Source organism: Coenobita brevimanus, chromosome 46, assembly GCF_032717465.1.
Source record: "Coenobita brevimanus isolate Jiangsu-jjx chromosome 46, ASM3271746v2, whole genome shotgun sequence".
In the NCBI taxonomy this organism is placed as follows: domain Eukaryota; kingdom Metazoa; phylum Arthropoda; class Malacostraca; order Decapoda; family Coenobitidae; genus Coenobita; species Coenobita brevimanus.
This window is the reverse complement of record NC_136999.1, coordinates 11,293,092-11,365,180: the sequence shown is the minus strand read 5'-3', so window position 1 is coordinate 11,365,180 and position 72,089 is coordinate 11,293,092. Positions and strand designations below refer to the sequence as shown.

Below are 72,089 nucleotides of genomic sequence, written 5' to 3'. Positions count from 1 at the left end.
AATGAATTCATTCTTGTCTAACCCTTAACCTTTCCAACAACTTTGCTTCACGTAAGATCAACAGCGTTTGAGCTGACTTCTCCCAGTGACCTTGATCTTTGACATTTCCTTGTGACCATGGCCTTTGACTGATCGTTCAAAATATCAAATCACATTATCCTTGTTGTAACCTGAACCCCATCACAAAATACTCGTATAGTCTAAATCGTATAAAAACTATTTTTTTTTTTAATATTGTTATGTGATCTTGACCTTTCATCACTTGTTCTAAAAAACAGTAAGTCAGTCTCAGGGTTGTCCCCAGTTCACCCACAATGTTAGGTTCAGATCAGGTGAAAAATGTTTTAATTTGTTCTCACAACAGACACACTGATCGAATTTTGACCGTGCTGTGGCCTTGACCTTTGACTGATTGCAGTGAAAATTAAGTCCCTTCATTTTAAATTATCCTTAACCATTCCACTAAGCTGGGTTCAGATCAGATCAAAACTTTTTGATTTGACGTTGCCTTGTGACCTTGAATCTGACCTTTCCCGCTGACCTTGACCTTAGACTGAGTGTTCTCGAAACTGAATCCTTTTGTTTGTCTTCTTCTCAGCCTTTCTACAAGTTTGGTCAAAACTGGATAAAAATTGTTCAAGATGATCATACTCTGTGACTTTGATCTTTGACCTATTGCTCCCAGGAACAACAGAATTTCTCTTTACCTCGCCTCCGAACCTTCCATAAAATATGGCTGAAATCCGTTCAAATTTTTTCGAATTATTTTGTTAGCACTCATATTTACTTGTATATGGGTCGAAATTTGTCCTTTCCGTGTGACCTTGTCCTTTGACTGATTCTTTTCAAGACTGAATCACTTTTTGTCTTACCTTCAACACTTCATCACTTTGGCAAAATTTGGTTAAAAACTCCTTAAGTTAATGTTGCTAATTTTATATTTGACCTTCCTGTGACCTTGGCCTTTAACCTATTGTCATAAAAAGCGATATATATCCTCCTTGGCTTTTCTTCTATCTTTCTACCAAGTTAGCAGGTTAAAAAAAATGCTTTAGTTATTCTCTCTCTCTCTCTCTCTCTCTCTCTCTCTCTCTCTCTCTCTCTCTCTCTCTCTCTCTCTCTCTCTCTCACACACACACACACACAGAAAGAGAGAGAGAGAGAGAGAGAGAGAGAGAGAGAGAGAGAGAGATGAGCCGATGAAAACGTATAAAAGTAATACTAATACTAATAATAATAATAAAAATAATAATAATAATAATAATAATAATAATAACTAGAACATCGTAAAATTGTCCATGGCCAATTTTGATAAAGAAAAACTTCCCACGGCCTTTGCCTACTAGAAACTGAGCCATACAGAGACCTTGAGGTTGTCACTGGTCTGGTGCATGTCACCTTGGGTCATCACAGTCTGTAGGTCCACCAAGTTTGCTGGCTCTTGCTTTAATACTTCATAGAATATTAAGTGACATCCGGAATATCTGAAAAAGTCTCTTTTTTTTTTTTTTACCACGGGCGATCTCAGAATACTTCTTTCCGCACTCCGTTCGCCTTAAGCCTATATTGTAGCAAAATTCTAGCTTCCTAGCATAAAGGGTTCTTGAGATGGCATGGCTGACACACTTTTCTGTGCTCTGGACAATACAGTATCTGGAGATCCGTTTGACGGATTGCCACTACGCTTGGCAAAAAAAAAAAAAAAAAAAAAAGCTGACAGCCGTCTGCCTAAGCTGACCAAGTTTCAAGACTCCAGGCGAAACAGTCTTTGAAATATCGCAATTAAAAAAAAAGTCCTAAGTCCTACTGTTAAAGACTTTTTATGAATGGAGGACACCAGTACCCTGCTGTATGGATTTTCTTTCTTTTCATTTGTGTTTCCTTCCTCTGTTCTGTTATTTGAAAAAAACAAAAAACATAATAATAATAATAATAATAATAACTAATAATAATAATAATAATAATAATAATAATGATAAAATAATAATCTGTCATTCTATCTATTGCCAAACGCCTCAATTTGTAAGGGGTGGCCACAAACAAACCGCCTCCGTGTCACCCTGTCCAACGCCATTTCACTGCCTTACTACCAGTTCACACAGCCCTCTCCCATATACATCTCCACTCCATCCCCTATCTCATCCTCGGCTGCCCCCCTCCCTCTCCTCCCCCTCCACCTCACTCGCATACACTCTCCTTGTTAGTTTCTCGCTCTCCATCCTCTTCACATAGCCAAACCACCTCACTGTATTTCTCCTAACGCTTTCTGTCACATCCACACCCACACCACAATGCTCCTTCACTTTCTCATTTGTCAGTCTGTCTCTCCACGTAACCCCACATGCTCTTCTCAAAGAACTCATTCCCACTGCTCCCACTCTTGACTTTCGTCCTTCCAACAAGGCCCAAGCCTCACTTCCATTCGTTAGAGTTGGTACCACAATACTGTCATGCAGCGACTTTTTTTTACTTTCGTGCTCACTTCCCTGTTCCTTATCACAGCTTTCAAAGAACCAACAACCTTTCTCCTCTGTTGTACCGTTTCAAGCACTTCAGCCTCTAACTTCCATTCTTACTCATCACACTAACCAAGTACTTAAATGTACTCACATTTTCCATTTCCTCCTCATCCTGCCTGACTGTACATTCAGTGGCTTCATTTCCCTCGAATACTATAACTTTACTCTTCCCTACATTCACCTTTAGATTCCGTTTCTTACACACTCCCCCAGACTCATTCACCAAGCCTTGCAGCTCCCCTTTGTCTTCGCTTAACAATACAGAATTATCTGCAAACAACCGTACAGGGAGTTTCCAAACACTGCCTTCTCTTATTAGGGTTGCTACAACATCCATTGCCCTACCCTGTATCTCTTTTGTAACCCTATCCATATACAGATTGAACAAGCATGGGGACATGCATGATACATCCTTGTTTCAATCCAACACTGAAAAAGAAAAATTCACTCAGTTCACTTTCCACTCGCACTGCAGCTTTAGCACCCTCATACGTACTCTACACGACATTCAACAACTTCCCACTTACTCCATATATTCTTAATACCTTCCAGATTCCTTGTCTATCCACCCTGTCATATACTTTGTCCAAATCCATGAAGGCTGCATACAACTTCTTTCCTTTCTCTAAAGACTTTTCCACCAAAGACCTAAGAATGATTAACTGACCTACACAACATCTTCTCATCTTAAAACCTCACTGTTCTTCTCAAACTAATTCCTCTGTTATTTCCCTAACTCTGTCAGTAAGTAACCTACCATATACTTTTCCTATTACACTAAGACGACAAATGCCCTTATGATTACCACACACTTCTTATTCCCCATTTCCTTTGTACAGAGGAATAATTATACCTGACTTCCAATCCTCCGGGACTCTGGCGTCCTCCCAAGCCAATCTGTACATCTTCCAGACACATTCTACTACTATCTGTCCCCCATGCTTCAGCATTTCACCACACACTCCATCAATTCCTGGGGCTTTCCCCATTTTGACTTTCTTCACTGCTTCCACTACCATCCAACTAATTTCGTCCTCTCTTCTCACATCCCTCCTTCTCCTAGCCATTCCCCGGCCTATCATACGTGCATTACTTTCATTCTCCATGTTCAACAATTCCTTAAAGTGTTCTCTCCATCTGCTCAGTTTTTTCCTTTCTCCACTAGCAATCAACCATTTTTATCTTTCACTTCCCAACTTACTTCTTATCACCCTGTCTAACTCTCTTTACCTCTTTCCAGGACATTTTCTTACGTTCTCACCACTTTAAACTCAAATTCCTTCCAAATTCCTCATCCACTCTCATCTTTCTCTTACTAATCTTTTCATCTCTCTCGTCCTATCTACATATAACTCTTTCTTCCGTCTCTCAACTTTCTCCATACTCTTGTTCCTCATCCTCTCACTATATGCTTACTTCTTTTGCGCCACAGCCTGTCTCACCTCTTCATTGTACTATGTTGTTCCTTGCACCCTCTTTGGTCTTCTCGTCACCCCAGAAACCACCTCACATACTGCACAGATTTCTTCTGTGAATATCTTGCACGCACCTTCCACGTCCCCAATCTGCTCCAATCCATATTTACTCAATCGCTCCTCCACTTCTCTCTTATATTCTGCCTTTTTCTCATCCTCTTGTTACCTTTCCAACCTTCTTGTATGGACTCCTTCTTCCTGTCCTTTCCATCTCCTACTCCTCCATTTCATAAAAAAATAAGAAAAAGAAGAAGAAGTAGAATTAGAATTCTGTAACTGTCCTGCAGTCACTAGTCTCTTTCTACTGTTTTTTACAATGACCTTGACCCCACTGGGGAGATTTGGATTTTATTTCTATCAGCAATGGCCATAACACATAACCTATGCAATTCTGAATACTTGCGCAGGTCCCAGTGAAATCTCCAGTTAACACGACCATTTTATCTCCTTCACAACATACTCCTGATATGACACTTTCTGCCATGCCCTATATATCTATAGTGGATCCCATGGTCCGCGCCTTATAAGACGGTACCTTGTATATCTACAAGGTCTTCCCCTATCCGCCACCCGGGGATGCGCCAGGTAGCAATGGGATCATGCCCCTGGATATATATATATATATATATATATATATATATATATATAAGTAAACTCTTAGTTATCCAGCATAATTCAGCCAACTCCCATGCAGAACGCCAGATATTGCATAGTACCCTCCAACAATACAGTATTGATACAGTACAGTAATGCAGTACATAGTGTACTACGTAGTCACCTAGTGTCGCCATCAATGAATGGCAGAGTTGTAAACGATGTAGTACGGTAGAATGCACTTAATCCCAACTTAATCCCCTGTGGACTAGTGGCAGTAATTACGTGTACAGTAATTTCCGAATCACGATAGAGTACTAGGACATGAAGCACTGAGGCCACAAGCTTTGCAACAACAACGAGCGAGGCATGGGAGGCCACAGAATGAGTCACAGCACTAGGGTTTTGCCACTGCATGGTCACAAGAGCAGAGCGCATACATTGTAGATACGTCCTCACTGCATGAGATCCATTAGAGTGAATGAAAGAGCAAGGGTAGGCTCGGCGTGCCAGGTGGGCCGTTCTTATTGGCTGGCATTTTGTGGGGCTTTCCTGGGCGTTGGTTGGCTCCCACATCTGAGCCGGATGATATGTCTTGCTGCCGGATATTGCATAGAACCGCCGGTTGCTTCCCAGTTGGCGCCAGATGTTGCATAATTTCATTAGATATTTCTTTAATAGAGCCGAGCAAAAAGAGCCAGATATTGCACTGGGCCAGATATTGCAATGACAGATACTTGAGAGTTTACTGTATGTATAGTATATATACCTGTGTTATTGTCTTTTTTATTTTACATTACACAGAAAATTAGTTTATTATATTCGTTGATTTATATACATCCCCAATAACATCCTTTATTTTATTTTCTGTTCATTGCCTTTGAAGATTTTCGTCTTTATTTTTTATATCCTGTTCATTGCCTTTGAAGATTTTTGTCTTCCATTATTATGCTTGCATATACTGTATACAGAGAGAGAGAGAGAGAGAGAGAGAGAGAGAGAGAGACTTTATATAGCACTGAAAATGAATACGGTAAGAAAAAGACAAAAGTCATGTTTAATCAAGTGAAGGAGCCCATGGAGTAGAAAGTTGAATCATGCCCGAAGGCCAAAGGGAAAACTGCAGATCTTTAATTATATTGTAGTGTTTTCTCTTTGGTCATCAGGCACGATTCAGCATTCTACCCCGTGAATGCCTTCACTAGATTTTTGTTTGAATTCTACAAATATTGATGGCAGCGAGAAGCATTTTATCAATATTCAATATTTCATCACATATCAATCGCAGCAAGTAGCATTTTGATCAATATTAATATTTTCAACAAAAAATGATGGAAGAAAACAACAATTTGGTCAATATTAAAAATTTCTTCAAAAAAAGGTAGTAGCAATTAAAATTTAGACAGTAATGAAAACTTCACAAAAAATGATGGTAGCCTACCGAGTAAAATTCAAACCATTTTTAAAAACTTCCACAAAAAAATTATGGTAACCATTTAGAATTATATCAATATAAATATATAAAATTCCAGCAAAAGTTGATGGTAATAACTAACATCTTGATCTATTCTTGATTTTTCAACAAAAAATTATGGTACATAGGAACAAAAGTGGTCAATAATAAAAACTTCCACAAAAAAAATGGTGGCAGCAAGTAATGATTTAACAATGTTAGAAATTTTTTAAAATGACGGTGCTAAGTAACATTCAAATCATTTAAAGACATTTCCTTAGAAAATGATGGTAGTATGGAGTATCATATCCATTTTTTTAATATCCACAGAAAATTATGGTAGCATGTAATATCCAAATAATTTAATGAATTTCCGCATAAAAAAATGTTGGTACTATGATATATAAGTAGTCACTCGATTATCCAACGTAATAGAGCCATCAGTGTATCTAGATACGAAGCAATATCCTACCACCAATGACCTACCCATACCTAACCTATATGTACACCATCCCACCTAAATGTGGCAGTGTTCCTCGGTCTTTCAGTTATTTAGACATCAAAGCACACTTGGGAATATCCAATAAAATACTAGACACTAAGAAAACAATGCATAAACAACAAAAATCCACAAATACCCTACCTTTATGTACGGTACCCCTTCTAAGTGTGGCAGTGTTCTTCGGTCTTTGTTGTATAGACATAAAAACACACATGGGATTATCCACTAAAATGCAAGACACCAAGAAAACAATGCATAAAAAGCAAAAATCCACAAATAAACAAATGAAGAGGATGAATGTTGCAAAATGAGCTTTAATAAAGTATAATACTTGCCATCCAGTGAACGGCAGACAAGTGCTGCAACCCGCTGGCCTCTAGTTGGTGTTCAGTAATCCCGTGTGGTCTAGTGACTAACGTAATCACTCGTTGTGGCTGCATCAATACCAAAATATTGATATTTCTTATACTAACTGTTTATCTTAGTTATCGATAATGATGACTAGGTATCGATTAGCAGCCTATGAGTACTAAAATAGACTTTCCAGTTAACTGAGAATGTATTGTCAAAAATACTATGTCATTAGAAAGTGATGATGTTAAGATTTATTAGTGCACTGAATGGCAGTTTTGGTGCTCAAGATCCCCTGAAATAGTGACCATATAACTATTGTAACCCGGACTGAGCCCATTGAGTTATTTTATTAAATTTCTAGGTAGTTAGTTGGACTAAAAAGGTATTAATTATGAAACTACTTAGCTATCAGTATCGGTAATCGATACCACCAATACTGGCCAACAAATTAATTGGTGTTATAACTAAATATAATCACTGGTACTGCTCATCACTAGTAATTCACTTAACAAATGTCGGAAATCTCCTCTTTATCTATCCGTTGGAGCTGAACTAAGAGTGGGGACGTGTGGTAACTGCCACTGAACATAGTGATGTGATGCCATGTCTCTACTGACTGGCCAGGCGACTCTGACTATTCGGTAGGAAGGCAGACGGCAATTTCTGCTCAGCTGGTGGGTTACGTTCTTTTACCAGCATGCTGCTGAGCTCAAGATGGGGGCCAGGAGACTCTGACCATTCGGTAAGGAAGCAGACAGCCATTTCCACTCAGCTGGTGGGTTACATTCTTTTACCAGCGTGTGGCTCGGCTTAGGAGGGGGGCCAGGCGACTTTAACCATTCGGCAGTGAGGCAGAAAGCCATTACTGCTCAGCTTGTGGGTTAGGGTCTGTATTATTCACGCACGGCCGTTAGCTCAAAGTGATCCAGGAGGCCAGGGGACCTTGACGATTCAGTGAGGAGGTGGTCAGCCATATCTGCTCAGCTTGTGTGTTAGGGTCTGTATTACTTGAGCATGGTCAGTAGCCTTTGAGTGATCCGGGCAGCCAGGGGTCTTTGACTGCTCGGTGAGGAACTGGACTGCCATATTTGCTCAGCTTGTGAGTTAGGGTCAATTACCCGCACTTGGCCAGAGAGGCCGGCCGGCCACCGAACTGATTTTTTCAATTTGTAGGCTGCCAGCTGGCGATGTCAGAAATATTGTGTTCAGATACTGACAAATAAATATGTATATGGATAATACAGCCATGGTCGAATGTCTGACTATGGAGCATGTCGGATATGAAGAGTCCAGATAATCTAGTGATTACTGTAGTAATTATTTTCAAGACTCTTCAAGTGAATTTTGTGACTGTAGCAAGTGAAATGCGAACTTTGGCTGTAACTCAACAACCAAGCTCAAGCTGAGAAGAATCTAAATATGGTTTTAGACTCAGTCGGTGAATTTGTACACCTATGACAACTTGTACAGTTGCCCCATCACTGAGTTTCAAATTGCTTTGGTCACTTTGCACTGCCAGGCGTTCAATGATAACTTAGTGAATTTAAGGTACCTAAATGAATTTTGTACCTTCATCATGTTATATATAATATGAATGAGGCAATAATATATTAGACGTTAACAGTGTAGGAAATGTTATCCCGATTTGAATGTGTAATGTATTACTCTATGCACGGCATGTAGTATACCTACGTGATGTATTTACGTCCCAGGAAATCAAATACAGATGGGCTAGTTTTGAAGACCAGGGCCCAGATTCACTAATGGTTGCATGCTCTGGATGCCTCCTTTATATATATATATATATATATATATATATATATATATATATATATATATATATATATATATATATATAGAGAGAGAGAGAGAGAGAGAGAGAGAGAGAGAGAGAGAGAGATAGATAGATAGATATAGATATATGGATATATATATATATATATATATATATATAGTAGTCCCTCATGTATCCGGACGCCTAGTATCTTGACATGTTCATTATCCGGAATCTGGACTTTGGCTCTGTCTAATCATTATCCGTATTATTTGCTAGTGCAGATGTAAAAGTCCCCGAGAACTTCAGCCGGTAAGCCGACACGTTCAAACATTCTGTATCGTGGCCACTGGGCTCAAGCCATGAGCGGGAAGTAGTCTGTAACCCACAACCAGAGCTAAATTGTCCATCCACCTCTGTACTGAATGGTCAAAGCTGCGTGTTCGTCCAATCACTCCCAAGGAACCTCCAGCACCCGAGTAATACGACTGTAACCTGCAAGCGGTGTCAAACCGTCCATACACATCCCTACCAAATGTCCAATATCATGCAGCCGCCAGGTGAAGTCTTTCCCAGCCATCACCACCATCGAACACAGACTACAAGCCACTAGTACACATTCAGTGACAGAGACCGTCCGCCTCTCTACTGAACATCGAAAGTTCCCTGGTCACCATGAGTTGTGTTTCTGCATGGCCACTCAGTGTCTAACAGACCAAGGCCTAAAGAATACAATATAAGAATTTTTATAATGTATTTCTTGCAATAAATTTTCTATATAAGCCTATGTATGTATGTATGTATGTATTTCTCTGTTCTTTGCGTATATTATATCTATATATACAGTATAAAATCAGTGTACATTAGATAGACAGATAGATAGAAAGGCTTGTATGGCATAGTTACCGCAAGAAAAATGTAGTGAATATTTATTAGCCCCCTTTATATATACGATTTTCTATACAGTATATCCACGTATATGTCTACATAACATTGCATACATGTCAATATATAATGAGAGAGAGAGAGAGAGAGAGAGAGAGAGAGAGAGAGAGAGAGAGAGAGAGATGGAGAGAGATGGTGTAATTGAGGTGTTCCTCCGAACCTCATGCAATATAAATTCAGTATATATTAGATGGAGGGATAGATAGATAAATACAAAGGAAAATAGATAAATTTGTATAGAAGTTATTGCAAGAAAAATATAGTGAATATGTCCTCCCTTTTGATACCTTCATGGTAACTGTTGAGAAGTGTCTTTGAAAAATATTCCTTCTTAGTAACACGAAGTCGTGAGTCACATGCTTGCATTTAGAATTTGGTAAAATCAGGGTTGGAAGTGCATCATCCTCTAGTCTTCTTTGATTTAGAGGTATTGGTATGTCCAGCAGTTCATATTTGAGTGACCTTTTAAATGCTATTTGCCCAAAACAAAGACTGCATACTTGGGCTATGTCTGGATTAAAGAGGTCTTTTCTCTTACCCAAATGTATCCACTTTTGATGAACCTCATCATTTCTTGGTAATCTAAAGAAACTGACACCCTTAACCTTCTTTCCAGAATCTTCATAACACCCGCATACTGCACAATTAGTAGGTATTGAATAGTTGTGAACAGCACTTTGACCTCAAGAGAACTGAGTGAGCCAGCACCACTGCTGGCCGCGTGACGTCATGCGCGAAGATTGACGAGTTTTCGTCCGGCCGCGGTTTGACCTGTTGTATTCTTTAGGCCTTGTAACAGACCATCTGCCTCGTGACAGAAGGAGGATCCTGCCCACAGCCTCATTTCTTCCCCACTCCCGTCCTTCCTCCACACCCTCCCGGATCTCCCCTTGCTCCCTCCGTCACTACCCTCCTTCGTGGTGATGACACTGACTAGTGAGTTTTCAAAGTTTTTTGCGATTTATTCGACTACTATTTGTCATATCAAAATTCTGCAGAATCCACGAAAAAGCTCATGAAATTCTGCACCTAGACATATGTTTAACTCGTGGAAGGTGCTGCCAAATTTTGCACTAAGATGGTGGAAAGCAAATGAGGGTAAGTTTTACTCCTGAACACTTTATTCTCACTACATTTCTGTACTTTTACTTATCAGTTTTATGTGTTTTTATTAGCTTACAGTATAAACACCAGAAAAGATAATGGCATACAATTTATACAATATAACCAATTTTCGGTGGCATATTTGGCCGCGGATTTTTTTTTTTTTTTTTTTTTTTTTTTTTTTGAGCCCCGGGAGCAATCACCCATCACACGAAACTGATTTTCAAACCGTCTTCAGGGTTTTTGTGGATTTTGGTTGGTTATGCATTGTTTTCTTGATGTTTAGCATTGACATGGATAATCCTATGTGTGCTTTGATGTCTAAATATCGCAGAATGACAGGAAAACAGTGTCAAAATTAGGAGGGATGCTGTACATACAGTAGTGCAGAGGTTGGGTGTTTTTTTTATTTTCAATGTTTTTTTCATGGTTTTCTTGGTGTATTGCATAACTTTGGATATTCCTATGTGTGTTTTGAGGTCTAATTATGGCAGAATGACCTGAAAACAGTGCCAAAATCAGGAGGGGTACTGTACACACAGAAGTGTATAGGTAGGGTGTTTTTTTTTTTTTTTAGTGTTTTTTTCATGGTTTTCTTGGTGTTTAGCATTAATCTGGATATTCCTATGTGTGTTCTGATGTCTAAATATGGCAGACTCACCTGATAACAGTGCCAAAATTAGAAGAGGTATTGTAGCCTACATATAGTAATGTATAGGTAGGGTGTATTTTGGTTTTCAGTGTATTTTTTCGCATGGTTTTCTTGGTGTTGAAAATTATTTTGGAAAATCCTATGTATGTTTTGATGTCAAAATATGGCAGAATGACAGGAAAGCACAGCCAAAATAAGGAGGGGTACTGTACATTGAGTAGTATATAGCTAGGGTGTTTTTTTTGTTTTCAGTGGTTTTTCTGCATGGTTTTCTTTGTGTTTAGCATTACTTTGGATATTCCTATGTGTTTTTTTATATTTAAATATGCCTGAACGACCGGAAAACACTGCCAAATCAAGCACAGGCACTAGGTTAGGTATAGGTTGGATGTTGGGTGTAGGTAGGGTTTGGGTATGGTAGGGGAATAGTGCTCATTATCGGGATGTTGCCACTACCCAGGCATGCCTTTGGCTCTATTATATCTGGATAAATGAGGGATTACTGTATATATATATATATATATATATATATATATATATATATATATATATATATATATATATATATATATATATATATATATATATATATACTGTAGCAGTAGCCGTGTGTGTGTGTGTGTGTGTGTGTGTGTGTGTGTGTGTGTGTGTGTATGTGTGTGTGTGTGTGTGTGTGTGTGTGTGTGTGTGTGTGTGTGTGTGTGTGTGTGTGTGTGTGTGTGTGTGTGTGTGTGTGTGAGTATATTGGGCAGCCGAAACTACACATTCAAATCTCACCAAAATTGGCACAGAAATCGCAAAAAATTCACTGATGTGAAAAAACTTGGTCCCATCACGATTGAAAAACTTTTACTATATTTAATGAGTGATCACATTTTGACCAAAAAACGCTGCTCCTCGTGCCCGGCATAGGATCTCCGTAGAATTTTTTGCCCACAGGTACAACTAAAGTATTTCGGACTTGCGTTTGGACAACTTGGGTTCCATTCCCGAAGCTGCAAATAACACGATCAATTGGTTAGCAGCACGAAATCCGAGTGACAACGTTACACTAGAACAGCATATAAACGCGAGAGCCCTCCGCAGGAGCAAGTGCGAGGGGCCCGAAGGGCCCACGAACACTCGTGTGTGTGTGTGTGTGTGTGTGTGTGTATATATATATATATATATATATATAGATAGATAGATAGATAGATAGATAGATAGACAGATATACACAGTACCCTCGTGTCCAGTAAGCGTTTGTCCAGTACTATTCGTGTCCATTACGATCGGAAAAATAAATAGTAATAATGATTTATTACAGTAGTACGGATTTGTTGGGCTACTACTGATCGGCTGCGCAAAGTGGGCCAAATCCGATGAGTTCTTTTCTACTACTGACATGCTGCTTCCAGTACTACTACCCGTGCGCACGAGGGAAGGTGGATAACACTTAGGAACGTTTCCCTAGTACTGCCGTACCAGTCCAGTACGTCTTCCTCGTGACTAGTAACGTGAAATGATGGGAGGAGAGCCTTGAAGGAACCTCTAAAACAGGCACGAGCAGCAGCACTTCCCCCTGATGATGACGACGACGACGATGTGTCATAGTGTGACTATGAGAGATTGGTTGAGGCAGAGAGACCTTCTCAGGATCCTGAAGGCTTTCCTCCAGGGGGTCAGTAGGACCTTCTACAGCCTCGGAAACCCCTCTCCCTTCCCCCCAAGCACATCAGCACTCACCTTAATGGTTGGTAAAATCTTACTTGTGTCAAAATGTAGTTAAGTTGAATTTGGAGGGTACCTTTTCAAGGCTTGTCTGACATTATTCATTTTTCCCGTAAGGTCTGTTGTTTGTCCAGGTGGGATTTAGTCCAGCATGGTAGTACTGTCCGACAAAACTATAGTAATGGAAGCGAGGGTACTGTATATATATATATATATACTTTACTGTGTCCATACCCTATCTGTACCCAACCTATATATGCACAGTACCCCTCCCAGTTTTGGCTGCGCTCTGCAGTGTTTCGGTTGTTTGTAGACATCAAACTACACATTGCAATATGCATTATAACCCTAAACACAAAGAAAACAATGCATAAACAATAGAAAAAAAAATTGCACAGTAACATTGCTAATTTTGGCCGTGTTCTGCAGTCTTTCGGCTCACTTAAGACATCAAAACACGCATTGCAATATGCAATATAGAAATAAACACTAAGAAGGCAATGCAGGAAAAAAAAAATCCAATACTCACAACTCTATCAATATGAACAAGGGCCATGAAGTCAGGTAATAAATTATTGCAGTGTTCCAGTCTTCCCTCAGTGTACCTAACTACTGCTAAGTGAAGACAAAAAGAAACAGCAGGGGGGAGGAGGGGGTGGAGAAGAAGATATTGCCAGGTTGTTTTTCGTGACGTCACTAGTAATGTCTTGCTGAGCAGGATGCTTTATTAATGTTATAATTTTACTTAATATTCCATCTACGGAGCATGGAAGGTGGCTCATAATAAACAGTTCCATTTTATTTAGTAGTTTTCAGTAATCGGTAAGTTTTTATCACCTACGATAATTAAACAAAAAAAAAAGACGTAAAGGAATCACAGATTCATATTCTTATTCCCATTACCTTGCATATTCCCGATGTCTATTGCTATTTTGGCACCTTCACAAGACACGAACCGTGGGTGACGCTCGGGTCGTACCTCACAAACTAACCACATGATTCTCATCTAACTTTTCTCAGTGTATTTCCCGGCAAAAAGTACTTCACAGATTGTGTTCTAATCTACCCTAACCTAACATAAATGGGGTAGGCTGCCGAACTCCAATAGACCGGGGATATGCATCCCGGACAATGGGTTTATTTATTCTGTATGATTAAGGAGCCTCTACTTTCATATTACCGAGGGGAGCGGGGTGGCTTAGTGGTAAAGCGTATGACTGAAGTTTGTGAGGTCGAGAGGTCGCGCCGCGCCTGGGTAGCTTCCTTTGCTGGGAGGGGTGGCGCTCTCCTGTAACCTTAGCAGGGCTATATGATCTATCTGGCTCGGGGGAATAATCCCTTCATATTACCGTTATTTCTTGCCTAATACCTATAGTTAACAAATTCGCCCTGTTTGGAAAAATACTGAAGTGTTTCAGACCTGTGGTTTATCTAAAGAATGAAAAGCTTACAAACTACCCTCATAAGCATTTTTCAGTGGCACCTCCACTCGATCACCATCCAGCAAATTGCCGGCGTTGTTCAGAGCGGACCATAGAGTCAAGATCTGAAGACTAGTCTTTAGATCTTGCCTAGAGTAAGAGAGAGACGGTATGTTTGTATGTTATTACTCTCTTCATTATTGCGGAAAGATGCTGAGGTAATTAATGAAAGACCACCCTTCACAGGATGCGACGTCGGGCAGTAGATAGACAGGTAAGTGCTGAAAGTTGAAGTTGTGTCCTAATGCTGGTGATTAATAACGTTGTCATTAATGCCGTAAAGGAAACAAGACAGATATATGTGGCAACTCGTAATTATTTCTTCGTTGTTGGATACTTTTATTCATATAAGAAGACTTGGACGTTAATCTTCGCTACCATCTTTGGAGAATTCTTTGTTGTTGGTGTTTTTGGTCCTTAAAAAAAAAAAAAATAGCTTGGACTTTAATCTTCCCTACCAGTTAGTGTGCTCTCTCTCTCCCCTTCCCCTCCTCCATACTCCCTTACGCCATCTCGCTTTCCTACTACTGGACTGAAGGCTTCGTAACACCTCTTCTTCAGCGATTTTTTTCGTGATTTACATCTCTAAGATTGCCGTGCATATTACTAATGATTTTTTTTACTAAAGTTTATATCAATAATCTTGCTGTAGAATATTAATGCTGATGTGCAGAACAAACAGCCAAGACAGAGATGTAATGAAATCTGGAGAGAAGTTCCAAGTAAATAATTTGTTGTAAAGTTCGTCCAGTTGTTTGTAGTTAACGCAAGAGCGACAAGCTGGATTACTATATTTCCCCTCCTTTTTTTTTAACCATTGGTCTTTTTTTTTTTTTTCATCCATGACTTCCATATAGAACTTGACTTAATGATCAGTACCCACTGCCGTCACAGTCATCATCATTTATATTATTATTATTGTTATTATTATTATTATTATTATTATTATTATTATTATTATTATTATTGTGGTGGTGGTAGATGGTGGCGACCATCATTCACTCAAGATATAGTGCTGCCTACTTCATTCTTCACCTTTATTCTTCTTTTTCTGTCTGCCCTCCTTTCTTCCTATATCTCCTGTCTTTCCTGTCACTCTCGTATTGCTCTTCTTTCCTTTTCAGGTGGCTTTACATTGAGTGACAAGCCTAATGGTTTCCTGTAAGCCAGGAAACCATTTACAACGGTGGGTAGTAACCATATAACCAACTCATACGTGTTCCTTACGTGTCTGCAAGTGGGCTGGCAGGGGGTTAGTGCCCCTCCCCTTAACGGATTGTGGCGTCTGGCAGTAGGTGATGAAGATGATGATGATGATGATTAAGATTATTATTATTATTATGGTTATCATCATCATCATCATCATCGCACTTTTCACCAGAGGACAGAGATTCTAGGTTAAGACTATAAAAAAGTAAGAATCTTGACAGGTATAGACACTCGCAGAGATACACACACAGGGATACATGAGACAGAGACGCAGACGGACAGATAATACACACACACACACACACACACACACACACACACACACACACACACACAGATTGAAGGCAGGAATAATAATAATAATAATAAAATCGTATCTAGAGAGGTATCTGGAGAGTATTTGTAACCCCGCAATATTAAAACTAGTCTGTGTAATTCTCTCTCTCTCTCTCTCTCTCTCTCTCTCTCTCTCTGGTCTTTTCGTGGTAGGTTGGGGCGCTATCATCCATTCACTCAATATAGTTCTGTCTGCAGGTGATTCTACAGAGTATCAAGCCACGTGAAATTCTGGTAGCCGAGAAACACACTACGCTGGGTGGTAACCAAGCAGCCCCGTATTCCCTGCGGGTGTGGGTAAAAAGGAAGAGTTGACAGGGATTAGTAGTCTCTCACCCTTTCATTTTACTCGCTGACAAAACGACAACCTCACCCAGTCTTCAGGTGCAGAGAACGGTCTGGATGATGATGATGATAGTTTACGGAACGCTTATACGGTCTTGGATATGGTAGTTTGCATCCCACGGTACACAGTAGCCATTATCCAGGCATAAGGCAACATATTCTGTCATCATCATCGTCAGCAAATAACATATCATCGTCATTGCATCATCATCAACATATCCTCGTCAGTCATCATCATCATCAACCATTACATATTATCGTCATCGTCATCATCATCAACAACAACAACATACCATCGTCATCTTCATCATCAACATATCATCATCATCATCATCATCATCATCATCATCATCACCGCATGCTTCAGGAATTTTAATTATTGTACCGAAGAGATTAATCAAAATTGTTCACTACGAACAAAGTTAAAGAAGCTCATTATTATTTTTATCATCATCGTAACATCCCTCAGAATTTTAGAATCGTCATCATCATCATCATCATCGTCATCATCATCATCACCATTATAGGCTTCAGAAATTTTAGTCATCATTGTACCGAAGAGATTAAAGAAAAATGTTTCACTGCGAACGAGGTTAAATAAGATCATCATCATCATCATTCAGTCCTCTTTTCCCACCTACAGATGGGGTGAGGTAGGGTCCAGAGAGCGAGAAAAGAAAACCGCAAAAGAACAAACAACAAAATTAAACCAGACGTCCTTGTACTGAAGCGGTGAGTGACTGCAGGTTATGAAATTTGTGTGATTTTTTGTGGAACCTGATGAGTTTTGTAATTTAGTCTCTCTCTCTCTCTCTCTCTCTCTCTCTCTCTCTCTCTCAAAACTAGAGGCACTGATAAGGTTAATGGATCTTCCTGTCACTTCGAGAGGCCTTTACTCAGCTGAAGATGATCGTCTGGTGGCAACAAGAATAAAATATACGGAAAACTATACAAGAACTTAGTCTGTACATGACGGGGTTTTATTTTAGTTTTGTCCCTGCCAGACAGTTCTATTCCGATGAAAACGCCACCCATGTTGAAGAGATAAGCGCTATTAATATCTCTGAATAATGCAATGACTACTTCTCTAGTTTACCTGGTCAACACTAGACGACTTTATTTAGCTCAGGAAAGACCGTCGTGGTTATCCCTGAAGGTCGTATGCTTAAAACTTAAATCACAAACTGGAGTGCAAAACCCCAACTTGCAAGGGTCATTTATGGAACACCTTTGGCCCTTACGTACAGTCAACCTGCATCTCAAAGTACATAATACTGTACACCCAGCTGCCATATACGAAGGTCATACAGGTTCCATTTTCGTCCTACACGAAATTATCGCAAAAAATGGGGAGTGTGCTTTCCACTCCAGGATCGAAGGTATTAAACATACAATCATTAGACGTATTTTACATTTCTTACTGTATTCTGATTCTTTTCGTTGCTCATGAGCCCCCTGGGGAGGAGGGAAGGGAAGAATACTTCCCCAGTATCCCTGCTTGTCGTGAGAGGTGAAAAGGGGCCTTTTTGTCTCCAGTCTTTCTCTCCTTGCTATCCCCTTCTGCTCTTCTGTTTTACCTCTCACCTTTATATTTCTGTTTCATCCAGCCTTTATTGTCCGTTTACTCCTACAATTGGCTACCATAGCTGCATTATGGCCTTGTGCTAATTCTTCATTATTCCTTCCTTCGCAGCTCAGAAGAGACTTTTCGAACCAGAGGGGCTAGATAGAAAGCCTTCATTAGATTATCCACAGCACGAAGTCACCTTTCAAGTGAATAAAATCAACCGGAGGTAGCAGAATGGAGTCGCGGGATTGAGAGAGAGGTGTCTATTGAGAGTTATCGTAACCTTTTTACCTTGTGAGGCATTGCAGAGGAGTAAAGTCGTCTAGCGTTAACCAGAGTAAGAAAGGTAGAGTATCTCAGGTCACCTTGAATTGGGATTTCCTGCGTGTCCACACAACACCTTGTGACGTCATAGGTGAAGCGCGCAGATGCCAACACTTGAGGCATCTATGCGTACATTATGAGCTAAGGCATGCTTTAGACCATCTCTAAACCCGTCTTATTCGTTTGAAAATATTATACGGAACATTTAGAAGGAAAAATTGAAATCGTAGAGACGTGTGACGGAGGTGTTGACCGGAGGTTTGCAGTTGCCAGTACGTGCATTACTTCCTACTTAAACCTCCGGTAATATCAAGATCTCCCTGGTATGCAGCTTTAGGCTAAGGCATACTTTAGATTGTGTTTGAACTCGCCTACGCCTGATGGAAAATGCTGTATATAATTTGCAACATGCACGTAGAGAAATTTTGTGTGAGAAACGATAGTGAGTGAGGTGTGGCAAGCCTGAGTCTGGATGGGAAATTCTCACCCCTGCCTGCCCGCCAGCCTCATTCTCTGAATCTCGGATCTCCGGCCCACTCTGCCTCACTGCCACCACTGTCCAACACTGCTGTCTCTTAAACCACACTTTGTCGCTTTCAATCCTAAACAAGTGGATGTTAGCATGGCCTCTCCTCGACCAAGGTTGGTGTGTAGATGTTGTGAACTGTTCAAATAGAAAATGTATGCACACATTTAAATTGTGTCTGTTGTAAATTGAAATACAACAGTCCCGGCTCGACTTCTATCCTCGCCTGATCATTGTGCAAGTCGTGTAGTTATAATTTCTCGTTACTGTAAGTGGTTAAATGATTAGGACTTAGAATAGAGCAGGCATTATGGGAGTAAGTATGATAGGGGAAAATACTGTAAGAGTACTGCGCAGGCCAGGTGAATCGATAAAAAAGTGACTATGATTAGGTCAAAATTAGATTTGCTCGCAGGTCATGGTGTTGGTGGATCATGAAAGGATTAACCACTTTATTAAAAGGAAATATTTTTGCATTTAAGTCGTGTAATCCCCAGTCTCATTTAACTTTGAGGAAACCAGACTGTAGACTTTCATTATATCATCTAAGTCATGAAACAGACATGATTTCCCGCTACTTTTAGGAATATTTTAATGCACACCAATATAACGCATGTCAGCTGTGTGTGTAGTTGTATGTACAGAATGTAATATTTGCTGTTTTGTATATCTAACAGTTTTTCACATTCGCTCCCCCCCCCTCATTTTTTTTCTTACTGTTTCACTGCGCCCATCTCTAATATTATGTTCTCTCTCTCTCTCTCTCTCTCTCTCTCTCTCTCTCTCTCTCTCTCTCGTTTCAGTATTGATGTCACTCTCCTCACCTTCTCTGTATCAGATTTACTCATCGCTTTTCCCTTTTCCCATCTTCCTTTCCTCTTCCCTTTATTCTTTGCTCATTCACTCTACCCCTCCCCCTCCCTCGGGTACGTATATAATTATTGATCAGTATTTTTCACTACCTTTCCCTATCGTTCCCTTTATTCAGTGCTGTTTAACTTCCTCCTACCTCTCCCGCCTCACGTATTATTTTTATTTGTTATTTTATCATTATTATTATTATTATTATTATTATGATTATTGTTGTTGTTGTTGTTGTTGTTGTTACTGCTGCTGCTGCTACTACTACTACTACTACTACTAATAATAATAATAATAATCACTGCATTCTCTCATATTCCTTCCTTCCGATATTCTGTGATATAACCCCCCCCCCATTGTTTCTATTTCCTATCATTTATATTTAACTTAGAAAAGATATCTAGTGTTGAAGGGAATACTAATCGCAGTTATCTATCCCTTACAGTTAGGAAAATATCTCAAGCTCAATAAAGTAAGTTAATAGCAAGAATGTAAAAAAAAACTTTTTGTACTGAAGGGGTTGAGCATCCCTTCCCCTGTCTTACGTGTGTTATCAGTTTCACCTAATTTCTCCCCCCTTGCCCCTTCCTTCCCATCCTTCCTCCTTTAGGTCATTATTTTTCACCTTCCCCCTTCCCTCTCCCTTATCCCCTTATTCAGTACTGTACTCCTTCCTCCCCTTTCCTCCCATCTTAAGTATGTATGTATGAATGAATATTGTGTATCATTGTATAAAACTCACTTTCATTTCTCTGCCTCAGCCTATGTATGAACATATAATATGTATCATTATATAACACTACTTTGCTTTGTTTCCCTCAAATTTATTAATGTGTTATGTGTCTCATATTAACACTAATTTCTTCTGCCCATCCCTTTTTTTTTTTTTTTTTTTCGTGGCCGACTCTGGGCATACTGCCGGCTTCACAGCCTGCTCCCCAGGCCCAGTAGTCCTCCTACATGCCATACACTTTGTCACCATTGTATGTATGAATGTAGTATACATGGATATGTGTAATTATGTATGTTTATATCATATGCAACACTAATTTCATCACTTTCCCGTCCCATCGTATGTGCGTATGTATGTATTTAACAAAGGTTTTTTTTCTGAAGTATATATCTATAGATTATGTGTTATGTGTGTTATGTGTTACCATTATTTAACGCTAATTTCCTCTCATCTTGCTTTCCCCTCTTTCGGTTCAACAGCGTGGTGTGGATGGTGGTGTGGTGGTGGTGGTGTACCTCCTCCACACTTGCCCAGAAGACTGCTGCTCTAGGTTATCTTGGAGGTGAGTCATATCTTCATAGAATTCCCTTGTATCATCATTATCACTGTTGTCATTATCATCGTTGTTGAACTTGTTGTCATCTACATTGCCATTTTCATCATCATTATCACCAGCACCGTCATCTTCACCTTCTTTACCTACAGTTTTCATCATTATTATCACCAGCACCGTCATCGACACCATCTTTACTGTTTCTCATCATCATTATCATTCATCACATCATCACTCACCATCATCGCCATCACTGGCAGCACCCTCATTCATCATCACTGTCACTGATTTCACCACCGTTGGCATCGTCACCCAATTATCACCATTACCATCCTCATTACGGTCATCTCCATCATCGCTATTACTATCATCATCATCATGATCATGATCATTATCCAGTATCTCACTACTACATGGGATGAAATGTCAGTATTTATCCTTTAATTGTGCTATAGTTCTTTATTTATTGTTCATCATAGTTCCACTCATGGATGGGTACAAAAAACACACCAAATTTTCAAAATGACATAGGACGCTTCGTAACACCTTTTCCTTAGCTATTTATTTTATCTATGACAATATTCTTCTATATGCTTTTAATATCGACATAGTTTGCATTAGCAACATTTTAGGATAATGGGGTTTAATGTGCAGAATGAATCGCCAAGGAAGAGGTGTTGCGAGATACCCAAATCCACTTAAAATACGATCCTAAGTACCAGTCAGTCAATCAGATCATCCGCCAATAAATTCACCTCCAAATCCACATAAATCATAATTCTGTATGTCAGCTGCAGAGACGAATATATATTTTTGTATCGGGCAGTGCGGTTAAGAAGGGGCCTATTATCGTGTTATCCTCCAGTCAAATTAGCTGTCTGTCTATGTAGTGATGGAGAGGGATGCCTTCATGTGTTGGCATCGGTATGACTGAACAGTGGAGCTGCCATGCAAACGTCCCTTATTTCACCCCTTATTCCCTAAAAGGAGGATGGTGGGTTGTAGTTCACTGAGTTCACATTCACATGGATCTTGGGCTACAACTACTGCTGCTACTACTAGTCAGTCTGTTTATCTGTCTTTATGTCTCTGTCCATCTAACTATCTTTTTGTCTGTCTATCTGATTATCCATCTATCTACCTACCTACCTACTACCTACCTACCCACCCACCTACCTATCTACTTACCTACCTACCTACCTGTTGGTCTGTCAGTTCGTTGTTCATTCTGTCCATCTAGCTATCAACCCATCAGTACTTCTGACCCTACAAATAAAACCAGCAGCAAAGCATATAAATTTCCTCTCTGTGTGCCAACAGACCCCTGCATCGGGTACCGTGGTGTAGAAGGAACATGCACCCTGGTTAACTGCCCCGCCCTCCAGCATGACCTTGTATCCCTGCCCCTTCCAGAGTTCGTCAGTAGGCATGGGACGTCCTGTGATGTTGATATGTGAGTTGGGGGCTTTTTCCATGGTCTTTTTCTGTCTTTCTTTTTCTTCGAGGGTCCTCCTGCTACTGTTATCTGAGTAGGGCTTCTTTTTCTTTTCCATTATTATGATTATTATTTTCTCGTTTTCCTCTTCTTGTAGGGCAGTGATTCTCAAACTATGGGTCGCGACCCAAAGGTGGGTCGCGAGAGAAATATTGAGGGATGGCAGGGACATAGAATAAGCCTAATGCTTTCAGTGTATTTTATTTGATTGAAACTGTAATTATCCATATTACACAATTAGCATATTCATAATAACTACGATAGGCTATATACCGGTTACTCCCTCTCTGTCTGTCTGTCTCTCTCTCTCTCTCTCTCTCTCTCTCTCTCTCTCTCTCTCTCTCTCTCTCTCTCTCTCTCTTACCCTGTGGGTCGCGAAGTCTTGAAATATTCCAAATTGAGTCTAAAAAGTTTGAGAACCGCTGTTCTAGGGTTTGTCATCAGACCCAGATCATTCTGCAACTAAACACTACATTTTCTGCTGCCATTTCATTATAACGACTTTTGTCTGTTTTTTTTTTCTTTTTCGGAAAGACAAATATGACATTCAGTAAGATGTTCAGAGATAAAAATCACTGTGACCATTATATTTAACGACAGAAATAGGGGAACTTAATTCTCGCAATTGGTTTGAATTTGATATCATATGACTATTACTGTGATAGCTGCAAATTCACCCAGAATCACAAATTGAGATTTTAGATCATCATTATCATTTGATGTCAGATCATAATCAACAGAGATTCTGGAAATGAAAGCGACACCTCGTATCATGTTATCTTCACCTTGTAGTACATTCACTTAATAGGAGTTAAGTTGGTGGTTCTTTGGTTAATACGTCCAGCTTGCAACTGCAAGGACCCGAGTTTGGTTCTCGGGTTGATCAGATTAGTGGATAGAACTTTTCCCCATGTCTCTTCATCCAGTAGTACAGTTGTGAACCTAGATGTTCCAGCTACTACAGTCTCATTTTCTTGGGAAAAGTTGGTGCAAAATACACACAGTATATATATATATATATATATATATATATACTGTATATATATATATATATATATATATATACTGTACATGTGTGTGTGTGTGTGCGTATATATATATATATATATATATATATATATATATATATATATATATATATATATCCAAAGTCACTTCAGCACTATAGTTACACTTACAAGCACTTCTCACCCTACATACACTCTCTACCAGACAGCCTAAGCCATTTGATGGTGATACATTGGCTGTACGCGTCCCCACTTCGGTCGGGATAGGCCGGGCCTGCAGCGGATACTCAAACTGCTGAGTATATATATATATATATATATATATATATATATATATATATATTGTTACGGTGGCGCCAGCCCGGGGCTATCACAAAAAAGACAACAAGTCAGCCTTAGATGATCGGCCTCCACTGCGTTGCAAAAAATAACGCAGACCCCGGCACTGACACTCCGCAAACTAGAGAAAAACTGCGCAACGGAAAAGTACTTACTTAAGAACGCAACACTCTGTACTTTGATAATAAAACGGAACAGCCTACCTATAGATCTAGCCTACTATCGTCACTACCGGAAGTAATACCGCCCGAGACAGTATACAGGAACACCTCCCACTTACTTCCAGTGGTGACGACTTCTACTTAACCCGTGTCCAAGGGGGAACGCAGTTAATAGCTCACGATGGTTCTCACTAGCCTTGAGCAAAGAGATGGGATTAACTGTGTAGGGGTTAGGGGTGTGTGTGTGTATGTACGTGTGTTGGGGAACGTTAACAAAGGCAGCGAGAAGACCACGGTGAGCCAAACTGGCCCTCCAAAGACAACACGGTTACAAAAACAAAATAAAATAATTACTTCCCTCAGTCAGCAACAAAAGAATAAAAATAAACTTAAATGAAAACGCCAGCTCGGCAGAAAAAAAATGACTGGGGAGAGAGTGTGCACACACGCACGATACGGAAGCTAGCTGGGAAGAGACTGAACCTGATCAAGGCTCGTGCACGGCAAAGCGCGAACGCATAATCAAATTAATTAATAAGAACTTATATTCGTGCCCCTCTCTCTCTCTATACAATGAATTGGTACTTCTAATGCAAGCAAAACATCATTAAATATACTGGTAGCTCACATAAGACAATCAAAATAATCAAATGCATACTCAGCATGGTATAAAATAAAATTGCCCTCAGTGGCGGGAACGAAAGAAACAAAAGAATTTGTAGCACTCGCTAATGTAAACTCCGCGAATGACGCGGATACATACTGCATAATCCCCCTAGCCCAGCTGTAACGGCTGCATCCGTGGGAACGGAAAGGCGGACAACGTAACACGCCCTTCCCCAAGGGAAAATTTTGAGCCCTGGATCAAAATTTTCGAATCAAGACCCTGACCCCTCCCTGGATAAACAATCAGCAATTACGTTATCAGTCCCCTTAATATGCCTAACTTCTAAATTGTACTCTTGCAAAAGCAAACTCCAGTGGGTCAAACGCTGGTTCTTAAATTTAAACCTGTTCAAAAACTGCAGGGGATGATGGTCTGAATAAATCTTGATCACAGGGCCAAAAGGGGGCAGGTAGACAGCAAAGTGTTGCAGGGCCAGGATAATCGCTAATAACTCCTGCTCTATGACGGAATAGTTCTTCTGGGCTCTATTAAACTTCTTTGAGAAGTATGATATGGGATGTTCAACCTGGCCCTCATCTGGCTGCATCAACACTGCTCCTACCCCTACTCGGCTAGCATCAACTGCCAGCACAAAAGGTTTGTCAAAATCTGGTGCACGCAATATAGGGTGGTGGCACAGCAGAGACTTAACCGTAATAAAAGCTTGCTCACACTCGGCTGTCCACTGCCACTTCTTATCCTTGCGCAATAAGTCAGTAAGAGGGGCAAGCACTGTGGAGTAATTCCCAATGAATCTTCGGTAATAGCCGATCATGCCCAAAAATCGCTGGAGGGCACGGCGACACTGGGGTGCTGCAAAGTTGGAAATGGCATCCACCTTAGCCCGAGGTGGAGCCACTTGCCCATGTCCCACAACAAATCCAAGGTACTGGACCTTAGCACGTACGAACTCGCACTTGTCTAAGTTGACTACTAAGCCAGCTTCCTCCAACCGCTTAATGAGCATTTCCACATGATCAAGGTGCTCCTCCCACTTGGTGTCATACACAATGACATCATCGATGTAAACGACACAATTGGGTATGCCATCCACCACTTTATCCATAAGCCTCTGGAAAGTGGCTGGAGCATTCTTCAATCCATAAGGCATCACCTGGCACTGATATACTGCACCACTGACAACAAAGCTAGCCACTTGTTTAGCCCGTTCCGTCAGCGGGACCTGCCAGTATCCTTTTACTAAGTCAAGTTTGGTGATATAAGTGGCATTTCCCACCTTGTCCACAGAGTCATCGACCCGAGGCAAGGGATAAGCATCGGTCTTAGACAGTGAGTTAACCTTCCGGAAGTCCACACACAACCTAACCTTCCCATCTGGCTTCGGCTGCAAGGTAACTGGTGAACTCCACTCACTGAAACTCCTCTTGATCAATCCATGGTCCAACATATACTTGATCTCACTATCGAGAGCTTTCTGTCTGATAGGGTTGATGCGGTAAGGAGCTAATTTTACAGGCTTACTATCCCCAACGTCAATGTCATGAGTAGCCCAAGTTGTCAATCCCGGTGAATCTCCAAAAACTTTCGGATGTTTCCATAATCTGTTGCACAGCTCTTCTCGCTTTACTGGCTCAAGGTGTCGCAATTTCTCCACCAGAGCTGCATAACCATTGCCCTCCCATAGGTCAGCTGGTAACATCTCACCACGACTAAGCACTTCTTCCTGCTCCTCCAACTCACTACCAACCGCCAAAACTACAGGAGCGCTCTTATCCCTGGTTCCCTCAACGTCCACTCCAAAGTCACCTTCCAGGGACTGTGGCTGTAACCCTGGTCCACTACTCACATCACCGGCACCAACAGCTCCCTCCACAGCACGTTCCCTTGATGCCACGTCCTCCCTTCCCCGTCCTTCACATCCCAGGTGAGAGACATCAGCAGTCATCCCACAATGAGAATCAACTGGGCGGTAGTATGGCTTCAACATATTAATGTGGCACAACTGAGTACTCTTCCGCCTATCTGGGGTAACAATTAGATAGTCAAGTTCCCCAACTCTCTTCTTCACAATATAAGGACCACTGAATCTAGCCGCCAGAGGTTTTCCTTGCATGGGCAGCAGTGCCAAAACTTCATCTCCTTGCTTAAACTCACGACTTCTGACCTTATCGTAATGAGCCTTCATTTTCGCTTGAGCCCCGATTAGATGGTCACGGGCAAGCTCTAAAGCGCAATGCAGTCTCTCCCGAGTGCGGCAGACATAGTCAAGCATGGATTCCTGGTTGCCAGATTTGTTGTTACTCCAGGCCTCTCGCACCACATCCAAGGGACCACGAACTCTGTGCCCAAACACTAACTCATTGGGTGAAAACCCTAACGACTCAGTTGGTACCTCTCTCACTGCAAACATAACAAAGGGTACCGCTAAGCCCCAATCCTTTCCACTATCATAGCAGAAGCTGCGCAGCATGGTCTTTAAGGTCTGATGATGCCTCTCCAGGGCACCTTGTGACTGTGGATGGCAGGCACTGGACAAAATGTGTTTGATGCCCAACTCTGTCATTGTCTGCTTAAACAAATTAGATGTAAAATTCACTCCACGGTCTGACTGCAACTCCTTGGGCAGGCCAAAATGAGTAAAGAACAGGATAAGTTGCTTGACTACTGACTTCGCCTGCATGCTTCTGATTGGTATAGCCTCTGGGTATCGCGTTGTAACATCCATTATGGTTAACAAATACTTGTTTCCAGCAGAAGTAGGAGGTAAAGGGCCCACGATATCAATGATTACCCGGGTAAACGGAGGTTCAACTGCAGGAATGGGAGTCAAAGGGGCCACAGGAAGAACTTGATTAGGCTTGCCCACTATCTGACACGTGTGACAGCTCTTGATGTACGCAGCAACTTGTCCCGGCATACTTGGCCACCAAAAGTTATATCTTAAGCGCTGCACTGTCTTTCTGTTTCCCAAGTGACCTGCTAAAGGTCCCTCATGTGCTAACTGTATTAACGGCACCCTATACTGCACAGGCACCACCACCTGCACTAACTCACCCACTCCTCCATCCACCGTGGCGCCAGTGGGCGTCCATCGGCGATGTAAAACATTGTCTTTAATCAGGAACTCCTTACCACACTCCATACTTCTTTCTTCCCCTACTCGAGCAAACAAGGGCTTTAATGTTACATCCTCCTGTTGCTTCACCCTCAATTCTGCTGGCCCAACACCCGCCAGCTCTACTGAGGACTGAGATAAGGGACTGGTCGGGACACTGGATTGCGAAGGGCGATCAATCTCAGCGTCACCTCTAGTACACTCGACAGGGGGAGGAATGTCAGACTCCACACTGACATCATCATCACCTCTACCCTCAACAGTGACACTCTGTTCCTCAGGCGCGTTTGACGGTGGTCCTGCATCCCCGCAGTCGACCCCAGCGTCCTGAAATTCTAATTCAGTCGATGGGCTGGGTTCAGTCTCCACACAGACACACTCAACACCACCTCTAGTGTCCTGAGTGGGAAGTGGGGCGGCGCCCATGCACGCATTCCCACTCTCCTCACCCACTACAGCAACACTCTGCTCACTAGGTTCCTCCATTGGTGGCCCTGCCTCACCACAGTCGACCCCAAGAACCTGTGACTTCACCAGTTCTTCCTCCCGGGCTGCAACCTGTGCCATAGATCTTGTAATTGCACAGACCGGGAACATGGCTTCCACTTCTGCATCAACTTCAATACCAATTTCTGGGGCGTCAAAACACTTCTCTGCCACAACAACTGGTGGGGGAAGAGATGGAAATACTTTCTCCCCAGCCAGGTCGTTCCCCAGCAGAAAATCAATCCCCTCTACTGGCATTACATCAGCAACAGCTACTTGAGCTGCAGCCTGAACAATGGGGCAATCGAGTTCCACATGAACATAATCATAGTATTCATCTGAGTTCATGCCTCTACACAGCACATACTTCCCTGAGTTTACAGGCCCTCCAGTCACGTTTCTGCACACAGACTGTTGTGCACAGGTATCACGAGCCACAGTAACTGGATAACTGATCCCATGAATTTTCACTGTGCCGTGACATATAAAAGGTTTACACCAGTCTAGGGACGATTTCTGAGGCAGTTCATCCGGAGGTGGCGTAGCATGTTGGGTAACCTTTTCAGCCTGAGCTGGCAGCGAGCACAGCCGGCTGAACTCCAGCTTTCCACAGACTTCTCCCTCACCGTTACCACTCTCCCAACTCCTCTCGTTCACCTGACTCGAACCTACAATTAGTGCCACTGGTTTGGCATTTTGGGGAGGCCTTCCACTTAGGGCAGTTAGGCTTGATGTGCCCACTCTGTTTGCAAAAGTAACAAACTAGCTTCGAACTGGATACAGGGCTCTTTCTCCCTGAATTCTTTTTCTCCTCTGAACTTCCCTTGGACTGATTCACGGGAGATTTATCCCAGGCAGGGCCACTCACAGTCCTCTCCCTGGAATACTGAAAATTAGCGTACTTGACCCCCATACTCCGCAAGGCAAACACCCGGTCATCAGCCCACGTCGCTGCTTCCTTCACGGTCTTGAATCTCTTCTCCCTAATTTTAACACCAATTTCTTTGTCAGCCATGTTGGTAAAATATTCCATCAAAAGCAGTTCACGCACCTCGTTATACGAAGTGGCGCTCTCACTCAGCAACCACTCGTCTAACCTCTCCTCCAGATACCTGGCGTAGGCCATATAGGTGTCAGCAGGCCTTTTCCGAGCACCACGGAACAACAACCGATAAGCCTCTGGTCTAAGTTCATATGCCTTCAGGATGGCTGTTTTAAATTCATCATAATCATCTACATCCTCAGAGCTCAACCTATTATACACTTCAAAGGCTTTTCCCTTCAGCACATTAGATACCAACCCCACCCAGCGCTGCCTTGGCCACTCAAACTCCCTAGCCTTCTTCTCAAACCTGACAAACCATTCTGTCACCTTCAACTCATCAAATGCTGGCACTAATTTTAGACTCCTTGAGAACCAACTCTCCCAATCCTCTGCACGGCCTGAGGTTTGGGTATCTGAAGTTGGTCTATTAGCAGTCACCTCCAAGCGAGTCTTCTCCAGCTCAAATCGCATTTTTTCACGCTGCAACTCCATCTCCTCTCTTGCACGCTGCATCTCCATCTCCCTCTCTTCTTTTGCACGCTGCATCTCCATCTTTTTTAACTCCAACTGCAACTGAGCCTCCGGTGACAAAACTCCAGGGTATATGGGAGTGGAATGAACAGCTCCAGGGAAAGCACCAGACATACCCGGGGGAACTGCTCTAAACTGGCTCGGCGGCATCATAGATGGTAATAGTGGGGTAGCAAAACGAGGCAACTCAGCACCATAGTCAAACTCAGGGCTCACACGGGGAGTACCTTTGCTATGTGCCTCTCGTTGTTCCATATACACAGGTGACTCAGCACGTACGCGATCTGGTGTAGACACGCGTGACTCCATGGCGACAAATCAATGGCAGTACTGAATAATGAAATACTAATGCTGACTGAGAAACTACAAACACATCAACTTCACCTCAAAGCACAGAGAACGCCAAGGTAACGATATCCTAGCAAGAAAAAGGCACTGTTAGGATATCCTGATGCGAGGTCGCCACTGTTACGGTGGCGACAGCCCGGGGCTATTACAAAAAGACAACAAGTCAGCCTTAGACGATCGGCCTCCACTGCGTTGCAAAAATAACGCAGACCCCGGCACTGACACTCCGCAAACTAGAGAAAAACTGCGCAACGGAAAAGTACTTACTTAAGAACGCAACACTCTGTACCTTGATAATAAAACGGAACAGCCTACCTATAGATCTAGCCTACTATCGTCACTACCGGAAGCAATACCGCCCGAGACAGTATACAGGAACACCTCCCACTTACTTCCAGTGGTGACGACTTCTACTTAACCCGTGTCCAAGGGGGGAACGCAGTTAATAGCTCACGATGGTTCTCACTAGCCTTGAGCAAAGAGATGGGATTAACTGTGTAGGGGTTAGGGGTGTGTGTGTGTATGTACGTGTGTTGGGGAACGTTAACAAAGGCAGCGAGACCACGGTGAGCCAAACTGGCCCTCCAAAGACAACACGGTTACAAAAACAAAATAAAATAATTACTTCCCTCAGTCAGCAACAAAAGAATAAAAATAAACTTAAATGAAAACGCCAGCTCGGCAGAAAAAAAAATGACTGGGGAGAGAGAGACTGTGCACACACGCACGATACGGAAGCTAGCTGGGAAGAGACTGAACCTGATCAAGGCTCGTGCACGGCAAAGCGCGAACGCATAATCAAATTAATTAATAAGAACTTATATTCGTGCCCCTCTCTCTCTCTATACAATGAATTGGTACTTCTAATGCAAGCAAAACATCATTAAATATACTGGTAGCTCACATAAGACAATCAAAATAATCAAATGCATACTCAGCATGGTATAAAATAAAATTGCCCTCAGTGGCGGGAACGAAAGAAACAAAAGAATTTGTAGCACTCGCTAATGTAAACTCCGCGAATGACGCGGATACATACTGCATAATCCCCCTAGCCCAGCTGTAACGGCTGCATCCGTGGGAATGGAAAGGCGGACAACGTAACACGCCCTTCCCCAAGGGAAAATTTTGAGCCCTGGATCAAAATTTTCGAATCAAGACCCTGACCCCTCCCTGGATAAACAATCAGCAATTACGTTATCAGTCCCCTTAATATGCCTAACTTCTAAATTGTACTCTTGCAAAAGCAAACTCCAGTGGGTCAAACGCTGGTTCTTAAATTTAAACCTGTTCAAAAACTGCAGGGGATGATATTCTGAATAAATCTTGATCACAGGGCCAAAAGGGGGCAGGTAGACAGCAAAGTGTTGCAGGGCCAGGATAATCGCTAATAACTCCTGCTCTATGACGGAATAGTTCTTCTGGGCTCTATTAAACTTCTTTGAGAAGTATGATATGGGATGTTCAACCTGGCCCTCATCTGGCTGCATCAACACTGCTCCTACCCCTACTCGGCTAGCATCAACTGCCAGCACAAAAGGTTTGTCAAAATCTGGTGCACGCAATATAGGGTGGTGGCACAGCAGAGACTTAACCGTAATAAAAGCTTGCTCACACTCGGCTGTCCACTGCCACTTCTTATCCTTGCGCAATAAGTCAGTAAGAGGGGCAAGCACTGTGGAGTAATTCCCAATGAATCTTCGGTAATAGCCGATCATGCCCAAAAATCGCTGGAGGGCACGGCGACACTGGGGTGCTGCAAAGTTGGAAATGGCATCCACCTTAGCCCGAGGTGGAGCCACTTGCCCATGTCCCACAACAAATCCAAGGTACTGGACCTTAGCACGTACGAACTCGCACTTGTCTAAGTTGACTACTAAGCCAGCTTCCTCCAACCGCTTAATGAGCATTTCCACATGATCAAGGTGCTCCTCCCACTTGGTGTCATACACAATGACATCATCGATGTAAACGACACAATTGGGTATGCCATCCACCACTTTATCCATAAGCCTCTGGAAAGTGGCTGGAGCATTCTTCAATCCATAAGGCATCACCTGGCACTGATATACTGCACCACTGACAACAAAGCTAGCCACTTGTTTAGCCCGTTCCGTCAGCGGGACCTGCCAGTATCCTTTTACTAAGTCAAGTTTGGTGATATAAGTGGCATTTCCCACCTTGTCCACAGAGTCATCGACCCGAGGCAAGGGATAAGCATCGGTCTTAGACAGTGAGTTAACCTTCCGGAAGTCCACACACAACCTAACCTTCCCATCTGGCTTCGGCTGCAAGGTAACTAGTGAACTCCACTCACTGAAACTCCTCTTGATCAATCCATGGTCCAACATATACTTGATCTCACTATCGAGAGCTTTCTGTCTGATAGGGTTGATGCGGTAAGGAGCTAATTTTACAGGCTTACTATCCCCAACGTCAATGTCATGAGTAGCCCAAGTTGTCAATCCCGGTGAATCTCCAAAAACTTTCGGATGTTTCCATAATCTGTTGCACAGCTCTTCTCGCTTTACTGGCTCAAGGTGTCGCAATTTCTCCACCAGAGCTGCATAACCATTGCCCTCCCATAGGTCAGCTGGTAACATCTCACCACGACTAAGCACTTCCTCCTGCTCCTCCAACTCACTACCAACCGCCAAAACTACAGGAGCGCTCTTATCCCTGGTTCCCTCAACGTCCACTCCAAAGTCACCTTCCAGGGACTGTGGCTGTAACCCTGGTCCACTACTCACATCACCGGCACCAACAGCTCCCTCCACAGCACGTTCCCTTGATGCCACGTCCTCCCTTCCCCGTCCTTCACATCCCAGGTGAGAGACATCAGCAGTCATCCCACAATGAGAATCAACTGGGCGGTAGTATGGCTTCAACATATTAATGTGGCACAACTGAGTACTCTTCCGCCTATCTGGGGTAACAATTAGATAGTCAAGTTCCCCAACTCTCTTCTTCACAATATAAGGACCACTGAATCTAGCCGCCAGAGGTTTTCCTTGCATGGGCAGCAGTGCCAAAACTTCATCTCCTTGCTTAAACTCACGACTTCTGACCTTATCGTAATGAGCCTTCATTTTCACTTGAGCCCCGATTAGATGGTCACGGGCAAGCTCTAAAGCGCAATGCAGTCTCTCCCGAGTGCGGCAGACATAGTCAAGCATGGATTCCTGGTTGCCAGATTTGTTGTTACTCCAGGCCTCTCGCACCACATCCAAGGGACCACGAACTCTGTGCCCAAACACTAACTCATTGGGTGAAAACCCTAACGACTCAGTTGGTACCTCTCTCACTGCAAACATAACAAAGAGTACCGCTAAGCCCCAATCCTTTCCACTATCATAGCAGAAGCTGCGCAGCATGGTCTTTAAGGTCTGATGATGCCTCTCCAGGGCACCTTGTGACTGCGGATGGTAGGCACTGGACAAAATGTGTTTGATGCCCAACTCTGTCATTGTCTGCTTAAACAAATTAGATGTAAAATTCACTCCACGGTCTGACTGCAACTCCTTGGGCAGGCCAAAATGAGTAAAGAACAGGATAAGTTGCTTGACTACTGACTTCGCCTGCATGCTTCTGATTGGTATAGCCTCTGGGTATCGCGTTGTAACATCCATTATGGTTAACAAATACTTGTTTCCAGCAGAAGTAGGAGGTAAAGGGCCCACGATATCAATGATTACCCGGGTAAACGGAGGTTCAACTGCAGGAATGGGAGTCAAAGGGGCCACAGGAAGAACTTGATTAGGCTTGCCCACTATCTGACACGTGTGACAGCTCTTGATGTACGCAGCAACTTGTCCCGGCATACTTGGCCACCAAAAGTTATATCTTAAGCGCTGCACTGTCTTTCTGTTTCCCAAGTGACCTGCTAAAGGTCCCTCATGTGCTAACTGTATTAACGGCACCCTATACTGCACAGGCACCACCACCTGCACTAACTCACCCACTCCTCCATCCACCGTGGCGCCAGTGGGCGTCCATCGGCGATGTAAAACATTGTCTTTAATCAGGAACTCCTTACCACACTCCATACTTCTTTCTTCCCCTACTCGAGCAAACAAGGGCTTTAATGTTACATCCTCCTGTTGCTTCACCCTCAATTCTGCTGACCCAACACCCGCCAGCTCTACTGAGGACTGAGATAAGGGACTGGTCGGGACACTGGATTGCGAAGGGCGATCAATCTCAGCGTCACCTCTAGTACACTCGACAGGGGGAGGAATGTCAGACTCCACACTGACATCATCATCACCTCTACCCTCAACAGTGACACTCTGTTCCTCAGGCGCGTTTGACGGTGGTCCTGCATCCCCACAGTCGACCCCAGCGTCCTGAAATTCTCCTAATTCAGTCGATGGGCTGGGTTCAGTCTCCACACAGACACACTCAACACCACCTCTAGTGTCCTGAGTGGGAAGTGGGGCGGCGCCCATGCACGCATTCCCACTCTCCTCACCCACTACAGCAACACTCTGCTCACTAGGTTCCTCCATTGGTGGCCCTGCCTCACCACAGTCGACCCCAAGAACCTGTGACTTCACCAGTTCTTCCTCCCGGGCTGCAACCTGTGCCATAGATCTTGTAATTGCACAGACCGGGAACATGGCTTCCACTTCTGCATCAACTTCAATACCAATTTCTGGGGCGTCAAAACACTTCTCTGCCACAACAACTGGTGGGGGAAGAGATGGAAATACTTTCTCCCCAGCCAGGTCGTTCCCCAGCAGAAAATCAATCCCCTCTACTGGCATTACATCAGCAACAGCTACTTGAGCTGCAGCCTGAACAATGGGGCAATCGAGTTCCACATGAACATAATCATAGTATTCATCTGAGTTCATGCCTCTACACAGCACATACTTCCCTGAGTTTACAGGCCCTCCAGTCACGTTTCTGCACACAGACTGTTGTGCACAGGTATCACGAACCACAGTAACTGGATAACTGATCCCATGAATTTTCACTGTGCCGTGACATATAAAAGGTTTACACCAGTCTAGGGACGATTTCTGAGGCAGTTCATCCGGAGGTGGCGTAGCATGTTGGGTAACCTTTTCAGCCTGAGCTGGCAGCGAGCACAGCCGGCTGAACTCCAGCTTTCCACAGACTTCTCCCTCACCGTTACCACTCTCCCAACTCCTCTCGTTCACCTGACTCGAACCTACAATTAGTGCCACTGGTTTGGCATTTTGGGAGGCCTTCCACTTAGGGCAGTTAGGCTTGATGTGCCCACTCTGTTTGCAAAAGTAACAAACTAGCTTCGAACTGGATACAGGGCTCTTTCTCCCTGAATTCTTTTTCTCCTCTGAACTTCCCTTGGACTGATTCACGGGAGATTTATCCCAGGCAGGGCCACTCACAGTCCTCTCCCTGGAATACTGAAAATTAGCGTACTTGACCCCCATACTCCGCAAGGCAAACACCCGGTCATCAGCCCACGTCGCTGCTTCCTTCACGGTCTTGAATCTCTTCTCCCTAATTTTAACACCAATTTCTTTGTCAGCCATGTTGGTAAAATATTCCATCAAAAGCAGTTCACGCACCTCGTTATACGAAGTGGCGCTCTCACTCAGCAACCACTCGTCTAACCTCTCCTCCAGATACCTGGCGTAGGCCATATAGGTGTCAGCAGGCCTTTTCCGAGCACCACGGAACAACAACCGATAAGCCTCTGGTCTAAGTTCATATGCCTTCAGGATGGCTGTTTTAAATTCATCATAATCATCTACATCCTCAGAGCTCAACCTATTATACACTTCAAAGGCTTTTCCCTTCAGCACATTAGATACCAACCCCACCCAGCGCTGCCTTGGCCACTCAAACTCCCTAGCCTTCTCAAACCTGACAAACCATTCTGTCACCTTCAACTCATCAAATGCTGGCACTAATTTTAGACTCCTTGAGAACCAACTCTCCCAATCCTCTGCACGGCCTGAGGTTTGGGTATCTGAAGTTGGTCTATTAGCAGTCACCTCCAAGCGAGTCTTCAGCTCAAATCGCATTTTTTCACGCTGCAACTCCATCTCTCTTGCACGCTGCATCTCCATCTCCCTCTCTTCTTTTGCACGCTGCATCTTCATCTTTTTTAACTCCAACTGCAACTGAGCCTCCGGTGACAAAACTCCAGGGTATATGGGAGTGGAATGAACAGCTCCAGGGAAAGCACCAGACATACCCGGGGGAACTGCTCTAAACTGGCTCGGCGGCATCATAGATGGTAATAGTGGGGTAGCAAAACGAGGCAACTCAGCACCATAGTCAAACTCAGGGCTCACACGGGGAGTACCTTTGCTATGTGCCTCTCGTTGTTCCATATACACAGGTGACTCAGCACGTACGCGATCTGGTGTAGACACGCGTGACTCCATGGCGACAAATCAATGGCAGTACTGAATAATGAAATACTAATGCTGACTGAGAAACTACAAACACATCAACTTCACCTCAAAGCACAGAGAACGCCAAGGTAACGATATCCTAGCAAGAAAAAGGCACTGTTAGGATATCCTGATGCGAGGTCGCCACTGTTACGGTGGCGAAAGCCCGGGGCTATTACAAAAAGACAAGTCAGCCTTAGATGATCGGCCTCCACTGCGTTGCAAAAATAACGCAGACCCCGGCACTGACACTCCGCAAACTAGAGAAAAACTGCGCAACGGAAAAGTACTTACTTAAGAACGCAACACTCTGTACTTTGATAATAAAACGGAACAGCCTACCTATAGATCTAGCCTACTATCGTCACTACCGGAAGCAATACCGCCCGAGACAGTATACAGGAACACCTCCCACTTACTTCCAGTGGTGACGACTTCTACTTAACCCGTGTCCAAGGGGGGAACGCAGTTAATAGCTCACGATGGTTCTCACTAGCCTTGAGCAAAGAAATGGGATTAACTGTGTAGGGGTTAGGGGTGTGTGTATGTACGTGTGTTGGGGAACGTTAACAAAGGCAGCGAGAAGACCACGGTGAGCCAAACTGGCCCTCCAAAGACAACACGGTTACAAAAACAAAATAAAATAATTACTTCCCTCAGTCAGCAACAAAAGAATAAAAATAAACTTAAATGAAAACGCCAGCTCGGCAGAAAAAAAAATGACTGGGGAGAGAGAGACTGTGCACACACGCACGATACGGAAGCTAGCTGGGAAGAGACTGAACCTGATCAAGGCTCGTGCACGGCAAAGCGCGAACGCATAATCAAATTAATTAATAAGAACTTATATTTGTGCCCCTCTCTCTCTCTATACAATGAATTGGTACTTCTAATGCAAGCAAAACATCATTAAATATACTGGTAGCTCACATAAGACAATCAAAATAATCAAATGCATACTCAGCATGGTATAAAATAAAATTGCCCTCAGTGGCGGGAACGAAAGAAACAAAAGAATTTGTAGCACTCGCTAATGTAAACTCCGCGAATGACGCGGATACATACTGCATAATCCCCCTAGCCCAGCTGTAACGGCTGCATCCGTGGGAACGGAAAGGCGGACAACGTAACACTGCCCTTCCCCAAGGGAAAATTTTGAGCCCTGGATCAAAATTTTCGAATCAAGACCCTGACCCCTCCCTGGATAAACAATCAGCAATTACGTTATCAGTCCCCTTAATATGCCTAACTTCTAAATTGTACTCTTGCAAAAGCAAACTCCAGTGGGTCAAACGCTGGTTCTTAAATTTAAACCTGTTCAAAAACTGCAGGGGATGATGGTCTGAATAAATCTTGATCACAGGGCCAAAAGGGGGCAGGTAGACAGCAAAGTGTTGCAGGGCCAGGATAATCGCTAATAACTCCTGCTCTATGACGGAATAGTTCTTCTGGGCTCTATTAAACTTCTTTGAGAAGTATGATATGGGATGTTCAACCTGGCCCTCATCTGGCTGCATCAACACTGCTCCTACCCCTACTCGGCTAGCATCAACTGCCAGCACAAAAGGTTTGTCAAAATCTGGTGCACGCAATATAGGGTGGTGGCACAGCAGAGACTTAACCGTAATAAAAGCTTGCTTACACTCGGCTGTCCACTGCCACTTCTTATCCTTGCGCAATAAGTCAGTAAGAGGGGCAAGCACTGTGGAGTAATTCCCAATGAATCTTCGGTAATAGCCGATCATGCCCAAAAATCGCTGGAGGGCACGGCGACACTGGGGTGCTGCAAAGTTGGAAATGGCATCCACCTTAGCCCGAGGTGGAGCCACTTGCCCATGTCCCACAACAAATCCAAGGTACTGGACCTTAGCACGTACGAACTCGCACTTGTCTAAGTTGACTACTAAGCCAGCTTCCTCCAACCGCTTAATGAGCATTTCCACATGATCAAGGTGCTCCTCCCACTTGGTGTCATACACAATGACATCATCGATGTAAACGACACAATTGGGTATGCCATCCACCACTTTATCCATAAGCCTCTGGAGAGTGGCTGGAGCATTCTTCAATCCATAAGGCATCACCTGGCACTGATATACTGCACCACTGACAACAAAGCTAGCCACTTGTTTAGCCCGTTCCGTCAGCGGGACCTGCCAGTATCCTTTTACTAAGTCAAGTTTGGTGATATAAGTGGCATTTCCCACCTTGTCCACAGAGTCATCGACCCGAGGCAAGGGATAAGCATCGGTCTTAGACAGTGAGTTAACCTTCCGGAAGTCCACACACAACCTAACCTTCCCATCTGGCTTCGGCTGCAAGGTAACTGGTGAACTCCACTCACTGAAACTCCTCTTGATCAATCCATGGTCCAACATATACTTGATCTCACTATCGAGAGCTTTCTGTCTGATAGGGTTGATGCGGTAAGGAGCTAATTTTACAGGCTTACTATCCCCAACGTCAATGTCATGAGTAGCCCAAGTTGTCAATCCCGGTGAATCTCCAAAAACTTTCGGATGTTTCCATAATCTGTTGCACAGCTCTTCTCGCTTTACTGGCTCAAGGTGTCGCAATTTCTCCACCAGAGCTGCATAACCATTGCCCTCCCATAGGTCAGCTGGTAACATCTCACCACGACTAAGCACTTCCTCCTGCTCCTCCAACTCACTACCAACCGCCAAAACTACAGGAGCGCTCTTATCCCTGGTTCCCTCAACGTCCACTCCAAAGTCACTTTCCAGGGACTGTGGCTGTAACCCTGGTCCACTACTCACATCACCGGCACCAACAGCTCCCTCCACAGCACGTTCCCTTGATGCCACGTCCTCCCTTCCCCGTCCTTCACATCCCAGGTGAGAGACATCAGCAGTCATCCCACAATGAGAATCAACTGGGCGGTAGTATGGCTTCAACATATTAATGTGGCACAACTGAGTACTCTTCCGCCTATCTGGGGTAACAATTAGATAGTCAAGTTCCCCAACTCTCTTCTTCACAATATAAGGACCACTGAATCTAGCCGCCAGAGGTTTTCCTTGCATGGGCAGCAGTGCCAAAACTTCATCTCCTTGCTTAAACTCACGACTTCTGACCTTATCGTAATGAGCCTTCATTTTCGCTTGAGCCCCGATTAGATGGTCACGGGCAAGCTCTAAAGCGCAATGCAGTCTCTCCCGAGTGCGGCAGACATAGTCAAGCATGGATTCCTGGTTGCCAGATTTGTTGTTACTCCAGGCCTCTCGCACCACATCCAAGGGACCACGAACTCTGTGCCCAAACACTAACTCATTGGGTGAAAACCCTAACGACTCGGTTGGTACCTCTCTCACTGCAAACATAACAAAGGGTACCGCTAAGCCCCAATCCTTTCCACTATCATAGCAGAAGCTGCGCAGCATGGTCTTTAAGGTCTGATGATGCCTCTCCAGGGCACCTTGTGACTGCGGATGGTAGGCACTGGACAAAATGTGTTTGATGCCCAACTCTGTCATTGTCTGCTTAAACAAATTAGATGTAAAATTCACTCCACGGTCTGACTGCAACTCCTTGGGCAGGCCAAAATGAGTAAAGAACAGGATAAGTTGCTTGACTACTGACTTCGCCTGCATGCTTCTGATTGGTATAGCCTCTGGGTATCGCGTTGTAACATCCATTATGGTTAACAAATACTTGTTTCCAGCAGAAGTAGGAGGTAAAGGGCCCACGATATCAATGATTACCCGGGTAAACGGAGGTTCAACTGCAGGAATGGGAGTCAAAGGGGCCACAGGAAGAACTTGATTAGGCTTGCCCACTATCTGACACGTGTGACAGCTCTTGATGTACGCAGCAACTTGTCCCGGCATACTTGGCCACCAAAAGTTATATCTTAAGCGCTGCACTGTCTTTCTGTTTCCCAAGTGACCTGCTAAAGGTCCCTCATGTGCTAACTGTATTAACGGCACCCTATACTGCACAGGCACCACCACCTGCACTAACTCACCCACTCCTCCATCCACCGTGGCGCCAGTGGGCGTCCATCGGCGATGTAAAACATTGTCTTTAATCAGGAACTCCTTACCACACTCCATACTTCTTTCTTCCCCTACTCGAGCAAACAAGGGCTTTAATGTTACATCCTCCTGTTGCTTCACCCTCAATTCTGCTGGCCCAACACCCGCCAGCTCTACTGAGGACTGAGATAAGGGACTGGTCGGGACACTGGATTGCGAAGGGCGATCAATCTCAGCGTCACCTCTAGTACACTCGACAGGGGGAGGAATGTCAGACTCCACACTGACATCATCATCACCTCTACCCTCAACAGTGACACTCTGTTCCTCAGGCGCGTTTGACGGTGGTCCTGCATCCCCGCAGTCGACCCCAGCGTCCTGAAATTCTCCTAATTCAGTCGATGGGCTGGGTTCAGTCTCCACACAGACACACTCAACACCACCTCTAGTGTCCTGAGTGGGAAGTGGCGGCGCCCATGCACGCATTCCCACTCTCCTCACCCACTACAGCAACACTCTGCTCACTAGGTTCCTCCATTGGTGGCCCTGCCTCACCACAGTCGACCCCAAGAACCTGTGACTTCACCAGTTCTTCCTCCCGGGCTGCAACCTGTGCCATAGATCTTGTAATTGCACAGACCGGGAACATGGCTTCCACTTCTGCATCAACTTCAATACCAATTTCTGGGGCGTCAAAACACTTCTCTGCCACAACAACTGGTGGGGGAAGAGATGGAAATACTTTCTCCCCAGCCAGGTCGTTCCCCAGCAGAAAATCAATCCCCTCTACTGGCATTACATCAGCAACAGCTACTTGAGCTGCAGCCTGAACAATGGGGCAATCGAGTTCCACATGAACATAATCATAGTATTCATCTGAGTTCATGCCTCTACACAGCACATACTTCCCTGAGTTTACAGGCCCTCCAGTCACGTTTCTGCACACAGACTGTTGTGCACAGGTATCACGAGCCACAGTAACTGGATAACTGATCCCATGAATTTTCACTGTGCCGTGACATATAAAAGGTTTACACCAGTCTAGGGACGATTTCTGAGGCAGTTCATCCGGAGGTGGCGTAGCATGTTGGGTAACCTTTTCAGCCTGAGCTGGCAGCGAGCACAGCCGGCTGAACTCCAGCTTTCCACAGACTTCTCCCTCACCGTTACCACTCTCCCAACTCCTCTCGTTCACCTGACTCGAACCTACAATTAGTGCCACTGGTTTGGCATTTTGGGAGGCCTTCCACTTAGGGCAGTTAGGCTTGATGTGCCCACTCTGTTTGCAAAAGTAACAAACTAGCTTCGAACTGGATACAGGACTCTTTCTCCCTGAATTCTTTTTCTCCTCTGAACTTCCCTTGGACTGATTCACGGAAGATTTATCCCAGGCAGGGCCACTCACAGTCCTCTCCCTGGAATACTGAAAATTAGCGTACTTGACCCCCATACTCCGCAAGGCAAACACCCGGTCATCAGCCCACGTCGCTGCTTCCTTCACGGTCTTGAATCTCTTCTCCCTAATTTTAACACCAATTTCTTTGTCAGCCATGTTGGTAAAATATTCCATCAAAAGCAGTTCACGCACCTCGTTATACGAAGTGGCGCTCTCACTCAGCAACCACTCGTCTAACCTCTCCTCCAGATACCTGGCGTAGGCCATATAGGTGTCAGCAGGCCTTTTCCGAGCACCACGGAACAACAACCGATAAGCCTCTGGTCTAAGTTCATATGCCTTCAGGATGGCTGTTTTAAATTCATAATCATCTACATCCTCAGGGCTCAACCTATTATACACTTCAAAGGCTTTTCCCTTCAGCACATTAGATACCAACCCCACCCAGCGCTGCCTTGGCCACTCAAACTCCCTAGCCTTCTTCTCAAACCTGACAAACCATTCTGTCACCTTCAACTCATCAAATGCTGGCACTAATTTTAGACTCCTTGAGAACCAACTCTCCCAATCCTCTGCACGGCCTGAGGTTTGGGTATCTGAAGTTGGTCTATTAGCAGTCACCTCCAAGCGAGTCTTCTCCAGCTCAAATCGCATTTTTTCACGCTGCAACTCCATCTCCTCTCTTGCACGCTGCATCTCCATCTCCCTCTCTTCTTTTGCACGCTGCATCTCCATCTTTTTTAACTCCAACTGCAACTGAGCCTCCGGTGACAAAACTCCAGGGTATATGGGAGTGGAATGAACAGCTCCAGGGAAAGCACCAGACATACCCGGGGGAACTGCTCTAAACTGGCTCGGCGGCATCATAGATGGTAATAGTGGGGTAGCAAAACGAGGCAACTCAGCACCATAGTCAAACTCAGGGCTCACACGGGGAGTACCTTTGCTATGTGCCTCTCGTTGTTCCATATACACAGGTGACTCAGCACGTACGCGATCTGGTGTAGACACGCGTGACTCCATGGCGACAAATCAATGGCAGTACTGAATAATGAAATACTAATGCTGACTGAGAAACTACAAACACATCAACTTCACCTCAAAGCACAGAGAACGCCAAGGTAACGATATCCTAGCAAAAAAAAGGCACTGTTAGGATATCCTAATGCGAGGTCGCCACTGTTACGGTGGCGACAGCCCGGGGCTATTACAAAAAGACAACAAGTCAGCCTTAGATGATCGGCCTCCACTGCGTTGCAAAAATAACGCAGACCCCGGCACTGACACTCCGCAAACTAGAGAAAAACTGCGCAACGGAAAAGTACTTACTTAAGAACGCAACACTCTGTACTTTGATAATAAAACGGAACAGCCTACCTATAGATCTAGCCTACTATCGTCACTACCGGAAGCAATACCGCCCGAGACAGTATACAGGAACACCTCCCACTTACTTCCAGTGGTGACGACTTCTACTTAACCCGTGTCCAAGGGGGGAACGCAGTTAATAGCTCACGATGGTTCTCACTAGCCTTGAGCAAAGAGATGGGATTAACTGTGTAGGGGTTAGGGGTGTGTGTGTGTATGTACGTGTGTTGGGGAACGTTAACAAAGGCAGCGAGAAGACCACGGTGAGCCAAACTGGCCCTCCAAAGACAACACGGTTACAAAAACAAAATAAAATAATTACTTCCCTCAGTCAGCAACAAAAGAATAAAAATAAACTTAAATGAAAACGCCAGCTCGGCAGAAAAAAAAAATGACTGGGGAGAGAGAGACTGTGCACACACGCACGATACGGAAGCTAGCTGGGAAGAGACTGAACCTGATCAAGGCTCGTGCACGGCAAAGCGCGAACGCATAATCAAATTAATTAATAAGAACTTATATTCGTGCCCCTCTCTCTCTCTATACAATGAATTGGTACTTCTAATGCAAGCAAAACATCATTAAATATACTGGTAGCTCACATAAGACAATCAAAATAATCAAATGCATACTCAGCATGGTATAAAATAAAATTGCCCTCAGTGGCGGGAACGAAAGAAACAAAAGAATTTGTAGCACTCGCTAATGTAAACTCCGCGAATGACGCGGATACATACTGCATAATCCCCCTAGCCCAGCTGTAACGGCTGCATCCGTGGGAACGGAAAGGCGGACAACGTAACAATATATATATATATATATATATATATATATATATATATATATATATATATATATATATATATATGCATTAATAACCTTAGTCCAGTGGCAAGACATAAATCTAAACCATAAACCATCTTCATTCATTGTCCTAAACTAGTAGGCTACTGTATAGTGTTCTGATGGGTACCAGTATTTGTTAATCTTGAAACTGCCATCCAAAAAAGATATTTCCTGATATTCATTACCTATGTATCAGTCTTCAGTATAATTTATTAGTGGAAAATGCAATCATAAGGGATAATATTATTATTAGTGATATACTGTAACCACCTGACCTTTCCTTTACCTTATGTCATATTGTCAGGTGGAACCCACTGTGGCTCCATTTGTGTCAGGGCCTGTTTGTGCCTCGGTCATATTCTAGATGGTTTTGTAGCACCTCTTATTATCGACTTATTGGGCATATTACACTTGGACATTCTCTTTTATGGTTACTGTATATCTCTTTGTTGTCGACCTAGCTTGTATCAGTAACTATACGAGAATATTAATTCCATAAAGAATGGTGATGATGATGATGATGATGATACAGTATAACCCATATTCTGTGGACACTGGCTGTGATTGGTCGCACTTTTGTGTCTCCTCCCTTTTCTCTCTCTGTTGTTCTCGGATTGTGCCCACCCTGTTGGATGATAATTGTGATGATGGTTGTGATGATGATGATGACAAAGATGGTGATAACTGTGATGACAGCAAGTGATGGTGGTGATGATTATGTAATAAGTCTGCACTCTTTCGCAGGACTGGCAACAAGCTGGTGTGCTGCCCTTCAAAACCAACGGATCTGTGTGAGTTTAATTCTAATTATGTCCAAATTGTGAAATTGTATTTGTTATGAGAACGTTACCCACATTCTGAAAATTAATTGTCTGTGCTGGGATTTGACAGTTACAGTGTAATCATTATATTGTACTTATTTTGATATTGTGTTTATTGTTGTTGACTGTGAGCATATAACAGTTTTGGATGAATTATACATGCATACAGAAATTATGCAGATGCTATTACAGACAAAATTTATTCATGTCATTAGGATAAATGGTAAGCATTTTTTTTTAACCTAGTATAGGTACTACTGTACAATTCTGTGACCTTTGGAGTCTAACAAATGTATCGTTTCGCAGAATATGGTGCAAGAATTTCATAACAAGTGAATCTATATTATCCGTAATCGTACTTATAATCTAACTGCTGACCGTTCCTCCAGCAAGTGAGAGCTGTGGCCGTAGCACCCTGGCAGAGCACCAACGTGGGGGAGTGGCACACCGTGGTGCATGGCCTTGGTTGGCTATGCTATACTTGCCTCATGGTATGATATCACAATTCTCCATTGTAATTTTCTATCCCAGATCCATCCATCCATCCATCATCCAATCCTGTGTTGCCCCAAGAGGAGCGTAAGAGCCCGGGGCTAGGCAAGTTGGTCCTGACATTTAAGATGAGTGACCAGCCTCACTCATCCCTGAGTGGCATTACAGGAGCAATAAACCCCAACGATCCCTTGGATATAAACCTGCACCAGCTCAAATCCGATTTGGTCACCTTAATTACTCACTAAATCACCAGGCGCCATAATTTGGATATATGGTTACCACCCAGCATAGTTAATGTTTACCTGGTGTACAGGAAACCATTTGGCTTGTCACTTAGTGTAGAGTCACCCATAGGCAGAAGGAAGAGGAAAAAATGAAGGAAAGTAAGACAGAAGAGGGAGTGTAAAGTCCCCTGTAGGCAGAAGGAAGAGGAAAGAGTAAAGGAAAGAAAGAAGAGGAAGGAAGACAGGAAAGGGCAGACACCCAAAGCAGCACTACCTCGAGTGAGTGGATGGTGGGCGTCCCCATCTGTCTCAGATACAGTAGTAAATTCAATCTCTAACTTCTCTATCCCTAAGATTCAGTCTCCATGATATAAGTCCTCTGTATGTGCTGCCTTTATATGATATCCCCCCCCCCTCTGTCGCTAACTGTGTAAGGTTCCAGTTAGTTATTCAACTGAGTTTTGTTTGGGGATCTTGATATTAGAGATTGGTTTATACCAGAGAGTATTAAATAGTCTCTGATAAAAATGTTATACTGTAAACTAGTTATATTGTAGACTAGATATATTGTAGGCCGATAATTGTTATATATTGTCGATTAGTTACGATATATTATATACTATGCTGTCAACTGATATTACTGATTAATTACCATGTAGAATGGTGACGAATTACTGTATATCATAAACTAAGTACTGTATATTGTATACTATTATATGGCTGAGTGATTATATTCAAGACTGACACTACTGGATGCTGATTTAACTCCTAGAGGACAGAAAGCCACCCCTAAGCTAAATAGAATCATGTGACTGTGGGAAGAATTAGTAGTTAATATTTCCTTCCCCCTTTCCAGGTTAATCCCTTCAGTCCAGTGATGTGTTTTATTGATTTACTATTTCCTTATAATTTCATTCTGCTTTTAGGAGACCTCTTGTATAGCAAAGGGAATATCGGACCCCTCCGGTTCAGCAAGTTTCGCCTAAGCTGAATATAATAGTTGTGAATAATGCTGCATGAATATGATGGAAAATATGTCTTCAGATGTTGTTGTTATAGTAGTAGTAGTAATTGTTCCCTAGGCAGACTGGCCGAACAGTCCCGAGACCCTAAGGAAAGCCACGGCCGAGACCGGGCTTTCCCAAAGAGCTCTCAGGGAGTGTGTGTAGTGTTGTCGGTACAGGCAGTTGCGTACAATGCAGTCTCCCATAATGTGCTTAATAGTATGGGATGCTGTTGCATCCTGGACAGGCGTCAGCGATGGAGTCATCTGGCCTCTTTTAATAACTCAAGAGGGCTGGATGATGCTCATATCTCAGCCTGGCCAGGTGGACTCTGTCCTCACGAGGGAGGTAGGATTCAGAAGGGTGGATATCAGGAGGCTGTGCATGCAGCGGTGTGTTATCTTAGAGTGACTGAATGGAGCGGCGAGTGATCTGAGCATGGATATGCTTCTGGAAGCTGGTTTGAGGCGGGCAAGGGGGAACGATGACAGTATTTGTGTATGATACCGTGTGCTGGGTGTTGTTTTGATGTTCCTTGGTGTCTGGGGAAGTGCTGCCATGTAGTGTAGTTGATGGTGTGGGTTTGTGGAGGCTGCGGCAAGAATTTGTGTGCCTCTCACGTCCAGACGATCCTTGTCTTTGAAGACTTTGGTTTCTTGGTGTAGGTGGTCTGTGGGTGTAGTAGCTATGCAGACTGTGACTATTTTAGAGCCTTGTTCTGTATGGTCTGTAAAGTGTTGTAATGAGTTTTAGTGAGGTTAGAAGCCCAAGCAGGGCTTGCATAATTCATCACTGAATGTATATATTGTTTGTATACTGTGGTGGTGGTTTCTTTGTTGTGTCCAAATGTTGTATGGGCAAGTGACCTTAGAGTGTTGAGTCTTGTGTTTTTTTTTGTTTTTTTTAATGTTTGTGATGTGTTGTTTAACTGACATTGATGTATTTTATGTTACACCAAGGATTTTGTGTGTGTGTGTGTGTGTGTGTGTGTGTGTGTGTGTGTGTGTGTGTGTGTGTGTGTGTGTGTGTGTGTGCGCGCGGTAGGGAAGTGTTGTTTATGGTGAGGTGTGGAATGTGACTATGTTCTGCTGTCCATTTTGTGAGAAGGGCCACCGTAGATTTGGCTGGTGGCTATTGTGAGTCTGTTTGTGGTGAACCATTTGGGTTGTGTGTTGAGGTAAGGTTGGAGGATGTGTGCGGATGTGTTTTGCGTTATTGGTGTGTACATGTAAGTGTTATGTTGTCTGCATAGGAAGCTGTGTGTATTTGTGGTGTGTGGGTTGTGGGTATGTCATGCATGTTAAAGTTAAAGAGAATATGGGACAAAACAGATCCTTGGGGGACGTTGTTTGTGAAGAATCTGATGTTCGATGACTGACCAGTAAATGTTACATGTGCACATCTTCCTGCTAAATAGTTTGCCAGCCATTTGTGTGTGTGTGTGTGTGTGTGTGTGTGTGTGTGTGTGTGTGTGTGTGTGTGTGTGTGTGTGTGTGTGTGTGTGTGTGTGTGTGTGTGTGTGTGTGTGTGTGTGTGTGTGTGTGTTATTGTGCATGTTTGTGCTGAATATTTTATTTGTGAGGTTGTGGCGAGGGATGGCATCAAAAGCTTTGCTAATGTCTTGTGTGACTAGGAGTGTTCTGTGTGGTGGCCTAGCTGAATTCATGCCATCAAAAACTCTTTGTTTAAGGACTGAAAGAAGAGTGTTTGTGGAGTGTAGTGGCCTATAACCATGTTGTGATGGGGCGAGGGGGATGTGTGTAACTAATTGTAATGCCAGTTGCTCAGTGATTTTAGAGGGGGTGCAGAGGAGTGTGATGAGGCAGTGTGAAGAAGGTAACGTGGGGTCTTTGTTGGGTTTGGGAATAGTGATGATAATGCCATGCTTCCAGATGTGGGGTATTATGTTGTGAGTAACTGTAGTTTGATATGTTGGTGAGTGCGTGTATGCTTTGTGGTCCAAGGTGTTTAAGGTGTATGTTGCTTATGTTGTCTGGGTCACAGGCAGATGTGTGCATAAAGTTGCTAATGATGTGCATCGTCTGGTTGTAAGTGAAAGGTGTGAAGTTTGGGTCTGTGGGGAACTGTCTCCCGTCGGATGACATGTCGGTCATCGCGTGTGGGTTTAGATGGCTGACGTGTGAAAAGTGATTGATGAGAGTGTTTGCATGTTGTTTGTTTGAGGGTATGGTGTATGTTGTTGCGATGACAGTGAGTGATTGTGTAGTGTTGCTGTTGGAGGGTGTGATGCTGTTTAGTGTTTTGTAGAGTTTGCTGGTGTTTGTTTTGTGATCAAGTGTTTGGAGATAATTATTCCAATTTAGTGTTTGCTGTTCTGATATTATATTGTTTATCTCAGTGCTGAGTTTTGTATTTGTTGTACGGTGTCTTGTGTATGGAGTGTTGGGGTGTGTTGTAGTGAGTAGCGTTGACTGATGAGGCATTGAATTTCTAATGTGAAGTTAGGCTTGTGTCTCTTTTTGTTACCTGTAGGGATGTGTCTTTTATCTTTGTTTTGAATAATTATATTGAAAGTGTGCACAACAGTGTTGATGTTTGTGATGGATGTACTGTTTGATGTTTCAAACTGTTGTCCTGTTTCAGTTGTGAAGGCCTCCCAGTTGGCTGTCTTATAATTTGTGTATGTGTGTCTATGGCGAATGATGAGGTGAAAGAGAGAGAGATTGTCCAGGTGCTTGAGGGTGCGAAAGTGGATGTATGTGGAATAACTGAAACAAAATGGAGAGGAGAAAGTGTGAGAGAATGGGAGTATGGATGGGGTATATGTGCAGGAGTAGGTGAGAATGAGAGGGCAAAGGAAGGAGTATGTATAGTTGTGAGTAAAAGATGGAAGAAGAGCATAAGACAGTATGGTCAGTTGGGTCAAGGATTGTGTGGGTAAAGTTGAAAGTTGGAATACAAATGTGGGCGATTGTGTGTGTGTGTATGTGCCAATGCAAGATCGTGATAGAAGAGTGAGAGAAGAGTTCTGGACCAATGTAGAAGTGTGCATGGAAAAGTTTGAAAGGAATGAGAGTGTTTTTGATCGGTGATATGAATGGTAAAGTTGGGAATGTGACGGTGGATGGAATAATTGGTGAGTGGGGTGTGCCTGCTGAGATAGATGAGAATGGGAGTGCGTTAGTGGACATTTGTGCTGGGAGGGGGTTGGTGATAGCCAATACCCTCTTCAGGCATAAAATGATCCACAGGTATATATGGCGAGTGATGAGAAGGGTGGGTGGTGAACTGAATGAAAGGAAGGCAATGATTGATTATGTGTGTGTGGATGAAAGGATGCAAAGATGTGTAATGGATGCAAAAGCTTATAGAGGTTGGGGGAGTGGACTTTCTGACCACTACTTGGTGGTGGCCAGAATTAGGATTCAAGTAAGATGGAGGAATAGAAGAAGGGAAAGACGAGAGGAAGGAGTAGTTGCAAGGAGAGTAGAAAGGTTACAAGAGGATGAGAAAAAGGCAGAGTATAAGAGAGAAGTGGAGGAACGACTGGGCAAATATGAATTGGAGCAGATGGGAGACGTGGAAGGTGTGTGTAGGATATTTACAGAAGAAATATGTGCAGCATGTGATATGGTGTGTGGAGGGAAGAGAAGACGGAGGGGGGTGCAAGGAACAGCGTGGTGGACTGAAGAGGTGAGACAGGCTGTGGCACAAAAGAAGAAAGCATACAATGAATGGATGAGAAATAGGGGCGTGGAAGAAGTTGAGAGGCGGAAGAGAGAGTTATATGTAGAAAGAAAGAGAGAGGTGAAAAGATTAGTAAGAGGGAGTAAGAAGAGAGTGGATGAGGAATTTGGAAGGAATTTGAGTGTAAAGTGGAGGGACTGTAAGAAAATGTTCTGGAAAGAGGTGAAAAGAGTAAGACAGGGTGGAAGTGAAGTTAGCAGGGGAGTGAAAGATAAAAATGGTAGATTACTAGTGGAGAAGGGAGAAAAAGCGAGCAGATGGAGAGAACACTTTAAGGAATTGTTGAACATAGAGGATGGAAGTAATGCGAGTATAAGTGGCTGGGGAATGACTGGGAGAAGGAGGGAGGTGAGAAGACAGGAAGAAATCAGTAGGATACAAGTTGTGGAAACAATGAAGAAAGTTAAATCGGGGAAAGCCCCAGGAATTGATGGAGTGTGTGGTGAAATGCTGAAGCATGGGGGAGAGATAGTAGTAGAATGGACTCTCCAGGGAAACGTCGCCTGTGGCATTTTGGAGCCGCGGATTGGGAGGCCCTCAGGCAGTACTTCTTTGATTTTCCCTGGAATGATTATTGTTTCCATGGCCGGGAGCCATCTGAGTGTGCCTTGTGCATTACGGAGGTTATTCTCTCGGGCATGGAAGCATACATTCCTTTCTCATATCCTTTGACTAACGCAAGAAAGCCTTGGTTTAATCACACTTGTTCTAATGCTGTCCACAACGAGGAGAGAGCCTACAAAAGGTACTGGAGCCAACCCACCCCTGAATCACATCATCTTTACGTTTCTACCCGGAATCGTGCTAAGTCTGTTCTTCACTCTGCTAAAAATAATTTCATCCGTACTAAATGCTCTCAACTCTCCAACTCGAATTCTTCCCGCTCCTTCTGGCACCTTGCCAAAAACCTTTCTAACAACTTTACCTCATCATCCTTCCCTCCTCTTTTCTACTCTGATGGTTCTGTAGCTATTTTTTCTACTGATAAAGCAGATCTCTTTGCACAGACTTTCTCCTCCAATTCTACCTTAGATGATTCCGGTGCTGTTCCTCCATCACTTCCCGCCTCTGATTTCCTCATGGCTGACATTAAAATTTCTTCAGCTGATGTATTTTCTGCCATCACTGGCCTCAATACTAACAAGGCATATGGGCCTGGAGTCCCTCCTGTTGTACTCAAGAACTGTGCTTCTGTGCTTACACCCTGCCTAGGCAAACGCTTTCGCCTTTGTCTGTCAACTTGTACCTTTCCTTCTTGCTGAAAGTTTGCTCTCATTCAGCCAGTCCCAAAGAAGGGTGACCACTCCCAACCCTCCAACTATCGTCCAATTGCTTTAACGTCCTGTATTTCAAAAGTTTTCGAGTCAATTCTCAATAGAAAAATTTTAAGGCATCTTTCCTATCACAACCTTCTTTCTGATCATCAATATGGGTTCTGTCAGGGACGCTCCACTGGTGATCTTCTCACCTACCTTTCAGACTCCTGGTCATCCTCCTTTCGGGACTTTGGCGAAATCTTTGCCATTGCACTTGACATCTCAAAGGCTTTCGATCGAGTCTGGCATAAATCTTTAATTTCCAAACTGCCCTCTTACGGTTTCTATCCCTCTATCTGTGCCTTCATCGTTAGCTTCCTTTCTGGTCGTTCTATAGCCGCTGTTGTAGATGGCCATCGTTCTTCTCCTAAATCTATCAACAGTGGTGTTCCTCAGGGCTCTGTCGTATCACCAACTCTCTTCCTTCTATTCATCAATGACCTTCTAAGCTGTACATCTAACCCTATCCACTCATACGCTGATGACTCCACCCTTGACCTTTCCATTCGGTTCCTGCAACGCCCATCTCAGCAGTTACTTCAACAAACAAGGGATGAGGCTATGGCACACCTAATGTCTGACTTGGCTCATATCTCTGACTGGGGTAAAAATAATCTTGTTGTTTTTAATGCATCAAAGACTCAGTTCTTACACCTATCAATCGCCAAAATCTTCCACAGGTATACCCACTAATGTTTAATAATATTCAGCTTAATCCTGCATCATCCTTGAACATGCTTGGGGTTTCATTTACACGGGACTTATCTTGGAAAGATCATATTACATCTCTTGTAAAATCTGCTTCCAAGAGATTGGGTGTGCTAAGCCGACTCCGTTCTTTCTTTACCCCTGCACAATTGTTGACTATACAGGGGTTTTATCCGCCCCTGTGTGGAGTACAACTCTCATGTGTGAGGAGGCTCCTCACACACAGCTCTTCTCAATAGAGTGGAGTCAAAGGCTTTTTGTCTCATTAACTCTCCTCCTCTTACTGACTCCCTTCAACCTCTGTCTCTTCACCGCACTGTTGCATCTTTATCTCTTTTCTATCGCTACTTTAGTGGTCACTGCTCCTCTGAACTGTCTGCATGCATTCCTCCACCTCTACGACGAGCGCGTAGCACCCGTCTAGCAGCAAACTCTCATCCCTTTTCTGTCCAACTCTCTAATGCAAGAGTTAACCGTTACTCCCAGTCCTTCATTTATGCAACAGGTCAACTCTGAAACTGTCTCCCTCTGTCAGTATTTCCTGCTGCCTATGATCTCCAGTCTTTCAAACGCAGTGTGTCCAGGCATCTCGAAATGAATGGATGTTGAATTTGGCTCTCTCTTGTATTTTGTTTTTCTCTTGGAGGGAACTCTTATTGCGGGCTCATGGCCTTCGGTTCCTTCTTCCTCGCATTAAAAAAAAAAAAAAAAAAGATTGGCCTGGGAGGAAGGTAGAGTCTTGGAGGATTGGAAGTCAGGTATAATTATTCCCTTGTACAAAGGAAAAGGGGAAAAAGAAGTGTGTGGTAATCATAGGGGCATTTGTCTTCTAAATATAATAGGAAAAGTGTATGGTAGGATACTTATTGACAGAGTTAGAGAAAGAACAGAGAAATTAGTTGGAGAAGAACAGGGAGGCTTTAGGAAGGGAAGAGGTTGTGTAGATCAGATATTCATTCTTAGATCTTTAGTGGAAAAGTTTCTAGAGAAGGGAAAGAAGTTGTATGCGGCTTTCATGGATTTGGAGAAAGCATATGACAGGGTGGATAGACAAGGATTGTGGAAAGTGTCAAGAATATATGGAGTAGATGGGAAGTTGTTGAATGCTGTGAAGAGTATGTACGATGGTGCGAAGGCTGCAGTGCGTGTGGATGGTGAACTAAGTGAATTTTTCTCGTTGAAAGTTGGGTTGAAACAGGGATGTGTCATGTCTCCATGGCTGTTCAATCTGTACATGGATGGGGTAATAAGAGAGGTACAAGGTAGGGTAGTGGATGTTGGAGTGGCCCTAGTGAGAGAGGATAGTGTTTGGAAACTCCCTGTACTGTTGTTTGCAGATGATACTGTGTTGTTGAGTGAAGACGAAGGGGAGCTGCAAGGCTTGGTGGATGAATTTGGGAGAGTGTGTAAGAAACGGAATCTAAAGGTGAACGTAGGGAAGAGTAAAGTGATGGTCTTTGAGAGAGGTGAAGTCAGTGAATGTACAGCGAGGTTGTGATGAGTAAGGATGGAGGTTTGGAGGGTGAAGTGCTTGAAAGGGTACAGCAGGGAAGAAAGGTTGCTGGTTCTTTGAAAGCAGTGATAAGAAACAGGGAAGTAAGCATGGAAGTGAAAAAGTTACTACATGACAGTATTGTGATACCAACTCTAACGTATGGAAGTGAAGCTTGGACGTTGTTGGAAGGACACAAGTCAAGAGTGAGAGCAGTGGAAATGAGTTATTTAAGAGGAGCCTGTGGAGTCACATGGAGAGACAGGCTGACGAATGAGGATATAAAGGAGCATTGTGGTGTGGATGTGGATGTGATAGGAAGCATTATGAGGAACACACTGAGGTGGTTTGGCCATGTGGAGAGGATGGAGGGTGAAAGACTGACGATGAGAGTGTATGTGAGTGAGGTGGAGGGGGGAAGAGGGAAGGGGAGGCCGAGGATGAGATGGAGGGATGGGGTGGAGAGGTATATGAGAGAGGGGGGTGTGAGTTGGGAGCAGGGCAGTGAAATGGCGGGGGACAGGGCGACTTGGAGGCGATTTGTTTGTGGCCACCCCAAACGGGATTGAGGCGTCTGGCAATAGATAGATAGATAGTGTCTATGGCCAGCTGGGGTGATTCTGGTTTTGGTAGTGGTGATGATTGGGAGGTGGTGAGAGCCAAGGGTTTTGACCATTCTCCAGGATATTGTGGGGGCGACATCTGGGAAGCAAACGGTGATGTCTGATGATGATGGCAGGAAGAGGGCTTGGTGTGGTGATGTCTGGTGATGATGGAAGGAAGAGGGCTTGGTGTGGGATATGGGTATGTTGATGGGGATATGGGTATGTTGATGGGGATTTTTGAGGATGAAAAAATTATCTGTTTGGGATTGTAGTACCAGCCCTCTGTCTTGTCAGGGTTGTTGACATGCCAGGCCGACACCTTGGCGTTGAAATCACCACCCAGGATGATGATGGGTATGTTAGTGATGTGGTGTATTTGTGGAGAGTAATTGTGTGGTACTGTGGGGGATGATTGGGGGGGAATGTATGTATTGGCGATTGTTATGTGTGCTTTGTTGCCACTGCGTATTTTAATTGATTGTATTTCTTTTGTGTCATGTGGGGAGAGAATTGATTTTCTGTATGCACTAGTATCTGAAAAGTTGATGGATTTGTGTACCAGGGTGATGAGTCCACCGCCACTGCCATCGGCCCGGTCTTGTCTAATGGTGGTGAAATTATGAAATGTAGGTGTTTTTTGTGTTCTGCATAGTTTTGTTTCTGTAAGACGGCAATGTGTATGTTTTGTTGCTTGATGAATTGTGTGACTTCTTGTTTTTTGGTGTTTGTGTCACTTATGTTTATTTGAAGAATGTTAATGTTGTGTGTATGATGAGTGTCGGGTGCTGTAGCACGGGGGGGGAGGTGGGGGTGGGGGGGAGGGTAAAGGGTAGGAGAAGTTGTGATAGAGATAAGTTGTTGTTGTTGGTGGTGGTGGTGAATCATCTCTGTGTGAACCTACTGAACTGCAGGCAAAAGTTTCTCTCTTTCTGCAGTTCATCATCCCCTTTTAGGGTGCTAGGGAAGGACTTTAGGGACATTTATGTTGCCAAGAATTAGAGTCTCCCTGTTATGTTATCTCATGAAGGCATCCCTGTCTAGCACCATAACATCAGATTGAAGGGGTTAATGGTTGGACACCCGTGTGTTACTTATGCACGTTGCAAAGTGAGTTCTAAGTTGTTTTAACCCATTCAGTCTGATGAAGTATTTTTTATTATGTTCATGCCAGACAGTTTTATGTAGTTCGGAAGAATGCCTTATTAGTGAAGGGCTTATAGGCTGTGTCTAAAGTCCTCAAGTTTGAATAGTCCGGCCTAAAGTGAATAAATGCATCTGGTGGTATCACTTGTTTATAAAAATGGTTTCAAGGTTAGAAAGCCAGTCTAAAGCTACCATATATGAAATCATTGCTTAGTAGCCGTGGGTAGGCGTTTTGATAGGGCATAACAGAATATGTTTATATTGAGGACTTATTTTGACACAAAAAGGATTGAAATGCACCCTAAGCTAAACAAAACTACTTGTTGGTGTTTGGAAAAAGTTCTATCTATCTACAGCCAAATTCTCATATATTTTCGTCGTGAAAGTTTAACCCTGAAATTCAGATGTCACTCTTATGCTATATACATTTACTTGTTGATAGCGAGTATAAACTAATATTCTTCCCCTAAGATAACATTGGTTGGACCCCTGTGGGCTGCATGGGTGCTCTGATAAGCAATCGACACGTCCTGGTTCTCAATGACTGCACCCTGCATCAGTAAGTTCTCTGGTATTTTAAGATTGTGTAGGTCATTTTAAGTCCTTGCAAACATGTTAAGTTCATCTGGTTACTGTTGTTACTGTAGCTACAAAGCTGCCAGTTCTATAGCACCGGGGTTCAAATCTTGGTTCATACAGCTAGTGCCACTTGACTCAGGTTCTGTCCATCCATTGTGAGTTGGTAGATAAATGATTAGGTCTACCTAGGATAACACCTAGGGGCGGTAACTGTGGTAGTCTGAATGATGAAGTAGTATTTCATCCCAAGATAACGAGTGAATATCCCACCACACGCTCAAAACCTATGCAACCGATAATTTTACAATATCACTAAGGGTATGTAAGAAAGATATTCACTTTTATATTGTACTCCAGGGAGATCCATGTTGTCCTTGGGGAGTACCGAATGTTCAACTTCACGGGCGTACAGAATATCACCTCTCTCGTGGCTGTGCGGTCCGTTCACTGGCAAGAGGGATACCAGGACTTCGCTATCCTTGTGCTGGAGGAACCCGCTGTACTCATACCAGGTAGATGCAGTCATCATCCAGACTTTATAGTATCTCCCACTAACACAGGTTCGGGGGGATTCAAGAACGTGAACAGAAAATAAGGAAAGCGGAACTGTAAAAGAGTGGCTAGTGAAATGGATATTGGACCCTTTTATTTATAATTCTTCTTCATGGCACTACACTCGTGTTCCCCCATCAGCAGCCTAGGAATCCAGGCTAGGCTGTTCAGTCAGTATTTTATGGATATGATGACCAATGACTCCCTTGAGGGGCATTATGTGAACAATAATCCTTAGCCAACATTCTGGCTTAAATAATAAAGTCTTCAAGACCACATCAGGTTATAGCTCCTTAACCCACTATGCACTAGGCATCCATTTGTTGGTTATCTGGTTACATGTACCACAGGAAATTATTTTTCTTGTTACTCATTGTATACTCACTTGTAGGTAACACTGCATTAAATGATAGGATGGTGTGCACTTCCACCTATTACCTGAAGTGCAGTAGATAGAAGAGGCATCAAAATCCCTATATTCAATTAATCTGAATCTGAGATATTTTTAGTATCATGGTCCCTGGGTACAATGAAACTGAACCTGGACTGGGAAAAAAGTTAATGCATATTGAAAATAGGATGGCAAAGTTATGCAACCATAGTCCAGTACACTTAAGGGTAGATGACCAGCCTTTTCCCTTAGATGGTATTACGTAATTGAAAAACCTCCTGTCACCGCTAGGGATCGGTTTTATGCCATTACACAGGCTGCCACTCTGGTTGGGCATTCTCACCATTAGACTGCCAGAAAATAAAGAAATAAATCAGTAAACTAATCACTTGCTTTATGTGTATGTAATTAATCTATATATTTTTATAGTATGATTTATTATTTGTGTATGGTATTTGGCTTCATTAGACTGTCAGTTTATATATACCCACAGTATTTTGTTTGGTTATGTATATTTTATCATTCCTGTATGTTCAGTATTGTATTTGTTTGGCATTATTCATTTTGGTGGTTGGTGGGGGCGCTCACCATCCACTCACTCGATGTAGTGCTGCTTTGGATGTCTGCCCCTTCCTCTCTTCTATCCTTCCTCTTCTGTCTTTCTTTCCTTCATTCATTCATCTTTCTTCTGCCTACGGGTAACTTTTCACTCCCTCCTCTGCCTTTTTTTCTAACTTTCTTTCTTCTTCCTTCTGCCTATGAGTAACTCTACACTGAGTGACAAGCCAGATGGTTTCCTGTACACCAGGAAACCATTTACTACGGTGGGTGGTAACCATATAACCAAATTATGGCGCCTGGTGGTTCAGTGGGTAATTAAGGTGCTCCAATCGGATTAAGCTTGCGTAGGTTTCTATCCAAGGGATGGTTGGGATTTGTTGCTCACGTAGTGCCACTCAGGCATGAGTGAGGCTGGTCACTCTCACCTTAAATGTCAGGACCAACTTGCCTAGCCCTGTAACAGCAGGCAGGAATCCCGCCACTGCAACCACCAAAAATCTGTTTCGGCTGTATGGATTCCTCATCTAGTCACTAATATATCAGCTTGGAACCCCACAGCTGATCACCAATTTATATATATCAGCTGAGTCGTGACCTCACAGTTGATAAGCAAGGTAACGTTGCTCCTGGTCGAAGTCACTTCTGGCTGACACACTCCACCAAAACGCTTCTCACACACTGGAGATGGTGGGAATCGGTGTAGAATCCTGTTGAAGGAACTTAGAAGGTAGCGTGTGCAGGTGAACTGAAACTGAGTGATTAAATCTCTCTTAATTTGCCACAGAAAGATACAACTGCAACATTGAGAGAGCTCAGAGTTATAGGTCCCTCTCGTTTGAATGATAAATGCGTTCTGCACTAGCCGGCCGCCATCCCCTCTGGGTGTGGCGCCGAGTCAGCTAAATCAGAGGTGCTAAACCTCCACAGACAACTGGGATTTATACATGAATAGAAGCATCATAACTAAACCATGTACATTATACACTTCAATAAAATAGTATTGATTACATTAAGGTATACCAACAAGGTAAATATTTCCCCCAAGACTTAAACATATATACAATTCATATTTCTCTATCGCCTTCCCATTACTCTAAAGTTTGATTAAAAGAAGATGTCTGATTGCGCATCCTATCCCAAGCCACACTTTACAGTGAAATGGCGTTTGTTTGTTTATCATTCATACTACGTTGCACATTGTTAATTATGAATAAACAACTTTATATGTAATATGCAACAATAGTGTGAAACTACAGCTAGTCATGGGAAACAATATTGGCACCAGAACAGCCCCAGATTCCTACGCTTCTCATGGGGCAACATAGGATTGGATGATGGATGGATGGATGGATGGATGGATAATTTATTTGTTTATTTATTGTTATTTCATGTGCTCATTTATTTTCTCAGATGTGGTTTGGCCTGTGTGTATAAGCGAGGACCCCTTGACTGACCTGGGCTACTCCTTGGATGGTCTTCGCATAGGCGAGAAACAGCTCGGCTTCCTTCCCTTCTGGCCCGGCCTAAGGCAAGGTACCACAAATATTTCATATTATTTAATACAGGGACGTTCTGGTTTCTTCACAAACAGTGACACTGGATGAAGCCTACCCACAGGCTGAAATTATGTGTATTGTGAGATTACTTGTACAACAATTTAGGCCAGTCCTGAAGAGGGCCCTTGTCAGATTGGATGAGATTCATTTACAATGGGTTCCCTGCTCTGACTAATGCTTTGGTTTTCCAAGAAAGACAGGAAGAGTATAGAATCTTCCCATGCTTCTGTGTTCTCTCTGCCAAAGTAAATATTTATTACAAGAAGAAAACTCCCATAGTCATTTTTGTTTTTGAAGACAGAATAAGGAAAGGAGACTACAGAAATGTTTCATATGCTTATTCTTGCAAATAAAAATTTGGGGAGGGAGTTCATCGTATGTTCGTTGTTCTGGGTCGTAAAGTATTGATTCCTACCTCCTAACCCAGTTTCAGTATGTTAGGTAAAAGTTCTTCATCGCTATGTTCAGTGGCAGTATCTGGTCAGCGTGAAATAACAAGAGCTTCTGGAGGGAACGGGTTTCATTTGCCCCTGCAGAGATACCAGCACCATTCACTCATAATAGCACACTTCCTACTGTCTGCAGGTGTTATTTTTCTATTTCCCTACTCAGATACCAGCACCATTCTCGCATAATGACATAACTTCCACTTTGTCAAGGTGTTATTTTTCTGTTTCTTTATTCAGATATTGCTAACATCCTCACAGTACCAACACAGTCCCTGAAGTTGTGCTCTTTCTTTATTTTTCCATTCTGGATGCCGCCCACATTCTCATAATATCATCAGTATCCCCACAATACTGACATTATTTTTGGTATCTTCAGTATTAACATATTTCTCTTCTTTCCTTTTCAAATATTAACACTATTTCCGTAATAGTGTATCAGCATAATTTCCACTTCCTCAAGGCGTTGCACTGTATCTTATTTCCCTTTCAGATATAGGTACCATTCCCCTCCACCAGTCTCAGGTATTCCTCAGCAACTGCTCAGCATTCTGTGACAAGAACCTGGACCCCGATGCTTTCTGTCCCTACTACAATGTCACCATGGGCCCCATGAACCCCGTCTGTGTTGGCGGCATGAGCGCTGCCGAGTGTAGAAGCCAGGTACATATAATGACAAATTTTATTGAGCTTAAACTCTCCAGGTCTGATGAGCTGTTTTGTTTTGTTTCTTTTTGGTACCTGCAGATGATTTGATTGAAGCAGCAGAGACCTCTTGCAATGGAAGTGATGGAAACAATCTCCTTTAACTGTTGCCCCCCAGAGCTAGTGAAAATCATCTAATAGTTAACTTAGCAGAGACCTCTCTGCTAAGATTTTTTTTTTTTTTTCACTACTTCCCCACATACTTTATTTGTCATCATTAAATCATCCATCCCCCCTACTAGGTAATTAAGTCATCATTGTATGAATTATCATAGTTTTTTTTTTTGTTGTTGTTACCTCAGGTAATTTAGTTTGCATACTTTTTTCCCCAGATCAGCCAAAACAGTCAGTCCTAGTTAATTCTGATGATAATTTACCTTTCATCATAAGAAATTTATCAAATCTTTTTTCATACTTTCCTAGATCCCCCGAGATGGTCAACCGATAGTAGTCCAGAGTGCCATCAGCAGAGAGTTCTACCTGGCAGGAGTGACACGGACCTCATTGTGTCAAAATAGTCCCAGCCTCAACAACCTCCTGATACCCATCACACCCATTGCCAGGGACATCTTAAGGATCATAAATTAGTTTGGCATATATTGAGGTTCGTACAGTAGGAAGGCATAAATTAAGATTCATATACTGTACTCGTTAGGTATATATTAAAATTAATACAGTAGTTAAGCATATATTAAGGACCATACAGTAGTTAGCATCATTAACATCTGTATGATCATAAAGTAGTTAAGGTCATGGATATCTGCAGGATCAAACAGCATCATGAATATCTATCGGATTATAAGAATCATACAGTAGTTAGCACCATTAACATCTGCATGATCATAAAGTAGCACCATTAACATCTGCATGATCATAAAGTAGCACCATTAACATCTGTATGATCACAAGGTAGTTAGTGCCATGGATATCTGCCGGATCATACAGTAGTCAACAGGATGAGTATCTACAGGATTATGCAGTACAGGTAGTTAAAGCCAGAGACACCTACAGGATCATACAGAAATTAGGGATATCTTTTGGACTTTGATCTTAAGCATGATACACTAATTAATGCCATATACATGTACAGGATCCTAGCGCTGGTCACAAAAACACCTTCACACCCAACATCAGGGACATTTGCAGGATTATACTCGTACAGTACTTAATGATACCGAGTTATACCTATTCTCTGTGCAAGGGCCATAAAGGCGGGTGATAAATTATGGCAGTGTTCCGATCTTCACCTATAAGAGGACTCGTAATAATCAGTATCATATCTAGGTTCCTAACTGATGCTAGGTGGAAAGACTGAAGGAAAACACTGGGGGGTGGGGGATAATAGGAGGAGGATTGATTGTCGTGATGTCACTCTTACCGTCTTGCTGAGCTGGATGCTCTATTAATGTTATATTTCTGCTTAGTATTCCATCAGCGAAGTATGTTAGGTGGATCATAATAAATAGTTCCATATTATTCAGTAGTTTTCAGTCATCGGTAATGCTTTGTCACCTACGATAAATGAAAAAAAAAGAACTACGTAAAGATAATTCGGATAAGGGGATTATTACCACGTTGAGTACACCGCTTCCCGTCCGATCAGCGAAGTTAAGCAAGGTTGGGTCTGGTTAGTACTTGGATGGGTGACCGCCTGGGAACACCAGATGCTGTTGGCATAACGTTCTCCCTACGTGTCAAGTGGGGTTGGTGGAGGATTAGTGCACCTCCCTGTAAAACAATTAACTCTAAGCCTTGGCCACCCCGTTTGGGATACAGGGCGTCTGGCAATGAATGAATGAAAACCAAGGAGCCTCTGTTAGTATGTTAAAGTTATACCATGCCTGATATCTGTTGTTAATAAACTGGCCTTTTGGGGGAAACATGTTCAACTTGTTTTTCAGACCTGTGGGCTTTTCTATTGAGTGAAATGCTTAAAACTATCCTCGTAAGCATTTTTCAGGGGTACCTCCTCTTGATCATCATCCAGCAGATTGCCGGCGTTTTTTAGAGGATCGGAGCGTGAGAGACGGTGTGTTTATATGTTTGTGCTGTGTTTATTATTGCAGAAAGATGCTGAGGCAGTTAATGAAAGACCACCCCTCACAGGATGCCACGTCGGGCAGTAGGTAGACAGGTAAGTGCTGAAAATTGATCTTGTTTCCAAATGCTGGAGATAAACAACTTTGCTACTAATGCCGTAAAGGAAACAAGACGGGCATGTGGGACAGCGCGTGATTATTTCTTCGTTATTGAATACGTTTATTCATATAAGAAAACTTGGAAATTAATCATCACTACAATCTTGGAAGCATTCCTTGTTCGTGGTGTTTTTGTGCCCATAAGAAAACTTGGACTTCACTGTAATTTAGTGTGCAAAGCTGTGAGTAACGTTGGCAGATATGGATTATTAAGTGATGCTATGCTGTATTGATTGCTAAAGATCTGCGTAATGTTGGGGCTTTTAGTACAATTTTAACCGATTTTTACTCAATGCTGAGTTAACATGAATATGTTGAACTGTCTTAAATCATTCTGACGTAGCAATTTTTCACATTATGCAACATCTCTCTACGTAATAATAAAAGAATCTATGTACAGTAATGGTGTGCTGGTTTCTTCTTGGTTAAATTTTTTGCGTTAATATTATAACAGCATGACAGTGTTAGCAAATTTTACGTAATACTAGCAAATTCCAAAAGAACATAATGCAAGCAAATCTTTATGTAATGCTAAGGTAATTTGACCTAATTATATTGACGTTTGCTCAGAACTAAACTAACATTATGCAGAAGGAACGAAAAAAAAAATGGTATCGTCCATTTCAGAATTAACAAGATAGCGCTAACTTGCTGAAATGATAGCAGGTATTAGCGTAATGGTAAGTTGTTTTGGTATAACATTAGCACAACGCTGAATAATGCTATTTTCTGTTGTGCTGACATCATTTAGCATACGTCTGAAAATATCTAACGAAACCAGATTATGTACTAAGCTAATTTGCAGAGATCTATTCCGTTTGATATTTACTGCAATAGACGTCATGATACTAGACATTATGACTGATTCTCTCTCTCTCTCTCTCTCTCTCTGAGAGAAGGAAGAAGAATAAGGGGAAGAGGGAGATTGGGTAATAAAAGGAAAATGAAGGAGGAGGAGAGAGGAAGTAGAGAGCAAGGGAGAGAGAATTTCATCTGAGAGAATCCAGGCACTCAAAGGGTTAAAACATCTCCAGTAAAAACCTAATTAAAACTCCTATCGTTGTTTATTTTGGCCAGCCATGGATGATTTTATTCAGCCGAAAGAAGTACTGTGCACCTTTTTACTTTAACTTGACCTCAAATTGCCATCTCCATCTTGAACGTTGCCTTGGAACAATAGACGAACACTGGAATGTGGTGCTGGTCACGAAGAAGTGTTGTGGAAAGGATGTAGAGTCGTGGTGTTGTATTGTGCAACGTTATATTATCTGCAAAGGGACAAAAATCCTGGTCAAGTTAGGTGAAAAGAATAGAGCAGTCCAAAGTTACTACCCTGATTGTCACGAGTTGGCGCGATTCTCTATCTAAATAAACTCGTGACATCGAACTTTGGTGGGAAACTGCGAATTCTAGTGGAATCCCAGAAAGTATCACTCAGTCAACCGCCACGTATTCACCCGATCGGGAGTGTTTTCAGAACATTTTTCACTGTTTCATAAGTGATCGTCCTTGTGCACGACATTAGCGCTTTCACTGAGTGATTTATTATGGGCGTGTTTCGCTCACTCTCTTTCCGTTAGCTGTTACCAGTTAGCAGCTGGCCTCAGCCCTCGCCTCGCTTGTTTGAATTCAGTCAGGATTAGAGTGCCGTGGGACTAGGTTCGTTGGCCCAGCTTGGAGCAGAGTGTGTACAGCGGGTTCCTGAATCCCCACCTATGGTCCTTTCGCAGCAAGAAGTCCGTTCAGGGTGTGGCAGAAGTTGGGATTTCCCCGAGTGCGACGTTGCCAATTTGATCACCAATTATCGGATTATCACTGTTTCCCTACCTACCCCCATCCCACCTGTTTCTCTCTCCCTCTCTCTCTCTCTCTCTCTCTCTCTCTCTCTCTCTCTCTCTCTATCTATCTCTCTCTCTCTCTCTCTCTCTCTATATATATATATATATATATATATATATATATATATATATATATATTTATATATATGTATATTGTATATATTTATTAATTATTTTCAACTCTTTTTCCACCACCACCTATGAGGTAAAGGTCTAGGCGCGTTTTATTTTTAAGAGGTTTCCCCTGTAGGCCTAATCCTCTCTCTGACCCTGGGTTCCTCGCCGACCCCGGCGTGGCAACATGGGAAAAAAGCACTGCCACGTGTCATAGAATTCATTCAAATCGTTGTTATAATTCTAAAAAGTGATACTCAATGTACTATATAGCTTCCTTTATTATAAACACAATATAAAAAACAATTTCAAATAGCACATAGATGGGAAATAAGAGAGAGAGAGGCATGTACTACGGTTGATTTGGCAGCATCGCTAGAGGTGATTCACCAGGTTGGCCCCACCCTGAACGGACTTCTTGCGGTGAAAGGACCATAGTGTGAATCGGCGAGAGGTTCAGCGTGTGTGGCAGCGTCCTTCCTCAGCAACGACGCCCAGTTCATCCTGCTTAGCCCACTCTCTGACCAGTATTCTTTTCGTTTTTCCTAGGCTTAAGAGTTTAGCTTGTGAATGACCAAGTGAGTGTGTTCTCCTTATTTTTTAATTCATTTTGAAACATGTAACGTAAATTTGTTTCATTGTAATCAATAAATTAACAGTTTTTTTTTCTTGAGCTTAATGTATGTAAACTCATGTTTTATTTCTCCACATTAAGCTTATTTCACTTATCGCTCCTAGTTTGCATAAACGCTTTGCATTATTCATAACTGGTACTTAGGCCAGTCCTTCTTATTAACTTAATCCATTGTGCAACTTGGAGTTAATGCACCAGCAAGAACCTGCTTATCGTTCATAGCATTAGTTATTGATTGTCAGGGGTGAAGTCACTTTCTCATGAGGCTAGCAGTACTAACAAACAGCATTTGTGAGTAATTGGTCACTGCTGTGTACTGCTGAGAAAGTAAATAAATTCTCGTCCTTAGAGAATCGGCGAAGTAAGTCGGCATAAAGTATCAATCATTGCTTGATTTTTGCAAGTCATTTTTTTGTTAATATTGACAAGTTAACATCTAAAGTTTTATTTAATATTGAAAAATCACAAAACTCCGTGACATCTGGCGACCTCATTCCAGGATATTAACTCCTAGCTCTAAAGTTATTCACGAGATAATACTCACTCACTCATACTTAGGTATTTATCATTAAAGTCTATAGGCACTCTCTTACTGGTGATTATTGATTCAGTTCTATTAATTTTACATAATAGTTTTCATAGTCACTTGTTTAATTTTCTTTCTTTACTAGTTTAATTAGATAAAACTGGTCACCACTAACCTGTGCCTATATTTTCTATTCTCGATTATTGGCATCTTTCTCTGCAAAATAGCAGTCAGTGCTTGGTCTCTAGTTCACTCAGACTGAGTTAGCATCATGTCTCCGACGTCTATGTTCAGGAAGCTAAAGATATGGGGCTTAGCGACCCCAGAGAAGTTAAAGAGTATGTCCTCCCTCGGCTTAGTCACGAGCAGCAACGTGAGAATGATGCTCGCAAAGAGCGTCGAATTCAGCATGAGGAACGTGAGAGAGAATGTGAACATGAACGAAAACAACACAAACTCGAGTTAGAACACAAGCGAGAACAACGCGAATACGAGTGTGAACAACGAGAGAGAGAATGAGAACACGAACATGCCAAGTGAGAAGCACGCGAAAAACATGAACTTGAAATGTTGAAGCTCAAGCGAGATTCCTTGGCGTCAGACACATCTGGTGCAGCTGGCCCAACCTCCACGAGCGCTATCCCTGCACATATTATGGCGACCCCACACATCAAGCTTCCTCCATACAAGGAAGGAGAGCGAATCGAGCCATACATAGCTCGTTTTGAAGATATGGCTCAACTGTACCAGCTGGATGAGGCAGCTAAGCGGCTTCAGTTTCTTAGCCTGTTTGAGGGCCCTGTACTCAATATTCTCCACAGAAATCGTGGAGACAATCTCACGTATGAGGTGATGAAGGCCGCTCTCATCAAAGCGTATGGTCTTACAGTTGACGACGCCAAGAGTCAGTTCATGAGGGTGCATTTACAGGAAAAAGAGACTGCCTTTCAGTTTCTTGACCGGCTTACTGCTTACTTAGATGAGTGGATGGAGAAAGATGAAACTCCTTCCATGAGTGAGGGGATAATTGACCTTATGTTGTGCACACAGCTAGAAAAGTCGTGGCCTACTGAACTTATGGCTCAGCTTAAGATCTGCCAGGTAAGGGATGCCAGCCAAATGCTGGAGAAGGCTGATGCATTCTTCACTGCATACGGGTATCAAACTCGCAAGCAGCATACCTGGAACAGGAAAGCTGATAAGTCTGGGAAATCATCTCAGACTGAACCCCAGCAACAAGGCCGTTCTCAGAATAATGGCCAAGGTCCAAAATCGCAGAGGAAGGACCAGGGGCAAAACACTCAGAAGCCTGAGTGGAAGAGGTACAACAGGTACCCTAACCAGCAGCAGTATCAGCCACGCAATGGACCGTCGGGACAAACCCTTTCAGCACTAGCCCTAGTGTATTGGAGGCAGGTTGCAAATGCAGTCCTCATGCCATAACAAGCGTACAGTGGTGCCAACCCCACCAGTACAGGTACTTCACAGTTCACTAGTTCCCCAGTGACAGTGAACCCTCCTCCACAGGTGGTCAATGCTCCAGCTCCTCAGATGGTGAGCACGACCCCTCAGGCATCTAGTTCTCAGGGCACCATGTTTGCCACATCATTTATTCAGCAGCCTAATCAGTGGCTAGCTGCTTCCTCCACAGGCCCTCCCACAGGTGACAGTGCCTTCCTTGTTCAGCCAGTGTTTGTGGAAGACATTCCTGTGAAGGTCCTGAGAGACAATGGGTCCTCAGGTTGCTCTGTCAGGCAGAGTCTAGTTCGCCTGAGGAGTATACAGGTCGACAGATCCAAGCTAATCTTATTGATGGATCAGTGAGGTTGTTCCCTGAGGCACGTATCCAGGTGGCATCTCCATTTTACACTGGTACAACACTCACAGTTGTCATGCCAGAACCTTTATTTGACCTTATCATAGGCAACATAGAAGGTGCCAAGGATAGTTGCACTGAAGATGATGCCACTCAGACTTCGGCTGCAGAAACACGAGCCATGGCTGAGGCTCCAAACTGTGTCACCCTGGTGACCATTGAATAGCCACAAGATCTGATGTGTAGCCAAGTTGTTCAAGAACAACATTCTGACCCGACACTTGCTGCCATGCGAAAGAAACAAAAGGGTAGAGTGATAAATATTCACGGGGAGGTCAAGCCAAGTTCCTTCGCAAACAAGGACGGCTGTACCATGAGTCATGAACACCCCAGGGCGAGGTTCGACTGCAGTTTGTCGTTCCCACTAAGTACCGCCTAGCAGTGTTAGAATAGGGTCATTGGTCAGCCTCAGGAGGTCACATGGGCAAAAGGAAGATCCAGGGCTGCATCCGAGCTGACTTTTTCTGGCCAGGGATGGGATGAGAAATAGATAGTTTTGTGTGTTCCTGCAATGTGTGTCCACGTACCACTAATCAGGGACATGTCCTTCCTGTGCCGTTTAAAACCACAACCGTAATCTCTGAGTCAGTTGAGAGACAGGGCAGTGGTGAAATGGGTGCAGACCTGACGTCTCGCCCATTGGCCCCACAGGACACAGTATGTCCAGGGCCTGTACATACATATATACCGTAATTTAAGGGGGAAGTTCGAGAACCCAGCAGAGATGGTCCGAGGCTGTGTATGAATTACCTTGTGGAACATCTCGAGCTGTGGGCCTCTCAGAGGATTCCCGGAGAATGCACATTATCCATATGAGTGTTCACACCCACGGTGGGTGTTAAAATGTGACCTGCCTGAGATTGTGTAGGGATTCTCAGCTTCCTAATGTTAATCGTAAGTGTAGAGTTAGTTTAACCAGTAAACTGGGTCCCTGGTGAATTGCAGCGTTTGATGTCCTGCACAGACGCCCAGTCTTTTCGCTCTTGACCACGTTCCCTGGTTAATATAGCGAATTGCAGCGTTTGATGTCCTGCACAAACACCCAGTCTTTTTGCTAATTAAGTTTAGGGTTTAACCAGTAAACTGGATCAGCGTTTCATGTCTTGCAGAGATGCCTTGACTACCTTTCCTGGTTAATAATGTAAATAGTGTACTTTTTGTAACATAAGTACTGATTGTTAGGCAGAGAGGGAGAAATGACACTTTTGATGCTCCACTTTGATTGCTTTCGCAGGTGCAGCTGGCGGGAGCAGCATTGCCGTGCAGAACAGCTGATCATCCCTGACGCAAGCTGCTGCCTCTTCTCTTCTGCCTCGTTGTCATTATTTACTATAAATTTGTATTACATGATTTTACACATAGGTACAGTTACACCACATCTGTCACATCTACACCATGTATTACATACATCACGCTACATAACAATTAGTTGTTAATGTAAATGTAGCTAACTTTTCGCTCAGTTTGACCTGAGTACAGGATTTTTCACCGTCGTCACGGAGTTTTTTCCTCAAGCTTGCTTCTATCAACGTAAATACGAGGTTTTTACACTCATGGGTGACTGTGATTTTCTCCTGTAGCAGAATAGCACACACACCACAGTGTGAATCTTGTGTGACTGAGTTAGGATTTATATGTATGTAAAATGACAATTTTTTTTTCCTGAGGGAAAAAAATTTGATTTTGATGGGGCGTAATGTCACGAGGTGGCACGATTCTCTATCTAAAGAAACTCGTGACACTGAACTTTGGTGGGAAACCGCGAATTCTAGTGGAATCCCAGTAAGTATCACTCAGTCAACCGCCACGTATTCACCCGATCGAGAGTGTTTTCAGAACATTTTTCACTATTTCATAAGTGATTGTCCTTGTGTGCGACAAGCTGAGTGATTTATTATGGGCGTATTTCGCTCATTCTCTTTCCGTTAGCTGTTACCAGTTAGCGGCTGGCCTCAGTCCTCGCCTTGCTTATTTGAATTCAGTCAGGATTAGAGCGCCGTGGGCCTAGGTTCGTTGGCCCAGCTTGGAGCAGCGTGTGTACAGCGAGTTCCTGAATCCCCACCTAGTGAGAATCGGCGAGAGGTTCAGCATGAGTGGCAGCGTCCTTCCTCAGCAACGACACCCAGTTCATCCCACTTAGCCCACTCTCTGACCAGTATTCTTTTCGTTTTTCCTAGGCTTAAGAGTTTAGCTTGTGAGTGAGCGAGTGAGTGTGTTCTCCTTATTTTTGAATTCATTTTGAAACATCTAACGTAAATTTGTTTCATTGCAATCAATATATTAACAGTTCTTTTTCTTGAGCTTAATGTATGTAAACCCGTGTTTTATTTCTCCACATTAAGCTTATTTCACTTATCGCTCCTAGTTTGCATAAACACTGCATTATTCATAACTGGTACTTAGGCCAGTCCTTCTTATTAACTTAATCCGTTGTGCAACTTGGAGTTAATGCACCAGCAAGAACCTGCTTATCGTTCATAGCATTAGTTATTGATTGTCAGGGGTGGAGTCACTTTCTCGTGAGGCTAGCAGTACTAATAAACAGCATTTGTGAGTAATTAGTCTCTGCTGTGTACTGCTGAGAAAGTAAATAAATTCTCGTCCTTAGAGAATCGGCGAAGTAAGCCGGCATAATGTATCAATCATTGCTTGATTCTTGCAAGTCAATTCTTTGTTAATGTTGACAAGTTAAAATTTAAAGTATTATTTAATATTGAAAAATCACAAAACCCCGTGACAATGATCAACCCCTTTGTTTCTGCAGACACAAATGAGGACATGATGGAGTGTTGTTTTGTTGATGCTGAGGTGATTGAAAGCCTTAAGAGAAACACAATGAGATGGTTTGGCCATGTGGGGAGGATAGAGTGAGGCTGACTTGAAGAATGTATGTGAGTGAAGTGGAGGGGGAAACAGAGGATGTGAGGCACGGATGAAGTGGAGAGATATATAAGGGAGGAGAGAGAGAGAGAGAGTTGGAGGGAGGGAAGCCAAATAGTGGATGGAGCGACATGGAGGGGACTTCTTTCTGGCCAACCATTACAGTACGGAATTTAGACATCTGGTTATGGATAGATTGATAAATAGACAGACATAGATGAGAGAGAGAGAGAGAGAGAGAGAGAGATCCTTGCAGTTGAATTTATCTGGATCCATGCTCTTCATACGCAGAGATTCCACAGCGCCTCACCAGGACACTGTATTTTCCATCAATTATTCGTTCACCTTTGCCATGATTCAAACCATGTACATTTTAAACAGCCGTGGGCACATCACACACCCTTGCCCTACTCCAGCACTGATACGCAACCCATTTTTCGTTTCCTTTACTTTCTCCCTTATTTCTTCTCTCATACATTCCTATTCTCTCTTCCTCCCCTCATCTCTTCAACCCCTCTTCTCTTCCTCCCCTGGTCTCTTCATCCCCTCTTCTCTTCCTCCCCTCTTCTTGCCCCCATTCTTTCCTCCTCATGGACGAATACCTCCGCCTCAAGTCCTACATCCCTCCCCATCCATTACCACGTTGTTTCTTTTGTCGTGTCACTCACCACTCCGCGTCTCTTCAGCCTCCCCACCCACCCCTCTTCTTCCTCCTCTTTCCCCCTCCCCCTCTTCTCCCCCTTTTCCCTTCCCCCTCCTCCCCATTTTCCCTCCTCTCTCCTCCCCTTTTTCTCTCTCTCTCTCTCAATCTGTCCTCCTCTCTCATCTTCTTCCCGTCCTCTCCTTTCCACTTCACCTCCTTTTGTGTCCTTTCCCCTCCTTTCGCGTCCCTTTCCCTCCCCTCTTCTTCTCCCCCTCCCCTCCTCTTCTTCCCCTCACCTTTCCTACCCATCCTCTTCCCCTCCCTCCCCTCCACCTCTGGTCTCCCACGTTCCCATTTCCCCTCGCTCCCACCCTACCCCCACCTCCAGCATCGCATGAAGCACTCCAGGTCACACTCTTGCCTCTCCCCCCCTCTCTCCTCTCCTCTCATCTCTCCCCTCCCCTACTCTCCCTTGTGTAGCTCTCCTTCCTACCTCCCCTCACTCCTTTCTCACCTCTCCATCTCCCGCTACCTAAATAGTTTTCTTTATTTTCCCACTTTTCTTTTTTCCCCACCAATTCCCTGTCATGGGGCTTTGAGAATTTAAAAATTTAATAATAGTTATGTGTTTTGCTTGAAAATAGAGACAACGAATTGACCTGTGAAATCAAGCAGTAAGTGATACTTTATTCCAGCTTACTTCCCCGATTCTCTAAGGACGAGAATTTATAAACTTTCTCAACAGTACACAGCAGAGACCAATTACTCACAAGTGCTGTTTATAGTACTGTTAGCCTCTCAAGAAAGTGACTCCACCCCTGACAATCAATAACTAATACTAATAGTAATAAGCAGGTTCTTGCCGGTGCATTAACTCCTGGTTGGCACAACGGATATAACCTTAA

The 72,089-nt window shown here is 43.2% G+C and overlaps 1 protein-coding gene and 1 pseudogene across 1 annotated transcript; both read left to right on the top strand.

The window, feature by feature from the left end:
• The first annotated feature begins 21,919 nt into the window (after positions 1-21,919).
• LOC145398809 (CLIP domain-containing serine protease B15-like) lies at positions 21,920-61,099 on the top strand. Its single transcript, XM_080271618.1, has 9 exons — positions 21,920-21,941; positions 22,338-22,470; positions 44,914-44,960; positions 45,380-45,481; positions 56,157-56,244; positions 56,622-56,776; positions 59,179-59,301; positions 60,264-60,433; positions 60,899-61,099. The coding sequence occupies exons 1-9, from the start codon at positions 21,920-21,922 to the stop codon at positions 61,061-61,063; spliced, it is 1,005 nt and encodes a 334-aa protein (XP_080127744.1). The 3' UTR covers positions 61,064-61,099.
• A 935-nt stretch (positions 61,100-62,034) lies between these two features.
• On the top strand, positions 62,035-62,151 carry LOC145398817 (5S ribosomal RNA; annotated as a pseudogene).
• Positions 62,152-72,089: the final 9,938 nt, after the last annotated feature.

Coding starts and splice junctions, on each gene's coding strand:
- LOC145398809 (XM_080271618.1), top strand. CDS start 21,920: ATGCCTTCATGTGTTGGCATCG. Junction 45,482..56,156: donor TATGCTATACTTGCCTCATG/GTATGATATCAC, acceptor TCTTCCCCTAAG/ATAACATTGGTTGGACCCCT. Junction 56,245..56,621: donor AATGACTGCACCCTGCATCA/GTAAGTTCTCTG, acceptor ATTGTACTCCAG/GGAGATCCATGTTGTCCTTG.